The sequence below is a fragment of the Arachis stenosperma genome, chromosome 9, assembly GCF_014773155.1.
Source record: "Arachis stenosperma cultivar V10309 chromosome 9, arast.V10309.gnm1.PFL2, whole genome shotgun sequence".
Classification (NCBI taxonomy): Eukaryota; Viridiplantae; Streptophyta; class Magnoliopsida; order Fabales; family Fabaceae; genus Arachis; species Arachis stenosperma.
The window spans coordinates 17,171,209-17,243,297 of NC_080385.1; the positions used below are offsets into that span (position 1 = coordinate 17,171,209).

General features: G+C 32.9%; 3 protein-coding genes and 2 long non-coding RNA genes across 6 annotated transcripts; all 5 read left to right on the forward strand.

Moving 5' to 3' along the window:
• Positions 1–11,304: 11,304 nt before the first annotated feature.
• Positions 11,305–12,159, forward strand: LOC130947493 (uncharacterized). The gene is made up of 3 exons (XR_009072693.1): positions 11,305–11,358; positions 11,785–11,938; positions 12,102–12,159. It is a non-coding gene; the product is annotated as an uncharacterized LOC130947493 (long non-coding RNA).
• A 1,695-nt stretch (positions 12,160–13,854) lies between these two features.
• On the forward strand, positions 13,855–19,313 carry LOC130951358 (uncharacterized). 2 transcript variants are annotated; one of them, XR_009073941.1, is made up of 5 exons: positions 13,855–14,192; positions 14,674–14,749; positions 18,557–18,599; positions 18,872–19,060; positions 19,293–19,313. It is a non-coding gene; the product is annotated as an uncharacterized LOC130951358 (long non-coding RNA). The 2 variants fall into 2 exon arrangements; XR_009073942.1 differs by lacking the exon at positions 19,293–19,313 and having other exon boundaries at positions 18,951–19,285.
• A 7,003-nt stretch (positions 19,314–26,316) lies between these two features.
• Positions 26,317–39,781, forward strand: LOC130949164 (uncharacterized). Its single transcript, XM_057877963.1, has 10 exons — positions 26,317–26,516; positions 36,980–37,203; positions 37,328–37,430; positions 37,766–37,846; positions 37,937–38,069; positions 38,307–38,449; positions 38,568–38,697; positions 38,817–39,005; positions 39,397–39,498; positions 39,623–39,781. The coding sequence occupies exons 1-10, from the start codon at positions 26,317–26,319 to the stop codon at positions 39,779–39,781; spliced, it is 1,464 nt and encodes a 487-aa protein (XP_057733946.1).
• A 5,942-nt stretch (positions 39,782–45,723) lies between these two features.
• LOC130949165 (uncharacterized) lies at positions 45,724–52,520 on the forward strand. The gene is made up of 4 exons (XM_057877964.1): positions 45,724–45,900; positions 47,242–47,335; positions 51,273–51,444; positions 51,692–52,520. The coding sequence occupies exons 1-4, from the start codon at positions 45,724–45,726 to the stop codon at positions 52,518–52,520; spliced, it is 1,272 nt and encodes a 423-aa protein (XP_057733947.1).
• Positions 52,521–65,854: 13,334 nt separating this feature from the next.
• Positions 65,855–66,185, forward strand: LOC130947880 (uncharacterized). The gene has a single exon (XM_057876595.1). It carries the CDS (start codon positions 65,881–65,883, stop codon positions 66,055–66,057), a length of 177 nt encoding a protein of 58 aa, XP_057732578.1. The 5' UTR covers positions 65,855–65,880; the 3' UTR covers positions 66,058–66,185.
• Positions 66,186–72,089: the final 5,904 nt, after the last annotated feature.

Consider the following 72,089-nt stretch of genomic DNA (forward strand, 5'->3'; position numbering starts at 1 on the left):
CTCATTCGAGGTAACTGTGAAATGGCTAGTCAAACTTTGAATGCTTTATTTGATTCGGGAGCATCACATTCATTCGTTGCATTTGAGAAAGCTCATGAGTTAGGATTAAAGATTGTAACCTTAGGTTATGACCTAAAGGTATATAATGCTACCCATGAAGCCATGGTAACTAGGCTAGGATGTCCGGAAGTTTCCCTTAGATTCAAGCAGCGTGATTTTGTTCATGATTTAATCTGCTTGCCGATGATTGGTCTTGATCTTATCTTGGGGTTGGACTGGTTATCTAAGAACCATGTTTTACTAGATTGTTCTACAAAGTCGGTGTACTTTATGCCGGAAGATACAGAAGGGCCGGTCGTGGTGAATAACTATTACTTGAATTCGATGATGGTGAATTGTTCCGGAACCGAATGTCAGGGTATCTTGTTGTTAGCCGCGGGTGTTTCGGGTGATGATCAAAGGTTGGAGCAGATTCCGGTTGTGTGTGAGTTTCCGGAAGTGTTTCCCGATGATATTGATGAGTTCCCACCTAACCGAGAGGTTGAGTTTGCTATTGAGTTGGTGCCCGGGCGGGACCAATCTCAAGTGCTCCTTATAGGATGTCACCGATGGAGATGAACGAGCTAAAGTCTCAGTTAGAGGATTTGTTGGGAAAGAATTTTATACGACCAAGTGTTTCTCCATGGGGTGCTCCAGTGTTATTGGTGAAGAAGAAAGATGGGAGTATGCGGCTCTGTGTGGATTACAGGCAGTTGAACAAGGTTACAATAAAGAATAAGTACCCATTGCCGAGAATTGATGATCTCATGGATCAGTTACAAGGAGCTGGAGTTTTCTCCAAGATTGACTTGCGATCCGGTTATCACCAGATAAGGGTGAGGGGCGAGGATATCCCTAAGACCGCTTTCAGGACTCGTTATGGTCATTACGAGTACACTGTGATGTCCTTTGGGTTGACGAACGCTCCTGCGATATTAATGGATTACATGAATCGAGTTTTCCGTCAGTTTTTGGATAAATTCGTTGTTGTCTTCATTGATGACATACTGATTTATTCCAAGACTGAGGACGAGCATGCGGAACACTTGAGGACCGTATTGCAGATTCTAAAGGAGAAGAAACTTTATGCAAAACTGTCTAAGTGTGAGTTTTGGAAGAGTGGGGTGAAGTTTTGGGCCATGTGGTGAGTAAGAAGGGAATAGCAGTAGATCCAACTAAGGTGGAGGCGGTGATGGATTGGAAACAACCAACCACTGTAACAGAGATAAGGAGTTTTCTGGGTTTAGCTGGCTATTACCGAAGGTTTATCAAGGGCTTTTCACAGATAGCTTTGCCAATGACGAAGTTAACCCGAAAAGACACTCCGTTTGTTTGGACTCCTGAATGCGAGGAGAGCTTTCAGACATTGAAGAAAAAGTTGACTACTGCACCTGTGTTAGTGTTACCCGAGCCGAACGAGCCTTTTGAGGTGTATTGTGATGCCTCATTGAAGGGTTTAGGGTGCGTGCTGATGCAGCATCGTAATGTGGTGGCGTATGCCTCACGACAGTTGAGACCTCATGAGGTTAGTTACCCTACGCACGATTTGGAACTCGCTGCGGTGTGTTTGCCTTGAAGGTGTGGAGGCATTATCTCTATGGGGTTAAGTTCCAAGTTTTCTCTGATCATAAGAGCTTGAAGTATCTCTTTGATCAGAAAGAGCTCAATATGAGGCAGAGGAGGTGGATGGAATTGTTGAAGGACTACGACTTTGAGTTGAATTACCATCCGGGAAAAGCGAACGTAGTGGCGGATGCGTTAAGTCAGAAGTCGTTATATGCGGCTTGGATGATGCTTCAAGAGGAGAAGTTGCTCAAGGGATTCGAGAGTCTGAATATTGGTGCTCGAGAAGTATCCGGAACCTTGTGTTTGAGCCGATTAGAAATCTCAAGTGATTTTAAGTCCGAACTCCTAAAGGCTCATCAAAATGATGAAGCATTATGGAAAGTGTTACCGGCCATTGAGCAAGGGAAACAGTGGAGAGTGTCGGAAGAAAAAGATGGGTTATGGAGATTCAAGGGTAGAATCATTGTGCCGGATGTTGGCACTTTGAGGCAAGATATTTTAAAGGAGGCACACAAAAGCGGATTCTCCATTCACCCGGGAAGTACTAAGATGTACCATGATTTGAAGGCGATGTTTTGGTGGCCGGGTATGAAGAACGATGTGGCGGAATATGTATCAAAGTGCTTAACTTGTCAAAAGGTAAAGATTGAACATCAAAGACCTTCCGGGATGTTGCAACCTTTAGAGATTCCACAATGGAAGTGGGAGAGTATTGCAATGGACTTTGTGTCGGGATTGCCAAGGACTAGAGCTGGTTTTGATGCTATTTGGGTGATTGTGGACCGATTGACGAAGTCAGCTCACTTTTTACCCATTCGGATGACTTACACCCTTGAAGAGCTAGCACGGTTATACATAAAGGAGATTGTGAGACTTCATGGTGCACCTGCTACTATAATCTCTGATAGAGATCCTCGTTTCACTTCAAGGTTTTGGGGTGCATTTCAGAAAGCTTTTGGAACCCGATTAAGCTTGAGCACGACTTACCATCCTCAAACAGATGGTCAATCTGAGAGGACGATCCAAACACTAGAGGATATGTTGAGAGCTTGTGTTTTGGACCAACCGGTGAGTTGGGATCGATATATGCCATTAGTGGAGTTTGCGTTATCATGCGAGTATCGGAATGGCTCCGTATGAGGCCTTGTATGGGAGGAAATGTCAATCTCCGCTATGTTGGTATGAAGCTGGAGAGAAAAGCTTGTTGGGGCCAGAAATGATAGCTGAGACTACTGAACAAGTCAAGAAAATCCGTGATAGGATGCTTACGGCGCAGAGTCGTCAAAAGAGTTACGCCGATCAGAGGCGAAAGCCCTTAGAATTTGAGGAAGGAGACCATGTTTCCTTAAGGTTACTCCGACTACTGGAGTAGGTAGGGCGATTAAGGCAAAGAAGTTGAATCCTCGATACATTGGTCCATTTCAAATCCTGGAGAGGATTGGACCGGTGGCGTATCGGATGGCTCTACCACCTCATCTTTCGAACCTGCACGACGTGTTTCACGTGTCGCAGCTTCGGAAGTACACCCCTGATGCTAGCCATGTATTGGAACCTGAATCAGTTCAGTTAAGGGAAGATTTGACGCTTCCAGTGGCTCCGGTCAGAATTGATGATACTAGTATCAAACGGTTGCGTGGAAAAGATGTTTCACTAGTCAAAGTGGCATGGAGTCGAGGCGGTGTTGAGGAACACACTTGGGAACTTGAGTCAGAGATGCGATCGGATTATCCGCATTTATTCTCAGGTAATTGCATTTGAATTTTGTGGGCAAAATTCCCAATTAGGTGGGTAGAATGTAAAACCCGGTTAATTAACGGCTAATTAACCCATAAATGAGAATTTATTCTAGAAAGCCTAAAATGTGATTTTTATGGCTAAATGTGATAGAGGAGATTGAGACGAGAATTTTGGTACCAATTTTGTAGAATTCGGACCAAGATTGGACCGAACGGGCCAAACCGGGCCAACCGGACCCAAAGTGGGCCCTTGGCCCAACATAACTTAACCAAAACCCTAGTTTTCAGCACTCTCTCTCCTCATTTGTTACACACACAAGCTGAAATGGTGGAGAGGAAGGGAAGAACATTCTCTCAACTTCTCTCTCTCACTTGATCTTCAAATCACCATAACTTTTGATCTAGAGCTCCGATTGCCGCCCCGTTTGCGGCCACGCGTTCACCGCGGAGAGCTCTACGAAACCCATATAATCAATCTTGAGGTAAGCCACACCTTGCTGTTCGAAAACTCAGTCCCTATTTTCGAGTTTCATGGGTTAAATGTTGAGATTTTGGGTTCTTTGATGTTATAGGACCCAACTCTCTTGAAGGAGAAGGTTAATCTTGTCTCCTTGGACCTTGGGTGTGGTAAGATTCTCAACCCTAGTGTATTTTGTTGTTTTATGATGTTTGGGTTTTGAGATGTTGTGTATGGGTATGATGGTTGTGGCTTAGGTTGTGTGTGTGGATTTTGGAGCTTGATTGGTGACTTTGAAAAGCTTGGAAAGGGTTTGGTGGTGAAAAATCTGTTCTTGGAGGTGTTGAGGCCTTGAGAGCTTGTGGATAAGTGGTTTGGAAGTGCTCCGGTGGAGCTTGGGAAAATCGGCTAAGGTATGGTTTCGGTTTCCCGTATCTAATATGTAATGTGGTAGGAAATACTTAGGCTAGAGGCCCTAAGATAGGCATTGAATGGTTGATGTTGTTGAATGATTGAGATATATGATGTGGTCATATATGTGATGATGATTATTGATGCCTTGGTGGTATGATGTATGAGAAATATGCATGTTGTGATATATGCTTGATGATTGGTTATGGTTGCATTGTGGGTTGAACCATGTTGGAGGTGAGTATGATGTTGATTGTGTACATTAATGGTTTATTGGAATTGGTGTTGTTGAAAATTGGCATGAGGAATAGTATGAGATGTCAATATGTTTGAGTTTGAGCCACTTGGGTGAAGTGGGATATAATGGTGAAATAGTGATTTTGGTAAATTGTGGTAATGTGTCAATGTGTGAGTTGAGGAGGCTTGATGTTGAGTTTGATACATTTGATTGATTTCAAAGAAAAGGGATGAAATTGGCATGTTTTGATTGACTTTGAAAGGAGTTGAAAATGGTTGTTTTGAAAATGGCTATTGTGGTTTTGTATGAAAATATGGTTTTTGGGCATACTTTGACGGGACATAACTTGGACTACGGATCTCCGTTTTGTACCAAATCTGTTTAGAAATGAAATTGGATCCGGGATGTCCATGCCGTTCGAAGAACGGGTGAAAAACGATTTAAAATGAGTAAGTTATGTCCGTTGGAAGATTGGGGTTTAAATCTGTGAAATTCTGCAGCTTTTAACTTAGAAAATTTTTAGCAGAATGACCCCTTGCGCGTGGGCGCACCTGGCGCGTACGCGCCGATCTTCCGAAAGGCGCCATCCACGCGTACGCGTGATGTGCGCGGGCGCGCCGATTGTGCTGCACCCAATGCCCAGCCATTTTCCCGAGAGTTATGCCAGAACTGTGCCGGTGTTGTGCCTGGGGCACGAGAACACCCGCGCGTACGCGTGGTTGACGCGTGCGCGTCGATGGGCAAGTTTGGAATCCACGCGTTAGCGTGCACGACGCTTGCGCGCCGATGAGTTTTTGAGGCCATCCACGCGTGCGCGTGGAGTGCGCGTACGCGAGGCCCTGTTTTCATCCCAAAGTTGATTTTTGAGTTTTAAAAGCCAAATCTCATACTTCTAAGCCTCCGATCTCACCATTCATGTCTTAAATCATCATAAAATGCCTAGCTATTAGAAAGGGGCTAGTGAATGTGATAACTTGCGAGTGAAGCAAGGGAAAAATGTATGATCAATAAGGATCAAGATGATTATGTGAGATGCGGAGGATGGTGGTGGAAGTGTTTGTTATGCCATGGGCCGAAAGGCTGTAATTGTTTATGAAATGGCTGGTTATGGATTTAACCATGAGCCGGAATAGCTGTGTATGCTATGAATATTGGCTGGTTCTGGATTGAACCGTGAGCCGGAATGGCTGGTATGGATGTTGATCCGTGGATGAGAATTCATGCATGTTGATGCTGAATTATTGATAATTGTGAAATTGCACTTCCACTATCTGAGTACGAGTTTCCTTGGGTAGTAGCAGTGGCTAGCCACCACGTGCTCCAGGTTGAGACTCGAAGCTCTGTTAACCCTATGTTGTAAGTGTGGCCGGGCACTGTGAAAGGCCCGGATGAGCTCGAACCCCCGTAAATATTCACCAGTGAGGGTGAAGGATATGGATCATGTTTATGATCACGTTTTATAACGAGTATAACTCGAGTTTGGGGATGCACGACAGAGGGACAGTCCAATGGTTAGCGACCAGGACTTGTCGGGTTGGCTATATAACCGACAAGATGATATCATCGGCCACTAGGGACAGGCATTCATCATATGCATACTATGTGAATTGTTTGAGATTGCCTATTTGACTGCATATTACTTGCTAAATGTCTAAATGTCTTAACTGCTACTATTTGTATATTCTTTGTTTGATATATCTGTGTTTGCTATAATATACTCCTGCTGGTGGTTGGGAGGTTTGAAGGAATTGGAAAGGGAAGTATTAGTTAGACTGAAGAATCTTTAGTCAGATACCCTTATATGGTTTAGCTTGTTTATAAGCTTTGATATTATTTGGAGGAAGTTCTAGGATTGCCTTCGGCTTTCCTCCAGTATTATGTATTATATATGTGGAAGCTGTTACCATGCTGGGGACCTCTGGTTCTCACCCATGCGGATTTTGTGGTTTTCAGATGCAGGACGTGAGGTGTCCCGCTGATGCATGCTGGAGACTTCTATATTGCGAAGATCCTTTGTTCTCGGGGCTATGTTTTGGTTTATATGTTTTGCTTAGATACTTTATCTCCGTTAAATAATACAAACTGTGATGACTCCTCTTATGGGAGATTTTGGAGAATAGGTTTTATGTTTTGTGTCCCTTTGGGTTCCCTTTGGGGTTTTCCTTATTTATCATATGTATATACTGTTATGCTCGGACCGGTCATCTTCGCAGCCGGATTTTGAGCCTTGATATTCCGTTTTTGACACTCTTTTGTATATATAATCTCGCGTTGGTTTATCCTTGTTCGTTACGTTATCGATCGGAGTGTTGCGCTTTTGAGTTGCGGTTTTTGTTTACCCCTTTTTCTACAAAGGCTCCTAGTTATAATCAATCATTCATACTACTATATGTACTAAATTTTTATTTTAGAGGTCGTAATACCTTGCCATCTCTGAATTATGGCTTAAGCATAAGACTCTGTATGGTAGGGTGTTACACAAGCAAATATCGATGGGACAAGACCATCATAGGTTGGATTCAGACGTGATTGATCAACATATTTTTACAATGATCAAAGCAGATCCAACAATCAACATCAGGATTCTACAATGAGGTGTGGAGAATCACTTCGGTTATAAAGTGTCCTACAAAAATGTTTGGCTTTCAAAACAGAAAGTCATTGCTAGAATATATGGCGATTGGGAGAAGTCATACAACGAGCTTCTTCGTTGGTTATTTGCTATACAGATGTACTTGCCCGCTAAGATTCATTTCATTGTGGTTATTCACTATACAAAAACTGCTACAATCTATATGTGCAAACTGTTGATGGGTCTGTAGGTACTTGGGTACAACTTGTGACACAGCCTTAGTCTGGTTCAGTCGATACTATCACGTTTTATCTAATTTTTTGGACGTTTCCACCGTGTGTTGAGGGTTTCAAGCATTGCAAGCCACTTATTTCATCGATGGCACCCACTTATATGGTAAATACGGTGGGACGTTGCTGATGACTATTGCTTAAGATGGTAATGCAAATATTTTGCATATTGCATTTGCCGTTGTTGAGGGTTAAATAAAGGAGACTTGATCGTTCTTTCTTTCGTATCTGCGACAGCATGTGATACCACAACCCGGCGTCTTAGTGATTTCAGATATACACAAATCAATTGATGGTGCGCTGAACACCGAGAAAAGTTTATGGAAACCACCTCATGCCTTCCAGACATTTTGTATAAGACACATTGCTGTCAACTTCATGACTCACTTCAAAAACAAGGACTTGAAGAAGATTCTAATTAATGCAGTGTATTCGAAGTTGCGTCGTGAGTTCCTCATTATTTTGGCCTCCTGAGGGGCAAAAATGTAGCAATCACAAATTGGCTTGAAGAAATGCCTCAGTCATAGTGGATGCAGTATGTAAATGAGGGTCGTCAATTTGGTCACATGACGACAAATATCTCCGAGTGCATTAATGTTGTCATGAATGGTTCTTATAATTTGCCAATCACAGCTCTTGTTAAGTCAAGTTATTTTTGTTTGTGTGAACTTTTTGCTAGGAAGGGTTCAGAGGTCCTTGTCCAACTTTAAGTCGGTGCTGAATTTTCGCAGGTGTTGATGAAGGTCATAAAATTCAACTTGAAGCATGTCAACACTATGAATGTTTACCAGTTTGATCGGTCGAGAATGAACTTCATGGTTGAAGAGTTAGCGACAGTGCCTGGGTCCAGATAACAGAATTATCAGGTGCTACTTGATGAGGATAAGTATGATTGTGGGTATTTTCAGACTCTTCATCTTTCTTGCCATCTCATCCTTGCAGCTTGCTCTTACGCAAGACTTGATTGGAAGCAGTATGTACATCCTGTGTATTGCATGGAGTCGGTCTTTAATGTTTATAGATCAGAGTTTCGACCTATAGGTCACGATGATGATTGGTCATCCTATGATGAGCCTTGTATTCAGTCCAACCCTAGGATGATGAGAGTGAAGAGAGGTCGTCCCGTCAGCTCCAGGATTCGTAACAATATGGATGACTTTGAGCATAACAGGGAGAAGAGGTGCGGATCGTGTTGTCAAGTCGATCACACGCGTAGGACTTATACCGTTCTTGACGGTGGAGGGGCATCATCGAGTCAACGTTAGTTATCAGTGTTGTTTTAGGATACCTATATGATTGTAAGCGTTTTTCCATGTAATTTACTTCGTTAGAAAAGTTGTTTATGGAACACTTATTTGAACTTTAAAGTTAACACAATGATATTAAACATAATAAACGTCAATGGTTTTCATCACTTACTGTATATACATTACAAGTTCATAACAAAAGTGACCTTTTTTTTTTCTCACAAACTAACTATTTGTACATCACAAATTCATAACAACGATCATAATTGATCACAAAACCTACTAGCCATGCCCTTGTCTACAACCACGTGGACTAGTTCACACATGTGTGCGAGTTAACGTTCTATGTCAGCAGACATCGTTAGTAACTAATGGATCAAATTCGAGAAAGACTATATTGTCTAATAAAGGTAAATAATGGGGTTGTTTTGTGTATTCTAAAACATGGAGTTTAAAATTAAATGAAGATTTAGTTCAAAATTTTAATATTTAGAATATAGTGTTTAGAGTTTAGGGTTTAAGATTTAGAATTTAAAATTGAATGAGCGCTGCACTCCTTAAAAATTATATGAAAAAAGAAAATTATTTAATAACACTTAACCACATCACTTAAAAAATATAGAGTAGTTCCTTTAATAAATGAAGAACTAAATTTTGTTTAATTAAAAATGAGGGCAACACCCATTACTTAATAAAGAGTGTTTAAAGATGAGTCTTTATTTTCTTTATAAAATAACAACTTTTATTCATATACATTGCTAAACGACACTAATAAATTGTAAAAGGAGTATTAGATCTACATCTAAATTAGAAGATAAATTTCTTATATATTGAATTATAAGTTGAGATGAGGCATAATAGTTGATTACAAAGAATCCTAATAAGTTAAAACAAAGACAAAACTGATTCATTCTGTTTCTAAATCTATGCAACACACTAGGATGCCTTTTTCTTTTCTCGAAATGATGACTTCTCAGATTTACACATGGATATCAAACTTTTTTCAAATTATCTTGTTGCCAAATCAAAATAGGTACTACAAAAATCATAATACCGTAAAAGAAAAACATAACACCATAAAAAGGATCTATTAAGTCAAAAAAAATAAAAAAAATACCAGAAGGTTATTGATATTTAAATTTTGAAAGAAACCAAAAGAAAAATCAAGAAACAATAAATCAAAAATAAAACAAAAAAAGTGGGGAGAACAAAATATAGTAAGAAAAGGAGAGAAAAGAAAAAAAAGAAGTAATGCCCTAGATTTAAAGCTTTGTTTGGATATAAGAAAGAAAATAAAAGGAAAGAAAATAAGAGAAAAAAGAATGAAAAGAGAAAAAATAGAAGAAAAAATAGAATTATTTGTGTATTATTTAGATGAAGAAAAAATGGATGGAAAGAAAATAGAAAAAAATAAATTTTGTTTGGATGGAAAGAAAATTGAAAAGAAAAAAATCATAATGGTATAAAATTACATTAATACCTTTATAATAAAATAAAATATAAATATTTTTATTTATTTATGTTTTGTTACATTTTATAAATATTATAAAATATTATAATTTTATATATTTAATTTAAATTATTTATTTGATACATATATCATGTTTAAATATAAATTTTTATTATAATAATATATTAAAACTATTAAAAGTAAGAGGATAAATCTGAGATTTAAATTATGCTTGTCCTTTTTCACTAATTTTCTTCGCAACATTGAGAAGAAAAGATTTACATGAGCCCTATATCTTTTTTTTTTGGTTTTTCATTCAATTTTTTTTTTTGTGGTTCAAACAATAAAAAATTGATTTTTTCATCTAATTTTTTCTCTTATATTTTTTTTTAAATTCTTCTAATCCAAACACAATGTAAAATAAAAATAAAAAATAGAAGAAAATTAATGAAAAAAAGAGATCGAAAGACTGAGCGACAAGTCGACAATGACATCCTTAAATACCACTATACCTCTTTTCATGATTTATTTTAATTTTATGTAAAAAATATATAATGAAATGAAATAAATGAAACAAGTTATATATTAGAAAAGAGAAATTTTACTATAAAGATACTTTTACATTAAAAAAATACTTACAAGTCTAACAAGTTGTGTAATTTATTTTTAATATTCGTCCTATACCACATAACAAATAGTATGCCACAATGATTTATTTGGTTTTGTAGTGAATATTTTTAATTGTAATACTAATAATACTTTAATCAATTTCATTAAAAAAATATACACTACACCAAATTAATCATATAGCTACACTTGATTTATGACCCTTATTTTAAGGGTCTCTATTCATTAATATAGTGACATTTATATATGTAATTTTTTAACTGTCACTAATCTAATCACTAATCACAATCTCACCCTTTTTTTTATCCTATTTTTTCAAAAAGCATATTCGCACTTTCACCGTGAGAAAGAGAAGAGAAACTAACAACCATCACCGTGCTACAGTTCCCGTTTGCCATCGCGATTCAAGTTCGCCATTCGCCATTCACCGTCGCAGTTCGAGTTTGCCGTTCACCCTTCACCGTCGCGGTTCGAGTTCGCCATTCGTTGTTCACCGGCGCGGTTCGAGTTCGCCATTCGCCGTTCACCTTCGCGGTTCGAGTTTGCTGTTCGCCGTTCACCATCGCGGTTCGCGTTCGCCATTCACTATTCTCCATCGCGGTTTGAGTTCGTCGTCCCGGTCCCCCACGCTGTTGTTTCTCTTTCCCTGTTTCGCGAGTGCAAACCTTAATTCCCTCCTGTCGGCGACCATTTTTCTCTTCCAACCACAATATTGAACACCAGTAGTTAGTATTTGATTATTCTTCTACTATATTTATTTCTCCTACAATTTTTTTGTTGTTCATCTGATAGTGAATAATCTATACATGATTGTTATTCTTTGGTCCTGTTACTTGTGATTTCAATTGTTCATTGATTCTTCATCTAAGAGATGCTTTATATATATTATATGGAGGATTGTTTTGTTGGAAGCTTTAAATTTTGTTTGTCTTAAAATTCATTTTGATTTTACTTGCACACAACCTACTCGATGAAATGTTTCAACTAAACACTTTGATCTCTCTCTGATATTCTATTTGACTATGGTTTCTGGCAAAATGTTGGCATTGATCTGAAAAGTGTGTTGTTGGTAGTTGTAATGAGGTGAAGATTTTCAAGTTCTGGTATTTAATATCTGTTTTTTGGTTTTTGACGCAATAATGGAAGCTCAGGTAGACAGATCTGTGAGCTGTGGGAGGAAAGGAAAGCGCTTGAATTGTGAAACTGAAAAGCATCGATCAAGATAGCGGGTTTATCTTGTTTCTTTTTGTGTCCTTGGTTGAGAGCTTAACACCTGTCACGGAAGCCCACCCAACATTGTTCAAAGTAATGACACTCTCGAACCCCTCTTTTTTTTAATCATTTTATTTTCAGCATTTCATGGATAGCGCTTTTATTAATTAATGAACAGTGACAATCAATACTTTTTGCAAAGCAGCTAGCTACTACTAAGCCCTAACTAACAATTTGCATAATGTGTATGTGTTAGGGAGAAAGAAGAGAAAGCTACAAGTACAGGGAGAAGGAGAAGGTAAAAGGGAGGGGTGGCTGAGATCGAAGACGCTTAAAACAAAGCAGAAAGAGTTAGATTGAAGGTACACATTAGATAGAATAGATAACACTGTAGGGGCCATATATCTTTTCACATGTAGGTTTAGTTTTGATGATATTGAAGATGCATGTAATATATCTCTGTTTCAAGGTTTCAAGCTCTCTCTTCGACAAGTAGCACTCCTCCACTGTAATAATATCCCCTTTTAGAGTGATTTTAATTTCATTTCTGATGTGTTTCGCAGGGGATTACAAGATTCTTACTCTAATTCCTCACTTCAATTAGGTATGTGTGCTTTATCCTTATGGAGTTATGGTAAGCTTCAATAATTTCTTTCTTTGCTTTTTTAAATAGAAAATGTTGATTTGTAAGATAAATCAGCCTCAAGTCCTGTCTCTATGCATTTTATGTTAATTTTGCCAATCCAATCAGGAGCGGGAACTAGAATTATTCTGAATAAAAGATGAGGGCAATTCATTTCATATGTTTCTCCATGATTCAAAAGCTTCAATTGCCGTTTAGCATGTATTTGAGCTTCAATTGATGTTCCTGCATATTTGTTACAATTGTGATGAATCTATGTGACTTAATTAATATTTTTAATTTGTTAAGAACTTAGTAAAACTAGTGAATAATGCCAAAGTTATGACCAAATTCAGGCATTGTGAGTTCCTAGTAAACTTCATTGTTTGCTTGAAATTATCAAATTCATAGCACTTGATTAAAAAGCTGAGAGAACTAATTGTCTAACAAATGTTAAAAATCTTGACATTTTGACATGGATAGATTTAATTTCCCTGTTTTGACATGTTAATTGCTGATTTTGATTTTGATTTTGATTTTAATCAGCCAAAAAATGCACAGAGTCTGCTAAACTTGAGAAAAACAAGCAGTGCCCTTTTAATAGAGTCTAGAAAGTCGTTTTGTGATTTTTCATGAGCTTGTGGTTCAGATTCATGTGATTGTGCAGAAGATATTGCATTTATCAAGTATGTTTTGTCAATTTTATGATGAGTTGTAGATCCTCCTTCAATGCCTTTATAATGGAGCTTTGAAATGTTGTGCTGCAAACATGTCTTCATACTCTGCTCTTTTGTGACATTCCTATTACTGAGACAATTAATAATAGATAGTTGTTTCAACTGTAGTGCACTAGTAGTAGTCACATATATATGACATCTTGTGCAACTTCCATTGTAATAATGATATTATCATTTAAACTTTCTATGACAAAACAATTGTTAAAAGGTTAAAATTATAAGCATATTTTTATCCCACATCATATTGCAAGCAGTGCTTAACTATAATTAAAAACCTACTTACATTAATAACCGGATTTTGTTTTAACAAAAAATTAATTCCATGTTTACACTTAGTTTTGAATCAGATTGGATTAAAAAATTAATTTAAATAGATATGATGCAAATTAAATCGTTTGAATCAAATTGTATAAGATTAACACATAAAATAAATTTGATATAATGAAAAATAATTAAAACAAATTAGGCTGGTTTTACCTTTTAAACCGATTTATTTTTTTTTTTTAGTTGTCAAATGACGTAAATTCAGTTGTCATGAAAAATAAAATAAATATATACATATTTTATTTATAGTGTAAATATTTTATTTGTGTGTTATTTAACTTGTTTATAATTGTCATTTGCCTTATAATTGCATTGTTTCTATTTCATTTACATACCCCCAAATTAATCAAATCTTGAAATTTGTCTTGTTCAGTATTAATACACATGCATGGAAGACCTTGTTTTTTATTTAACGTTTAGATTAATGCGAGTTTTTTTTTTCTCTTCTTTTTTAATAGGTTAATGCAAGTGGTTCAGTTCAGAACAAAGGTTGGACTCTTGAAACTGTCGACCATAAGGATTCCAAGGAGCCTGAGGTATTGAGAATCAGGGGTTTTAAATTTAACAAAGTTGATCAGCTAGAAGCAAAATACACCGAGCCTGGCAAGTTTACCCTCAAGCCTTGAACCTGCATCTGCTCTTAAGAAATTTTAGCCTCTCATCTGTAAGTGTTGTTATGAACTGGGTTTGTAAGTCTTTAGTATTTTTTTAGTTTAATATTTTTTGGATGACTGGTTGTAAGTCTTTAGTATTTTTTGGACTTCGGACTTGATTTCAAGTGGCAGAAGCACATTTCAATTTTATATTTGTTTTATATAATAGGAGAAATGCTATTTATTTTTTAAATTTTCAGTTTTTAGTCAATTTTTTTTATTTAAATAATATTATTTAATTAATTTGAATATATATTTTTATAAGAAGTTACTTATTTTTTATGAAAAGTTACTTATTTTTTAATTTTTTTTAAGACTAAATGATAGATCATTTTAAAAAAAATTCTTATTGTACTATTTTAATAATGTATATCTAATATGATTGACGTAGATATGTGGTCTTGCCTTGTGCACATCATGGTTTGACTTGTATTTGCTTGCTTTCGTTGATAATAATCTCTGGCCCACGTAGAATTTTCTATATGAATGCAGAGAGAAGATTCATATAAGTATTGTTGGAAGTGAGAGAGTTAGAAGGTGGAGCTTCCTTGCGGCATCGCCACATTCAGTTAGTTTTTTCTTAATTTATATTTATTTTTACTACTGCACCAAACTATATTTTTATTGCATGGTACTTTTCATAGTTTAGTATTTATTGCATTGTAGATAGAATTAAGGATATACTCTTGTTTGAAATTTGAAGGAATATTCTTATATTGGTTCAATGGATAAGTCATGGATCACAAAGCCACGAAACTCAATAGAGTATGAGCGAGGGGTTAGGAGGTTATTGATTTTGCCTTCGAAAATAGTTTAGCTGAAGCAACTGTATGCCCTTGTTTGAAGTGCGGTTTAGAAAAAGTGACAAAGGGTGAGATGTACGATCACTTGATATGTACCCAATTCCCGAAAGAATATACACTTTGGTTTTATCACGGAGAGACTGAGGTAGGGGATCCCAGTAGTAACGTCTCAAATAGTGATGCTTCAAATGCTTTTGATGATTTTAATCAAGATTCTATTCATGACATGCTTGGAGATGCTTTTGGAACTGATATGCACTGGGCAAATGAAGTCTCATTAGAGTCAGATGAAGACATTGATGGAGTTGAAAGAGTGATGCCAGATGTAGCTGATGCAGCGGAGTTTGAAGAATTAGCAAGTCATGCAGAGGATCCACGAAATATACGTTTGGCATTAGCTACTGATGGTATTAATCCCTATCGTAGTATGAATGCAAATTCTAGTACCTGGCCAGTTATTCTCATTCCTTACAACACTCCTCCTTGGATTTGTATGAAGCGGACGTCTTTTATTCTTTCAATGATAATTCCTGGAAAAAAAATGCCAGAAAACAATATAGATGTCTACTTACAACCATTGATCAAAGAGCTAAAAGAGTTATGGAATGAGGGCGTGGATGCATATGATTCTTTTGAGAAAAAGGCGTTCAAATTGCATGCGGCGTTGATGTGGACTATAAGTGACTTTCCTGGGTTAGGAATTCTCTCCGGGTGGAACACGTACACTGGACTTGCTTGTCCATCTTGTAACTTCGACTCTATTCCTTTTCAACTTCCTCATAGTAGAAAATCATGTTTCATAGGACATCGTCGTTTTCTTAATCAAAGGCATCGGTTTAGATTGAATAGGGTTCGATTTAATGGAGAGCAAGAATTCCGCAATCCACCGAAGAGGTTATCTGGTCTTGATATACTTGAGCAAGTCAAGGACATCAATGTCACATTTGGTAGAAAAGAAGAGGCAAAAGTTAGGGGGAAAAGAAGACGTGGTGAGCGTGCTGCAGAAGGTGCTAAGCAGTGGAGGAAGAAAAGCATTTTTTTTGAACTTCCCTATTGGAAGTATAACCTATTGCGTCACAATCTTGATGTGATGCATATAGAAAAAAATGTATGTGATAATGTGATATACACGCTGCTAAATGACAGCACCAAGTCAAAAGACCACCTCAATGCTCGAAAAGATCTTAAAGCTTTAGGCTGTAAACAAGATCTTTGGCCAGATGAGAATGGAAAGTACGCTCCAGCTATCTTTACACTGACTAATAAAGGCAAGAAGGCTTTTCTGTCAACTTTAAAAAATATTAGTGTGCCAGACGGGTATTCAAGTAACATATCTAGGTGCATTGATGTTGACAACCTTAAGATCAATGGGATGCTAAAAAGCCATGATAATCACATATTAATGCAACAATTGCTACCATTAGCCATGCGAACGAGTTTGCCTAGTGAAGTTTCAGCAATCTTGATTGAATTGTGCTCGTTCTTTAGGAAGTTATGTGAAAAAAGATTGATTATTAAGGATTTAGACAAGTTGCAAGATCAAATTGTGCTCACTCTATGCCATATGGAGATGTTATTTCCTCCATCCTTTTTTACAGTTATGATTCATTTGGTGGTTCACCTTGTTGAAGAAGTTAAGCTTGGAGGTCCTGTACACTACCGGTGGATGTATCCGATAGAAAGGTAACAAAGAATAAATTTCTTTACCTTGATTTTAAAATAGTGTATAAGTTTCCTATTAATATTAAGAGTTTTGGCTTAATTAATAGGTACTTGGGACAACTAAAATCTTATGTGCGTAATAAAGCACAACCAGAGGGCTCTATTGCTGAAGGTTATCTTATGCAAGAGATCCTTACATTTTGTTCAAGATACCTGGACAATATTGAGACAATATGGAATCGACGTAAGTGTGTTGGTAATGAGCCTACCCAGATAGATCCCAATTCATGAATATCTAAGCTGTTTCCTCAAGTTGGAGAATCAAATACTGGTTTCACATATTTTACTTTATCACCAATTGAGAAGAGGCAGGCTCATAGGCATGTTTTGACAAATTGTCGTGCAGTTGATAACTATCTTAGGGATTATAGAGATATTGTGAAGAAAAGATTAAGAAGCCGAACAAGGGATACTACTGAGATAGACAAAAAGGTTCATAGAGAATTTGTTGATTGGTTCTCTAATCATGTAAGAGAAATTTCACTTATTTCATTTTCTATTTTTGCAATATGTCTATGACTAACACAAACATGTTAATGTGCATTTAGATTTGTACTAATCTCAACAAACTTCCTGATGTGGATAAAGACATTCTTATCAGTCTTTCTCAAGGACCATATGACCAAGCAAGAAAGTTCTCTTCATATGATGTTAACGGATATAGATTTCGAACTTTAGCAAGGGATAATGGATTAAAAACTCAGAATAGCGGAGTCTTTGGTACATTTGGAACAAGAAGTTACTCAAGTAGTAAAGATACCCGAATGAACTTTGGTGCGGTACCTTATTATGGAAAGTTGGTAGACATCATTGAGCTTTTCTACAATGGCTTTACAGTTCTCTTGTTTAAATGTCAATGGGCAAACACAACTAGTCCTAGAGGAATCAAAAAAGACAATTTGGGTTTTTTATCTGTGAACTTTACAAGACTCATACATACTGGTGAACATGAAGATGACGAGCCATATATTAAAGCTTCTGAAGCCCAGATGGTATATTATGTGGATGATGAGAAAGAAAAAGGATGGTGCATACCAATTCACTTGAAGCCAAGAGATTTGTATAACATGGGTGGAGATAATATGGGTGAAGATGACGAAATTACAGTATCCAATGATAATTATCCACCACAAGACTTAGAGTCTCTTTTTTCAGATGAAAATACAAATATAAAATTGGCGAGAATAGTTGTAGATGATGATCTTCCAATAATCAATGAAAACTATGATGAGAATGAGGATATGCTTGTGTAAAAGGCATTGAGCTTACAAGACTAAAAAAGAAGTGCTAAGGAGGTTGAGGCAGCTGAGGCTGCAAAAAGAAGTGCTAGAGCTGCAGTTGCTTCATTGCTTCCTTCCAAGTTGTTTGGGAATAAGGATACTGATTCAGAGGCTAAATGATGCAAATGCTTCTGAGCCAGAGTTGGTAGAGAGAATAACTGAAACTGAGGGTTCAGTTAATGGAGAGACTAAAAAAGAGGTAACCGCTTGAAGTTGTAACTTCATTAATCTTGATATGCTTAGATCAGGAAATTTAATGCATGTGTTTCTTCTTTATCAAAAATAGTTTTGAATAATAAACTTATGTTACCAAATTTTTTATTAATTTTATATGTAATTAAATTGTTGGGGAAAGGATTATGCAGTTATTGAGTTGATCAATTTCACATTGAAACTTCCTTTTCCTTTTCCCCTCTAGTGCTGCAGCTACAAGATTATGGCTCTTGGATTGTGACTTGTTTTATGACTAGAAATGAGAGTAATATTTATCTGGAAATTATACTGAACTTTCTTAAATGAGAGTAATGTTTCCTCCCATACTGATGATCTATTTGTTTTTCTGTGGGGTAGGAGTCTCAATTGAAATCAGGGGGCAGGCAGGATTCTTATGAAGGTTTGGCATAAATTACTCCTTGCTGTTGCCTGTTCTATCTTATGTCCATTCTTGTAAAACTTGGTAGTTTTGTTTGGTGCACCTATAAACTTGATGTGAGCTTAATGATTAATTTAATGTTAATTCATAATTCTGCGGTTCTTTATTACTTTTCCTTTGTTAATTTTTCATAGTTTAGTTGTTGATGAAGTCCTCAAATATTTTAATCTTTTGCTTATAACTACTACTTCTTGCTCTTGGATTATTTCATAGTTTATTCTTGTGTTTTCAAGCTCGGATTTGAAGTGACTGAAGATTGATCATTCACCATAAGGCTTTTGGACTGAACCGGAATAATGTTGTCAACTGCAGAAGAAGCTATTGAACTTACAGCGGAGGGACTGGATACCATTGAAGCAATTGATTGTGTTTTAGGATCATCTTGGAGTTTCCTTTTGGGAACTTGATTCCAAGTATACTGGGTTAGTATGATGCAATCAAATACTTCAATGTTTCCTTTTGAATTGAGAGGTGAAAAGGTTTGATTAAGGCCTGTCTGTGAAATCTTTGTCATGTTTGGATCAGGAATTGTTATTAGTAGCTAGTGCTCTTCTTTGTTCTGTTTTATTAAGCTCTGACACAGTGAAATCATAATTAAGCATTTATGGTTGAGTAGAGACGGGTTCTAAACATCATTGTCCACTTGATTTGCAGATATTTGGAGCCAAATTGTCTGAAGGTGTTTTTGTTGGCTCATTTCTCTCCATGTCATCAATAGCAGTGGTATGTTTTCCCTGTTTCTCCAAACCAAAAATTACTGTATATAACCCCCCTTCATACTAAATCAGTTAATGGTTCCATCCCCACACCTTTATCCCAAATCCTAAACCTGAAAACCTTATAAGTTCATTTAATTGTAAATTTTTATGAGCTTGGGGTTATGCCATGTATTTCAAACAAATTCAAATGCGCATTAGTCTTGGTGGTAATCTTTATTTGGATATTTCTAATTTCCTATATTTCATGTTTCATTGCAAGTCCCTTTATTCGTGAATGCATTCTAATCATTGCATTCTCTCATTTGTAGAAGACAAGAGTTACTTGTGAAGTAATTGTTGAAGTTTGATACTATTGAGGTTGAATGTGAAGTGAAGTTGAGGAGAAAAGTTGAGGATTAAGTTACAAGTACAATTGTTAGCTTTATATGTTTCGATTAAGTTAGGAATTTTTGAATTTACATTTTATGGATTATGACTATGTAAATTTGTAGAATTCAACTTTTGAAATATATTGTTTCTATTTTTGTAAAACTTGTGAGATTGAGTTTAAATTTGTTGAAATATAATGCCATTTATTTTGTTGATAGACAAATAAATTATTATTTATAATAGAAATAATTTTTTTAATAATTAATAAAACAAAACATTGATGTTGGAGAGATTATGACAGTTTAAAACAGTCACTAAATACTGGAAAAAACTGTCATAGGAATTAGTAACTTAGTGACGGTTTTAAATCAAAAAATCGTCACTAAAAATATTGTGATGGTTTAAATTGTCACTAAATATACCTAAAAACTGTCATAAGAACTAGTAACTTAGTGACGGTTTAAAATAGTCATGAAATATAAAGAAAAACTGTCACAGAAATTAGTAATTTAACGACAGTTTTAAAACGTCGCGAAATGCAGCCTAAAAAGCAACTTTACAAGTGTTACAGATTAGTGACGGTTTTATACTTCAAAAACCGTCACAAACAATTTAGCGACACTTCTTACCAACGGTGGTCCAAAACCGTCACTATGTCAGCTGGCGACGCTCAAATCTGTGACGCTTTTTTTTACCGTCGCAAAACCATTTAGTGACGGCTAAAACCGTCGCCAAGCATTAAAAAAAACCGTCGCCAAAATGCTGTTTTGTTGTAGTGATATTTTCTTATTTTATTAGACTAGTCTTTGAATACAAATTTAGATCCAATGGATAGCATAAAACACAGAAAAAAATTATTGAAATTTGTAAACAAAATACATATCTAAATGTAGATTTCCAAACTACTGTGGGAGTCTGCACTGCCTTTCAAACAAAAATATGAAAAATCCTTCATGATATTTAGATGGTCTAAGAATTGGAATTGAAAAAGATAGTTCTTGAAATTGACTCCAAAGCAGTTTTAAAAATAATATCTTATTGAAAATAATGCAATAATCATTCAGATCCAATAGTTAGAACTTAGAACCCAAAAGCATAGCTAAAGTTATGGAAAGAAATTAGAGGCGCTGACCTACTGATAAAAGAGAACTTCGTTTGTTAACCAGAATTTCACTTCCTAGATCTTCCTTCTCCAAAGTTGAGATAGATTATTTATGATGACTCTAGAAGAGTTCTTTTATCCAGAATAATTAGATTATTGTAATTTTTTTCTTAGACTTTTAGCCCCGTTAATTCAACAAGTAACTAGACTGATTTGTTAATAAGACAAAAAAACTGAAAACATATAGTAATAACCAAAATATTTACATCACCCTTTTCGACAATTTTTTTTATCCATTAAAAATTTATTTTTCATAACACATCTAGGAGTAATTATTTATTAAATGCCTTCTAACATAGTTAGTAGTACTATAATGTGAATTTTTTTATTTTAATATTGAAGAGTAAATTATGTTCTACCAATATATTACTAAAAAAGTGTTTTACATAATTTTAGAAATATCGTTCTATATTGTGCTGACAATACGCAAGGTACGTATTGCGTGCATGCACAACACGTATTCAATCTCTGCAGGCCCGTAAATACCGTGCAACACTCATTTTCTCTCAATAAGTAAAGGTAAATATGTCCTCTCTCTTATTTCACACATTCAAACTTTCATTCAACTTTCACATTCAATCTAACTCTCCCTCTCTGATTTATCAAGTTTTTTTTTTATTTTTTTTATTCAGTTAGCAGTACCAACCTTACTACTCAACTACCTTTTCTTTTTTTTTTCTCTCAGTCTATTTAATAAATAAGTTATTTAATGATAATAATATAACTAATAGATTAATTATGTATTTTTTTATTTTTAAATCTGTAGCAGAATAATAATATATAATTAAAAAATATACTTATATTGTATGTTTAGATATATGATGTTGTCATTAATTAGAAATTAGTATTAATATATATATATATATATATATATATATATATATATATATATGAAATTAATTTTGTTAAGGAGACAATGAAAAATTTGAATAATGTGAATAATGAGTTGTAAATTTGACCCAATATAACTCTCCAAATTACCTAAATAAAAAAAATTTACACAGTTATTTCGAATAATTAATCATTTCAAACCCTAACTTACCAAAAAATTTTACCCAAACACCCTCTTCTCTCCAAACTATCTGCCATCATCTCACTCATCGGACACCAATCTCATGGCATCTGGAAAATTTGAGATAGATCCAAATCCAACAAACAACTATCCAAATAGTTGTTAAAATAACCATTTACCTACCTAATGAAATAAATATCCAGCATTTGTTAATTATATATACTTAAACTAACCATCCTCGTAAGAATTATAATAATTATCCGCCAACCTATTGAAATAAACAGCTATCAATGGGCACGTGAGGGGAAGGCATGGGTGCAGTTGTAGCTATGGGTGATGTCGGCACGGCTGACGAAGGGGGTGCATCAGCAAAGGGGATTTATAGAGAGAGAGACCTTGAGTGCCTTATAGAAGGCAAATCCAAGAAGATTGATGGCCATGGACTTCATTCCTGGATTCAAGATTGTGTATAAGTTGTCCACCATGCCAAGATCAACGTGATCATGATCATGAAAGCCAAAAAAGATGGTGGTGATTGAATGCGAGCTTTTTCATCTCAACCAGAAACTCAGAGGATCTGCCATTACTGCTCAACTCATGGAGAGTCTCGACGAAAATATCTTCTATGAGACCAATATACGTGGACAAGACATTATGGCCAGTTATTGGAGCAGTGGTTAGACTGTGAAAACGTTTGTGCTGGAGTCTGGGCAGCGTTAGACTAGAGAGCAGGAAGGTGAAGCGGCGGATGGGCTGGCAGCGACGAGTTTTGGGTTGCTATTCACGTTACGACTTCAGAGACTGCAGATGGATAACGGCTTGCGGCCAGGCAACGGCAGAATGGCGTGTGGGTGCGGCAGTGTCGGTACAGTCTCCGGAGCCTGGGAGGCAGCGACAAGTTGTGGAGATGAAACAGAGGTTGGGAGATTATGATAAAATTGGATGTAATCGTACGTAATATAAACGTGTGTAATTGCTAAACTTAATTTTTTAAATTTAAATTTTAAAATTGAATAATTAATTAAGAATTTAATTTTTAATTTTAATTTTTTTAAATTTATTATTCACATTATTCGCATACATAATTGTTTCTCCATACTTTCTCATATGAAATTAATGTAAATAATTTAGATTCTTTAGGTTATTGTTTTTGAAATTAGTTTGTGTTAGTCAGCTAATTTTAGTAGAACCGGTATTAAGCTTAGTAGGTATTAGTTAGTTAGTGTTAGATGAAATTATTATTTAGCTATATTTTTGTTTTATGAATAATAAATATATCTAAATATACTTTTTAAAATATATTAAATATACTTTTTAAAATATATTAAATATATTTTATATAATATATTATTTAAAAATATTTAAATATTTAAAAAAGGATATATGTTTAAATTTAAATATATTTTGAATTTAAATATTAAATTTCTTTTGAATTTAAATATACATTTAAATTTGAATTTAAATATATATTAAATTTAAATATATTTTTAATTTTCATATATTTAAATCTGAAATTAATTTAAATCATTTAGGTTTAGATTATTGTTTTTAAAATTAGTTTGTGTTAGTTACCTAATTGTTAGTAGCACCGGTATTAAGCTTAGTACATATTAGTTAGTGTTAGATGAAATATATATATATATATATATATTATTTTAAAAAATTTTCAAATAATTTAAAATATTATATATGTTTTTAAAAACTGAATACCGAATATCGAATACATGTTTTATATTTATTTATTATTAATTTAAATATATTTAAATACTTAAACATATATAAATATATATCAAATAATTAGCGATAATAGTGTTTTAAAACTATTAGTGGTAAAATATAAAATTTGAAATTATATATTATTTAAATATATTAATTATATTATTTTAACATATTATAATTTTTTTATTTTTTAAATATATATTTTAATATATTTAAATAGATCATTTATATAACATTAAATATAATTAAACGTATATTGTTTAAATATATTTAAAATATGTAATATATTCAAATAATTTGTAAGTACATGGTAGGAGTTAGAGAAATAATTTGTAATATATTTAAATAATATTATTTAAATATAGCTTAATATATATATATTTAATGTTAGAGAAGAAATATATATTATATTACATATCCATTAGATATTACATATAGGTTATATAATACAACAATAAAACAACAACAAAGTCTTGTCCTACTAGGTGGGGTCGGCTACATGAATCAAACGACGCCATTGAGTTCTGTCATGTATCATGTCTACAGAGAGACCGTTTACATGTATATTTTGTTTGACCACCTCATGGATAGTCTTCTTAGGTATTTCTCTGCCTTTCATCCCTTGTCCATCTTCCATCTCATCCACCCTCCTGATTAGGTGTTCTGTCGGTCTTCTTCTCACATGTCCAAACCATCTGAGACGCGATTCTATCATCTTTTTCATAATGGGTGCTACTCCAACTCTCTCCCTTATATCTTCGTTCATTATTTTATCCAATCGCGTATGACCATTCATCCATTTCAACATCCTCATCTCTGACACACTTAGCTTATGTTCGTGCTCTCCTTTGGCCGCCCAACACTCCGTATCATAAAGCATAGCCGGTCTTATAGCAGTGCGATAGAATTTACTTTTAAGTTTTAAAGGCACTTTTTTGTCGCATATAAAACCAGATGCACTCCGCCATTTTGACCAACCTGCTTGGATCCTATGTTTTACATCCTGTTCAATCTCTCTATTATCCTGTGTGATGCACCCAAGATACTTAAAATTTTTAACTTTTTAACTTTTCATAGGATGCTTTCTTCAATCTTCACCTCTATATTAGGGTTTTCCCTTCTCAGACCAAACTTGCATTCCATATATTTTGTCTTGCTACGGCTGATGCGCAGATCATACACTTCTAGAGCTTCTATCCATAAGTCCAACTTCTTATTTAGGTCTTCCCTTGACTCTCCCATAAGGATGATATCATCGGTTAAAAGCATGCACCATGACACAGGTTCTTGGATGTGCTCTGTGAGTACTTCCAATACTAATGTGAAAAGGTATGGACTTAAGGATGATCCCTGTGTAATCCAATGCCAATAGAAAATTCGTTTGTTACACTACCTTGAGCCTTCACACTAGTTGTGGCCCCATCATACATGTCTTTAATTGCACGAATATATGCGATCCTTACTCTCTTCTTTTCTAAGACCTTCCATAAGACCTCCCTTGGCACCCTATCGTACGCTTTTTCCAAATCAATAAACATCATATGTAGACCTCTTTTATTACTATGGTACCTCTCCATCATCCTTCTTAACAGGTATATCACTTCGGTGGTGGATCTTCCTGGCATAAATCCAAATTGGTTCTCTGTTACCTGTGTCTCTTTTTTCAACCTCCGTTCTATCACCCTTTTTCCATAACTTCATGGTATGGCTCATGAGCTTGATCCCTCTATAGTTTCCACAACTTTGTATATCCCCCTTATTCTTGTAGATAGGTACCAAGGTGCTCTTTCTCCATTCATCACACATCTTCTTTGACCTTAAAATCTCATTAAAAAGCTTGGTTAACCAGTTGATGCCTTTTTCTCCAAGGCTCTTCCAAACCTCAATCGCAATATTATCAGGTCCTATTGCCATGCTATTTTTCATCTGCTTTAGAGCTTCTTTTACCTCGAAGTCTCGAATCCTTTGATAGTAGTCAAAGTTTTGATCTTCTTCCCTTGTGCATAACCGACCAAGGCTCAAAAGAGTCTTATGTCCTTCATTAAATAACTCGTAGAAGTAGCTCTTCCACCTTTCGTTAATCTTCTCCTCTTGAGCCAGCACCTCTCCATCCTTATCCTTTATGCACTTAACCTGATCCAAATCTCTCGTTCTTCTTTTATGGCTCTTTGTGATTCTATATATACCTTTTTCTCCTTCTTTCGTGCCCAAAGACTGGTAGAGACTTTCGTATGCTCTTGTTCTTACTTCACTTACAGCCACTTTTGTCTCTTTCTTAGTCGCCTTATATAATAATATAATTAATTTTATTTTTAGAAAGAATAGAAGCAGAAGATGGTCCGTGACATTACGTGTCTTTAAGATTATATTGTTGAATAATTTGAGCGTCCACCATATGTAATTATTTTTTATATTTGTTCATTTATTATTATTATTGTTGTTATTATTATTATTTATTATATTTTTCACTTTGTTTCAGAGTTCAAGAAATTTGGAATCAAGACATCTCCACCAAGATGCATGTGAGTTCATGTTGAAATTGAATTACGGAATAGTAGATTCTATAACATATCTCAAATTAAAAAATTTATTTTATACAACGCACTTTCGAATGTCTTTATTGAGCAGTGGCGTCCAAAAATCCATACGTTTTTCCTTTGACCCAGTAAATGCACGATTATCTTGGAAGATGTTGCAATGATATTTGAACTCTTGATAGTTGGTATGCTGGTGTTAGAATTTAAAGATAGTAGCACTACTGGCCTCGAAAATGAATTCACAATACAATTTGGTATTGTACCTACTGCAGCTGATCACAAAGGAAGTGGTGTCAAACTTGCTTGGCTCCGCACCCTAAAGCAGCACATGCAGTTGGATACCGCACTCGGAAAACAAATGTACGTAAAGATTTATATATTTTTATTGTTTGGGACAAATTTATTTTGTGACAAGTCAGAAACGACAATCCGCTGGAAGTTCTTGCCTCTATTCCGAAATTTTGATGAGATTAGAGGCTTTAGTTGGGGTTCCGCTTGGGTGGCACATTTGTATAGGATATTATGTCGGACATCACCTTATGATTGCAAGGAAGTGGATGACTCAATATGCTCTTTTGTATATAGGCTTGGAAACAGTTACCGTTCCTAGCACCGGTGCCATTGCAGCCAAGCTTTCTACTTCCATGCAGGTAAAATTACTTAAAGTAATATGTTAATATATATTATTTAATATGCATTGTTTAAATATATAATTTAAATATATCAGTTTAAAATAATAGGGTTTCACTTTATGTCAGCCTGAATTGATTAGTGTTTGCAATTTTACAGATACAAAAAATGGACCATCTCTCATACCAAGTGACAAACCCCGTTTTGACGGTTTATCTTGTATTGATTTTAGGGGATTTTATAACCTTTTACCCACATTTATCCATTGAAATAGCATGGTTTTATAACTTCTCCTTTAATTGTGCTTAAGAGTGAAAACATGCTTTTTAGGTCTTAAAGTAGCTAAATCTAATTCTCCTTGATTCCATTAGATGCCTTGATATGTTTGTTAAGTGATTTAAGGTTTAGGAGGCAAAGATTGGATCAAGGAAATGAAGAAAGAAGCATGAAAAGTTGGAGAACTCATGAAGAAATGAAAGAACCGGAAAGCTGTCAAGCCGACCTCTTCGCACTTAAACGACCATAACTTGAGCTACAGAGGTCCAAATGATGCGGTTCCAGTTGGGTTAGAAAGCTAACATCCGGGGCTTCGAAACGATATAAGATTTGCCATAGTTGCATCGCGCATAGGGGCGCGCACGCGCACGGTACGCGGATGCGCCGATGGTGGCACATGACCCACTTAATGCAACACGTGGCCAGCAATTTTAGAAGCCTTGTGGGCCCAATCCAACTCATTTCTGATGCTATTTAACCCAAGGAGTGAAGAGGGAAACACATGTTAGTTACCATTAGTTTAGTTTAGTAGTTAGAGTTAGTTTCTAGAGAGAGAAGCTCTCACTTCTCTCTAGAATTAGGATTAGAATTAGGTTTAGTTCTTAGATTTAGATTTAGATTCATCTTCTTCTACTTCTATCTTCTCAATTCCTTGTTGTTACATTCATTCTTCTCCTATTCTTTTGGTGTAATCTCCTTTATGTTGTTCTTGTATTTTGTTATAAATCTAGTATTGTTTCTTTTACCCTCTTCCAATTCAATAAAGGTAAATCATAATAATTGTGTTCCTTTTGATTTGTGTTGTTAATTCCTTTCAATAATTGTTGTTAGATTTCATTCTTGTTGTTGATTTACTATGTTTTCCTTTTATGCCTTCCAAGTGTTTGATGAAATGCTTGGTTGGATTTTAGTGTAGGTTTTGTTCCTCTTGGCCTAGGTAGAGTAATTAGTGACTCTTGAGTTATCTAATTCCTTTGTTGATTGATAATTAGAAGTTGCTAATTGATTTGAATGCCTCTAAAGCTAGTCATTCCTTTAGGAGTTGATAGGGACTTGAGGAATCAAATTGATTCATCCACTTGACTTTCCTCCATGGTTAGAGGTTAACTAAGTGGGAGCAATACACAATTCTCATCACAATTGAGAAGGATAACTAGGATAGGACTTCTAGTTCTCATATCTTGCCAAGAGTTTTATTAGTTGTTAGTTTATTTTCTTTGCCATTTATATTTCTTGTCTAAAATCTCAAAAACCCCAAAACAACTCACAACCAATAACAAGACACTTTATTGTAAATCCTAGGGAGAACGACCCGAGGTCCAATACTTCGGTTTATAAATTTAGGGGTTTGTACTAGTGACAAACAACTTTTTGTACGAAAGGATTATTGTTTGGTTTAGAAACTATACTTTACAACGAGATTTTATTTGAGAAATTTTAAACCGTCAAAAATCCAAATCGTCACCAAGCGATTACTAAAGGATATTCTTACATATGAGGAGGTACTGAGATAGCCTTGAATGGACTTGAAGTATGACCAAAGTATATTAGGTCCATTTTTTCAAAATTTGTTATATATATATATATATATATATATATATATTGATATTGTAAGCTTCCAATAATAATGTTTATTGATTTTTTTTTCTAGAAGTGATATCTTAGTTCGGTTATATTCCTATTTGGTATAAGAGCTGGTTACTAATTTATTTTTCTTCGTTAATTTCTTTTCTTTTTCTTTTCTTTGTCTTCTTGTTCATTCAAGAACCTATCTTTTGTTTATTATTTTTCACAATTTTTCATTCTACTCCAGTGTACTACTGCTTTTTTGCTATGGCACTTATTCTTGCTGACACCTTCTCGAATAAAATTGCTCTTATTCATTTCTCTGAGAAGCTTGAAAACAATAATTTCTCTACATGACAACACCAGACTCTGCTCACTATTAAGAGTATTGGCATGCTTAATCATATTGATGCCACCAAAGTCCTTCCAATATTTTCCACAAATGTTGAACGTGCTGCAAGAACCGTTTCTAAAAATTTAAAGAATAGAATCAACAAGATTTAGCAACCTTACTTGGTTAAATGCATTAGTGTCATCATCATCCAAAACAAAATTGATGAAATTCAAATAATTTCATGCAGCATGGTCATTCACTCAAACGTTTTTCACTTCAACCTCTAAAACAAGAATCCAAAGTCTCAAATATCAATTAAGAGTTGTTCAAAAAATAGGTACAGTTTTAGAAGTTCTTACCAAAATCCAAAAAATTGTAGATTCTCTTAATGCTATCAGTTATCCTCTTCAACCTGATGATCATATTCAAGCCATTCTTGATGGCTTACTAGAGGAATATTCAGGATACATATCATATGTAATGTCCAAAATTTCTAACTACATAGTCACTTAAGCTGAGGCTTTCTTGATCTCTTATAAAGAGATGCTAGAAAGATTCAAGAAACCACAAAAAATTTTTGCAATTGTCTTTTGCTTAGCCAACCATCTTTTCGATAACTTATCGTATAATTGAATTTTGACTACACTTCAGCAGTCACAAAATTTCACCTTTAAAGATGGACCAGCTTCAACTAATGACTTTATCACCTCTTCAATCATGTTTGAGTTTAGCTAGGCATGATCTTGAGAAATTGTAGTTCTAGTGCATATGTGACTACCGTATCGCCTTATAACCCAACAACAATTTTTTTTAATAAGACTAACCCTGATAAGCCAATTGCAATTTGTTCTGTATTATACACACTTAGCATAAAATGTGGTTGGCTCAGATTCACACACCCGATAATCTACACCCTTAACAAATGGTATAATATTTAATTACTGTAATCACAATCTCTCTAGAACTGAACTCCATGCCGATGACAAAGTCAATGTTCGTAACAACAACAAGGTCTACACTAATAATAACAAAAAATAATTCTGACTATTACTATATTATTCAACAACAACAACAACAACAACAACAAAAACTAATAATTATTATTATAATACTAATAATAATAAAAAGACTACTTACCTGAATTGACATACTCAAAAAATTCTTGTGCATTCATAACATCTAGATCCAAAGCGTGCATGAAAAAAAGCTCTCCAAATAGATGTTGATTCGCTAGTGCGTTTATCACATCTGCAACGTCAGGATCAACTATAATATCATTTTCGTCCACATCTTCAGTTGGACTAACAATATGATAAATGCCTTTAAATTTGTCTTCGCTTTCAGTATTATAAACTGTCTAGTCGATGTTAGACTCCAATAAATCAACCTCAACTAATTCTTCAAACTCAACATATAACTTGATAACTGATACTTGTGCTTATATTTGCTGGTAGAACGAAAACATCCTTTGCATACTTATTTGATCAACCACATACATTATTTAAAACTGAACGAAACCACCAAATACTAACACATGATGTTTATAAGAATATTTGTGACTCTCTTTAATACTTGATTATCAACACATTACAAAGTATACTCTTAAATTCCTCATATGTCATTGCAAAATGAATAACATCATCACTTAAATTTTCACATATAAAACTCACGCCCTTAAATGTTTAGAAAAATATTTGACTGTTATAATATATTTTCAAATTAACACTTCTCTCTATTTTTATATTCTTACTCAAGGAAATAAAATACTCACACAAACATTTACACTCAATCTAATAAATTTGTTCTTCCTTTTATAACAATTCAATTATATTTTCTTAATCTAAAAAATACAATAAGCCTCCATATATTGTCAATTTGCGTCTTGTATATTGTCAACACATTTTTCATGTATTGTGACTTTAATATTAAATTAATACAATATATTTCTCACATATTGCTACAAATAAATTTTAAAAAAATAGCTACAGCAATTTGTCCCCTATAAATTATTAGCCCCCAAATTTTTATAAAACACCATAACATCTAATATTGAAGCATTACACGAGAACTTACCCAAAATTCAAAAAAATTAGCCCTGTGATGTAGGATTCTACTAATACGACATAACAAATATACATAACCTTTTTCTTTCCTTTTTTATCTATTCATATGTTTAATCTTATTAAATTAATTTAACATTATATATATATATATATATATATATATATATATTACTTGTATAATTATCGTGGCTCCTGAAGTCACGTGTCAGTCTCTCAATTTCTCAAATTAAAAAAATTGAAAAGGTGAGTAATGTAAACATGTTACATTCTCCTTCTATTATCTATCTTTTGCTTTAGGTCGTCTCCTCGACTCACTCTCTCTCTCGCTTGAAATCCCTAAATCCCATCTTCTCTTTCGTTCTCTCCTCGATAACCCACACCACAGTTGTTTTTATCCCGTTTGGCCATTAAGGAACTTTTTATTCGTCTCACGCAGTATCAAACCCACATTTCATTAACCCCATGTGTGAACCCTAACCCACCAAAACCCACATTTCCTTAAGCCCCATGTGCAAACCCTAACTCATCGAGATAAGCGGGTTTTTCGTCTGAGAGAAAAATCATGGGGATGGCACCGGTTTGTTTCAGCGGATAAGATTAGGGCGATGATGAGCGACTACAGTCTCTGTTGCAGGCTTCAGGCACGAACGAACGTCAATAAACTTGGTGAGAGATGCGCGATCGAAATCTCAGGAAGCGCTCTCCTCGTGCAAGGATTTTCACGATCTGATACTTTGTTTAGTACTGGATCTTTAATCTCTTTGATTTAGTGCTTCCTCTGTGTTTTGGGGTCTTTGATTTGATGTTTGGTGTGTGACAGAAGAGAATGAATGCCTTAATCTATGGTTGTCTTCGTCTCTATCGCGGTTTCTCCCAAACCCTATGGATTCAACTCTGATTTTCATAATATGGTTCGTATATTGTTTGCAGTCGTCGTTTTTTCTTCTTCGTTATTTTTGTTGTTTCATTAAATTTGACGCCTAGAAAATTAACCTAATTTCATTGGTAGCAGGTCATGTCCTAAAACTCGGAAATTGGAAAGGCGAGTCGAACATAGCTTATCCCGATAATAGCTCAATGTTGAATACTTATGTTTTTAATTGAATGATTGTCGCTGAACTTGATCTTCTAATTTTCTTTTTCATTCTACTTATTTTTGTGTTGATCTCCTTTGGCTTAGACATGTTTATTTCTCACAACGGCTGCAAACTGTATCATTTTATTTTAATTGCAAAATGTAGTTGCTGAATTAATCTTCAATTTTTTTCTTATTCAAAGGAGTGAAAAAAGATAAGTTAATATGTTTATAATGTGCAATTTTGGCCGCTGATTTTTTGTCTTATTTGTCTGTTTCGCAAATCTTTGGGTTATTTATTTATTTATTTATTTATTTTATGCTAAATAAAAGATCTAAGAAAGTGGTTTGGATTTTTGTCGGGTGGAACTCATACTTTCACGTTTATTTATTTGTTTTATTAAAATTTTTTATTTTGTTTTGTATCATCATGTTTTCTATGCATTATTGTGTTTACCATTATTATGAATTTTCAGTTATTTATTCTTAGGATTTTTGAATGTCTTTCAAAATTTACAGGCTTTTGTGAGATTAATTGTTTTGTTTTAAACTGCTATTTTTTATGTAAATAAATTTTCATAATTTTTGTTGTAAGTTGTATGTGATTATGACGATGTTATCCTTCACTTATGTTGATATTTGGATGCCAATTAACTTTTTTATAATGTGATTTCTTCGTGGATAAAGATGTATAAAAGAGCGATTGAGGTTGTTGTTGGTTTCGGTTCTCAAATTGCAATACAGTTTTACTGCATATGAAAATGGAGTCAGAAAATTTTCAAAAAAGTTAAGATAAATAATTTTTTCTTTGACCTATTTGTGTATAAATTGTGATAAATTGTGATATCTTTGTGTATGGAGCTTATATTTCATTTCCAAATAATCCATTGAGTTTGTTGGATGTCGGAACTTCTTTGATGAATATTTTTGGATGAAATTTACCTTTATGGTCACATTTGACCTGTAAAACGTGTATTTTTAAGATGGTATTTCACAAATAAAATTTTTAACTTTAATAGAAAATTAGATATTTATTTCTTTCACTGATGATACTAAATCATTTTTTAATCTTTGGATTACTGATCCCATATTCCTTAATTTTGACTTTTATATTTCTCAATCTTAAAAGATATAATTTATGCACTTGAATGATAAAGTTCTTTTGTTGTAAAAAGTGAAAAAACCTATAAAATTCGATATGGTTCAATTTCAACTGTTGGCTTCCTCATTTGCTTCCTCAACTGTTGTTGTTCTGGATTTTGTATGTGATTATGACAATGTTATCCTCCACTTATGTTGATATTTAGATGCCAATTAACATTTTTATAATGTGATTTCTTCGTGGATAAAGATGTATAAGAGAGTAATTGAGGTTGTTGTTGGTTTCGGTTTTCAAATTGCAATACAGTTTTACTGCATATGGAAATGGGATCAGAAAATTTTCAAGAAAGTTAAGGTAAATAATTTTTCCTTTAACCTATTTGTGTATAAACTGTGATAAATTGTGATTTTTTTGTGTATGGAGTTTATATTTCATTTCCAAATAATCCATTGAGTTTGTTGGATGTCTGAACTTCTTTGATGAATATTTTTGGATGAAATTTATTTTTATTGTCACATTTGACCTGTAAAACGTGTATTTTTAAGATGGTATCTCACAAATAAAATTTTTAACTTTAATAGAAAATCAGATATTTATTTCTTTCACTAATGATACTAAATCATTTTTTAATCTTTGGATTACTGATTCCATATTCCTTAATTTTGACTCTTATATTTCTCAATCTTAAAAGATATAATTTATGCACTTGAATGATAAAGTTCTTTTGTTGTAAAAAGTGAAAAAATCTATAAAATTCGATATGATTCAATTTCAACTGTTGCCTTCCTCATTTGCTTCCTCAACTGTTGTTGTTATGGATTTTGTATGTGATTATGATAATGTTATCCTCCACTTATGTTGATATTTGGATGCCAATTAACTTTTTTATAATGTGATTTCTTCGTGGATAAAGATGTATAAGAGAGCGATTGAGGTTGTTGTTGGTTTCGGTTCTCAAATTGCAATACAGTTTTATTGCATATGGAAATGGGGTCAGAAAATTTTCTAGAAAGTTAAGGTAAATAATTTTCCCTTTGACCTATTTGTGTATAAACTATGATAAATTGTGATCTCTTTGTGTATGGAGTTTATATTTCATTTCCAAATAATCCATTGAGTTTGTTGGATGTCTGAACTTTTTTGATGAATATTTTTGGATGAAATTTATTTTTATTGTCACATTTGTCCTGTAAAACGTGTATTTTTTAAGATGGTATATCACAAATAAAATTTTTAACTTTAATAAAAATTTAGATATTTATTTTTTTCACTGATGATACTAAATCATTTTTTAATCTTTGGATTACTGATCCCATATTCTTCAATTTTGACTCTTATATTTCTCAATCTTAAAAGATATAATTTATGCACTTGAATGATAAAGTTCTTTTGTTGTAAAAAGTGGAAAAATCTATAAATTCGATATGGTTCAATTTCAACTGTTGGCTTCCTCATTTGCTTCCTCAACTGTTGTTGTTCTGGAATTTTTTTAACCATTTGCTTCGCACTGGAACTCTTAACTCTTATTTTTCTAACTCTTAAATGATACAATTTTATGCACTTGATTTCTAAGCGTCTGTGGTAAAAACAGAAAAATTCCTATAAAATTCAATCCAATGTACTTTCTCTCTCTAAATTTTTTTAATTTCTATAACAAATAATCGTTCTAAATTTATACGGTGCAATTTCAGGTGCTGGCTTCTTTAATTTGTATTCTGAAAAGTCGTCACGTGTTTTGTAATTATTCTTTACTTTGTTCCTTTTCTGTTTTTCTTATTTTTTTATTTTTATCTTCTTGGTTATTTATTTAAGAAATACATCTTCTGTTTTCCTCTTTTTTGAAATAAAATTAGTGAGAAGCATATCCTTATTTGTATTATTATACACCACTTGAATTGAACTTGGATGTTATTTAGATTTAGTTATTTATTTTTTGTAATTTGTGGTACAATTGATTGAGTTATTTAGATTTAGCTTTTAGTTTTAGAATTATTGATGTCGTATTTATTCTTGTGTATTTAACTAGATAAAAAATTAGCTTGTGTGTATTTTCATTAGAAATATGATATATTTTTTCATTGGAAATCTAAATATATTTGAAGCCTACTAAAATAATAATATCTAAACTAAAAGGTGTGCTCATTACATGAGTTTACCATTCCTGGATCTAGGCATAGGCTTTCTTCTTATTCTGGTTCTTGCATTTCCCTTAGTGTCACCTCATGTTTTTGTTAACTTCCACTTCCCTCTCTTTTTATTCTCTTCCTATTCTCTTTCTTACTCATCTATATTGCTGCTAGCTTAGGATGTATAGAAAAGATTACTGATAGGGGCGGCTGTTTATTACATATCTCTAGTTTTATATCTATTGTTCTTAGTTTAGTATCTATAGAGAGGATTACTTATTGGGGACCGTGAATATCTTTCGCTAGATGTCTAGATATCTGAGGTCACTAATTATCTTTCAAATTTCTATGTTACTTATTTCGTCCCCCCCCCCACCCCAAAGTAAAGATTCTATGTATTTCATAATTCAAATTTCTTAATTGATATATGTTTATACATAAAGCCATAACTCATTTGTTGATTTGCAGTTTTTTCACATTTATTTGGCCTATTGTATTATTTTTTTATAGAGTTTATTTTATTAATTGAAATCTATTTTTTCTTTCACCCTTTTAAATGTATCTTTTTTTTAAGCTCAATTTTTGAACTTTATTGATGGCCACTTTGTTTTTTGGTATTTCATTACATAGATAGATAATTATCTTGTATGTATCTTCTTTAGGAATATGATATATTTTCCATTGAAAATATAATTATATAGGAAGCCTAATCAAATAATGATGTCTATATTAAAAGGTGTCGTCATCTAAGTCTAGCATTCCTAAATCTATGCATAAGTTTTCTTTTTATTTTTAGTTCTCGCTTTTCTCTAGGTGTTACCTCATGTTATCTTTGTTATCTGTCTATTCTCTCTTATCCTCTTCTCATCCCATCATCTCTTCTCCCATTAACTTATAATTTATAAAGAAGATAACTTGGGGTTAATATAGCTTACCATTTATACACTTTATTTGTGTATCAATTGTTGTTATCTTAGGTCCTATATATAGGATTATTTAGTGGAGCCCGCAAATATATTTTGATTGATATCTAAGGTGAATCAACATCAATATCTTTCAAATGTCTATCTTGCTTCTTTTTTTTCCCTCCCAAAATAAGAGTTTTATGGATTTCAAAATTCAAATTACTCAATTGATTTATGTTTATAAATAAAGGCAGAATCCATTAATCATGGCAGATTTTTCTCACATTCATGTTGCTATTATATGTGTTTTTTAGTTGCTGTTTGACTGACTAAAATCTGTTTTCTCTTTCATCCGTTTAATTGCATTTCAATATGACAACTACCATGGATATGGTTAATAAGATTAATCCTGAGAAGAAAGCATGGAACCTCAAAGTTAGGGTGATTAAGCTTTGTAATGTTCCTACTTTTACTGGTCAGCTTCTCCCAAATTCTATGGAGATGATTTTGGTTGATGACTCTGTGAGTTATAGTGGTCTAAATCTATTAAAAATTTTTGGCTGTTTGTCTTTTGTATTTAGATGTGTTTCTCCTTACCTTTTTTATATCGAGGTCTAAAATTTTGTTTCATTTAAATTTGTTTTTCTGTTTATTCGATTTGTCATTTATCAGATTTTTAGTATAATTTATGTTGATTGGTAGGGGTGCAAGATACAAACTACTGTTTAGAAGACTATGATTTACAGGTTCAAACAACTTCTCTCCGAAGGTCGAGTATATGTAATGAAGCTCTTCTCTGTTGTGCGAAACCAAAGATCTTATAGGGCCACTAGGAATCAGATTAAGTTGATTTTTCAATTCAAGACCACTGTCAGGGATGCTATCTGCGATTTTATTCCAAAATCTGCTCTTACAATCTCTCCATTCACTGAACTTTTGGAAACCAAAGAGGATTATGATTTCTTAGTTGGTATGTTGTGCTATTTGCTCATACTTTTTTTGTCTAGAATGATTGCAATCTTATTTCTTTGTGATTTGTAGAACGTTGCTTTGTTGTCATTATTTCCTAATAGTTTTTTTAATATTTATTTCAGATGTGGTGGGTCTGTTGGTCTCTGTGTCGGAAGAGAAAGAATATGATAAAGATGGAAAGAAGATGAAGATGGCTGTGATGGAACTTGCTGAAAATGAGTTACCGTTCTTTAATTTCTACCTCTTCCTCTTATTAAGATTCTTTTTTGTTTTCGGTGTGTTTGTATAGTCAAGTTTCTAATAGTGTAGGTAATTTTGTTGGTTATTTTCAGTCATAGGATTCGGTGTGCCTTATTTGGTGAATATGTTGATGAACTTAATTGATTTCTGTCTTCTGGGTATGTTAAACAGCCAGTTGTGGTTTTACAACTTGCCAAAATTAAGATTTTTAGAGGTTTGTATCATGTAAATTTTATTTCATGTGTGTCAGTTATCTAAGTTCACTTGATTTTACCACTATATTCCTGTAACCAATGTATCTATTTTTTATTTTCAAGTAGAGTTGGACTTCAGAATGTTATGTTTGCATCAAAGCTTGGATTTAATCTTGACATCCTAGAGGTGGCAGCTTTTCAAAAAAGGTATTTTTGTACGTGTAGTTTCTGTTGTATTTTTTGTTGTTGTTGCTGTCATTGTTTACTTATTTGAGTTGGTGCTGTATTTATTAACAGTTCTATTCCACATGGAGTTAGTGCATCCCAACCCATTGGCATTGTTGAATCTGGAAAAAATATCGGAATAGAAGAAGATTTTATAAAGCTCACACCTAGGTGTACTGTGAAGTCGCTTGATAATAATAACCGGGTTGGAACCAGTTTAATTTTTTTTTATCATGTTTACTCTTGATAATTTGTGTTAATTTTTTTCTATTCGTTAGTAAATACTGCTTTATTTTGGAATGATATTAATCCTCTTGTCCTCCTTTGTACTTGAAAATACTATGCTGTTGGTATTTATTTTAGTTTTTCAGTTTTAGTTTGTATTACAACTATCTTTGGTTATAATGTCTTAACATTTATAGACCTGGTCTTATATTTTTAGGCTGAAACTTTTGTTGTACTAGCGAAGATAGCTAAAATAGTTGAGGATGGTCCTTGGTGGTACTCTGCTTCTGTGTGTGGCAGAGGTGTTCAGGCAGAAACTGGAATTTACTTTTGTCAATTTTGCAACATTCATGTTCAAATGTGACTCCTAGGTATAAATATTTTACAATGCTTCCTTTGTATTTTGTTAAATAGTGAATTATTTCTGCGTAGTTGTTAACCTTAGGCCAGTATTTTTGTGCATCTTAAAAAAATTCAGGTTTAGAGTGAAGGTGTTGGTTGAGGATTCCACTGGTATTTCTATTTTTGTCATCTTTGATCGTAAGGCAAGTTACCTACTGAATAAGACTTGTGCCCAGCTGTTTGAACAACATCTTAAGGATGTTAATGTAAGTCAATCGAATGCTATATTCTTTTTATCTACTAAGTTTATTGTTAAAGAGTTTTCTTATCCTTCGGTTTCTACCGATTCATTTTTTCTATTGTGTCTGTTTTATATTGTTCGTAGGTTGTGTTTGGCACACAGTCTTCTCCTATATTTCAAGAAATTGTTGGAAAAACTATGTTGTTCAAGGTTCTTAGTAGGCCTGTTGGGATGGATAAATTCATAAGGACTTATCCAGTAAGGCGTGATTGTGATGATGCTGCAATAGTTGGAATGTTTGAGCTCTCTGGTTTAGATTTGAGTCCTGAAAAGGTGTAAAATGGAATTCGCACCTATTATTTCATTTTAATAAATTCTTTCTTAAATTTTTCATTTTTTGGTTGTTCCACCTTTATTCATGTCTTATATTGGATGTGTTTTGTATTATCCAAGGATGGGTTTCTACCAAAAGGAGATGGATCATTTGGGGAACCCTCTAAAGTTACCAAATCACCGAATTTAGGATTGACTCCTTCCAGCTGCTCTGAGCTCTTTGCTGGTTCTTCTCAATGTACCCAAAAGGAATCAAGTGTTGTTGACTTGGAGCTAATGAAGATGCTAAGGTTCCATGCTTCCAGTTTCTTCTATTATTTTTTCTGTATTACTTTTCACCCTTTTTTGAGTTGTGCCTAAATTGAACCTAATATGTTGTGTTATTTAATAGTGTCCTCTCCTCAAGAGAAAGTCTGCTGATGCTGTGGTTGATAAGTTAAATGAAGTGGATAGTTCTGAAAATTCATGTGATAAAGTTCATGAAAGTGAAGAAGTGAGTAGTGTTGCCATTTTTTTTTTTGACAGGGCGCTTAATTTTATGATCAAGTTCCTTTGACTAGAACTCATTAAGTATCCCTCTAATTAGGTTTATATTTTTATGTAATTGTTTACACTAGGAGAATGTGGTTGGCCTTAATCAAGGCTCTCTTGATACTGAAAAAGATGTGAAGCCTTCGTTGAAGAGGTTGAGAAGATCCTTGAGACTGCAATTTGATGAAGCTGATGAGTCTCGTGGCTCGGGAAATGATGGCTCCTCTGGACATGGGGTTAATTGAGGTGGTTATCCATGGCAGTTAACTAGAGCTACTGAGTAGAACTAATCTATGGCATTAGATATTTTGGTTGTGTCCATGTAATAGCATTTGATGCATCGGATTGTAGTGGATGAGAATATGTGTGTGTTTTCATGTTTTGTATAAGTTGTTTGGATAGTTTTTTGGGCATCTTTCTCATGTAATAGATTAAGTGCTAGGGTGTAGACACAATATCATTAGCCACTAGGTAAATTAGCTATTTAGCCCTTTATGTTTGTACTTATTTTTTTGAAATTCAATAAAATGCAGTAGCTCTTTTATGCTATAAAAATCTCTCCTTCCACAATTTAGTTTATTTCTTAACTTATGTGATTTTGCCAAGTGAATGCTTTGTGGTATTTAGATGACTGAATACTCATGTGTTGTTGAATTGATTTGTATTTTATTGATATATCTATATTGAATAGGTTTGAAGTGATCTTTTGGCCATTTTTTTTGTTTTGATAGATTTTTTAGGTGCATTTTGTCTAGAATAACTAATGTAGTTTAGGTATTAAAAAAGTTCATTCTTTGTTAAAATGACGACAAGGATATATGTACACTACAAAATCAGTCATGACTTTCTATTCGACTTATTGTTTTTTTTATTAGATAAAGTAATTTCAAAAATATTTGGATCTTATTGGCTCTTTCTCATGTCAATTTGAGAGTCAAATATGCAATTCTCTAAATACACAATTTTGACATCAATGGCACAAAATTATAAATAAAAATTTTTAACAAAAAAAATTTCAGTTTTTTGTGACTCAACTCGAACAGTTTACTTATGATTAGGTGATATACTGTAGAGTAAGTTTAACTATAGATGAAACTTGGAATGATAATGAGGAGGCATCGTCATCTATGAATATTTAGGATCAGATTTAGTTGTTGCTAATGTGATTTGCCTAGAATGTTCAGTTACAATGTGTGATTTAATTTCTTTGTGTTAAAGATATGGTGTTGTAGTTTTCTTGAATTGGGTTGTTGTAAGTTGGCTGGACTTAGACATTCTGTTAATATTTTACTTGCTAAACTTCTAAATTCAGATGTTTTCTTTTATTTGAGTAACCTACAATTTCAGTTGTAACTTTATTAGTAAAGAGTGGAGTTTATGTTCTAATTAAGAATTTTTAGTATATGACTTGCGAAATTGATGCATGCATTTCTAACAGGTGGTTTGGAAGAAGCAGTTCTTCCAAAGAATTAAGGTAAATATTTTGTCCTTTTTCTTTGGTCTTATATCAACTATATCTGATCATTTGTAATTTATTAGGATTTTTTCGGATATCTTTCCTGTATATATGAATTAACTATTCTTTTTTCCTTTTTTATATCGGTATCCGAGTACACTGATTTCAAAGTGTTGTTTGCGGTGGAGTTACTGGAATTGATGGAGTTAGTTGTGTTAGGAGAATTACTTACATTTTATATCTTAGGACAATAAATTAGTGACTTGCGTATGTGTATGAAATTCTTTTTAAACTTGATATTATTTGTTTATCTTATAACTAATAACTAATATGAATTTTTTGTGTTATTATTATGTCTTACTGATAACATTTTTAATTTATTAGAAAACCAGATATTTTTTTTAAGTTTAAGTATGAAACTAAAGCAATTTTTACTTTTTTCACTTTTGACTCTTATTTATTTCAATGTTAGAAAATTTAATTTTATGTATTTGAATAATAATATACTTTTGTTGTAATACGTGGAAAAACCTATAAAATTCGATACGGTTCAATTTCAATTGCTCCCTTCCTTAAATTTTAATGCGATGAAAGAATTTTTTTTATATACATAAATTATATTGGTTTTGGTTCTTATTTATGTTTATCTTCTAAATTATGTTGTTTATATTTTTAAGTTGTATTTCTTGTTACATAATTTATGAAGTTGAACAAGATACAATGTTCTGTGAGACAGGATTTCTATAGCCAATTTTAAGATGTGCTCATCAAAATTAATATTTTGAAAAGCAACGATACTTATGCAAACAATGAAGAGTTAGAAAAAATACTTATGTGTTAAGTGGTGATAGAGTAAATAAATCTGTTACATTTAGTTAAAAATTGAATAACAAAAGTATTTTTTATTAACGTAAAAAATGACAATCTAAGAACATTAAAAAAACAAATCCAAAAAAAGGAACAGAAATTTTCAACCCGTACGCTGCACAGATCTTCTGCTAGTATATATATAATTTGGAACAAATTCAAGTTTCCACCATTTGGCACATGACACCTAGATTTTAACATCTATAATGTTTAACAAATATATCTTTTTAAGAAAGGATGATGCTACGGTGCTGAAACAATATTTTTTTAGCGCCTACTGAAATGAGGTGGTGACAAGAAAAGTAGACACGTGTTGGTATTATTATTGCAGGAGCGACACAAAGTGTGAAGTAGCAGTGGTGGCAGGAATTATGTTGGAAATATTATGTAGTTGTTAATAGTTTAATGAAGATAATTTTTTTGTTATCATTAGACCTGGACATGCTGATTTTATTTTGTAATTGGAGCAAATTATTCTAAAGATGAACCCATTGATCAAAAATTATTTTGGGCCATAATAATAATAATAATAATAATAATAATAATAATAATAATAATAATAATAATAATATTTGGATATGACATGATGTTTAGAGTATGTAGTAGTTATTTGTATAGTTTTGTACATAAAAATCAAATAGGACCACAATAATATTATCATAGTAATAATGAATTAAAATTATAAATCTCAGTAAAATAATAATAATAATAATAATAATAATAATAATAATAATAATAATAATAATAATAATAAAATCTTGAATTTCTTCTATTATTTTATCTTTTTTACAAATTCATTAAACCTTAAAACATAATTTTCTAATTAAAAAATTATCTTTATTATAAAAAATAAATCGCATAATTTAAGCATATATATAAAAGTATAAAATAAAATAAAAAAGTTAATAAAAAATAATAAATTACTTAAAAAAAAAGGTGTTTGAAAATTTATAAACCAAGCTACTAAATTCTAAATCCCTAAATTCTTGACAACAAACTCTAAACCTTAATCCGCAATAAAAAATCTCCAAATCCTAACTTAAATCTTATACCCTAAACTTTAAACTGCAAACCTAAATAAAAAACACTAAATAAATAAATTTTAATCATAAATGTTAACTCATAAATCCTGAATCATAAATCACATTTTTTATTCTATCAACAATAAATACTAATTTTTTAATCCTAAACCCTAAATAATATCATATATAGTAAAATATTAATAAAGATATTTTGTATTACTTTTTTAATTAAAAATACTAAAACTTTAATATTTATTTATACAATCATTTAAATAAAAAAATTTTCATTATAACCTAATATTTCAAAATGTCAAATCTAATATTGTAATGAGTAAACGAGTTTCTAATTCTTATGTGAGGATAATTTTGTTTCAAAAGGGTTTATTAAATAATATTAAAGTTAATCCAAAATCTTCTTCTATCCTTTAGTAGTCATAAAATCATTTGTAGATGTACACTTATAATTTTCATAAGTTGCATTCTTTTTTTATTTTGGCCATGCAAATTAAATGATGTGAATAGACTAACACACATTAACATAGAATAGACATATAACCAATTTTTATTTAGGATATATGCATAATTTAGCTTTCAATCAATTTATTAATATGAATTATCATTGTTTTTAAATCATATATATATATATATATATATATATATATATATATATATATATATATATATATATATATATATATTCTTCTTTTAGTTTTATTTTCTTAAGAATTTACTATTCTTTTAAATTTTGAATGACTTATTAATTACTTTGTATTTATTATGTTCTTTAATTTTTTTTATAAAAAAGAAAATATCAAAATCATCAAATCACAAAATACTAGCAAAAATATTTTTTTTAATTTTTAGAAATTTTTTATTTAAAAGATTGTATACAATAAATATTAAAGTTTTAGTATTTTTAATTAAAAAAGTGATATAAAATATCTTTATTAATATTTTACTAAATAGGATATTATTTAGGATTTAGAATTAAGAAATTAGTGTTTATTATTGATAGAATAGAAAGTGTGATTTATGATTTAGAATTTATGAATTAGTAATTTATGGTTAAAGGTTATTTATTTAGTGTTTTTTATTTAGGTTTGTAGTTTAGAATTTATGATATAAGAGTTGAGTTAGGATTTAGAGATTTTGGATTGGAGGTTAAGGTTTAGAATTTGTTGTTGAGAATTTAGGATTTAGAATTTAACAGCTAGGATTTATGATTTGTTAAACATATTTTTTTCAATTTGTACATTATTTTTTTATTAATTATATTTATTTTATTTTACACTTTCTTACATATGCTTAAATTATGTGATTTATTTTTTATAATGAAGATAATTTTTTAATTAAGAAATTGTGTTTTAAAGTTTAATGAATTGGTAAAAAAGATAAAATAATAGAAGAATTTATTATTATTATTATTATTATTATTATTATTATTATTATTATTTATTTTACTGGGATTTATAATTTTAAATCATTATTATTATGATAGCATTATCGTGATTCTATTGATTTTTATGTATAAAACTACAAATAACTACTACATGTTCCAAATATCATGTCATATCCAAATATTATTATTATTATTATTATGACCCAAAATAATTTTTTAGCAACGGTTCACTTTCTGAATAACTGGCCCAACTATAAAATAAAAACATCATGTCTATGTCCATGTCCATGTCCAATCACAACAAAAATCAACAAACAATGATTTCATTAAACTATTAATAATTGCTTAATATTTTTAACTAAGGTTGCGAGAACCGGACCGGTCAATAAACCGATGAAGTCACTGGTTCAATGGTTCACTGGTTCGACTGAAGTTGAACCGGGGTTCAACCGGTTTAATTAAATATTAAATAAAATTATTAAACTTAATAAAATTCAATAATTTATAACTTAATAAAATTTAATATTTCACATAATAAATTATCCATTACTTAAGATTAGAGGTTCACAAACAACTTCAAACATCAAAGTTTATAACTAAACAAAAAATAAAACGTACATAATGACAAACCCATAGTGTTCTACATTCAAAAGATACAATTACTAACTTTCTATACACAAACAAGGACTATCCCTATGGTTTCTATACACAAACAAGGAGTTTTCTAATCAGATATGGCAAATTTCCACAACAAAGAATAGAAAGATATTAGGCTATTAGCAACACCAAATTTCATCCAGAACACACACACACATAGACAGGCAGACTATTGCTGTCAAAACAATACAGATTACTTTCTTAATCGTTATTATTAAGGAACACAATTTGCCCTGCTTTGTCCAATAAATTTGCTCACTTTTATTAGGATTTACTGATTTAGCATGATTCAATCTTATCCTCCATAATATGAATATCAAACACTACAGAATATTACAAAGAAAAAATGGGCAAGGAAGATATGTAGCTTTTCAAAAGGATTAACCGATTAAGGCAATCTTAGTTATCTTCAAATTCAACTTTAGTCCAATTTAAGCAGCAAAAAATTGAAGCATAAAAAATAAACAGATATAGCATGATTCAATCTTATCCTCCATAACATGAATATCAAACACTACAGAATATTACAGAGAAAAAATGGGCAAGGAAGATATGTAGCTTTTCAAAAAGATTAAGGCAATCTTGGTTATCTTCAAATTCAACTTTAGCCCAATTTAAGCAGCAAAAAATTGAAGCATCAAAATTAAACAAATATAGGAACAGAAACATCAAAGATAAACATGAAGTCATGAACAGAAAGGAACATGAACAGAGAGCAACATGTTTTCTGTGATAGAGAAGAACATGAACAAGAACAGAACCATGAACAGAATCATGCCCGCATACATGAACCGAGGTGGAAGGCAGAGTATTACCGGCGAGCTGGGCGAGGTGGAGAGCTGGGCGACGATAGTGGAGGTGGGGAGCTGGGCGACGGTGATGGAGGAGAGGTGCGACGGTGGAGGTGGCGAGCTGGGCGACTACGATGGAGGAGCGGAGCTCCGCGACGGCGATGGAGGAGAGGTGCGACGGCGATGAGAGGCTGTGGCCTGTCGGAGGGTGAGAGGGTGAGAGAAACTGAGATACTGACTGAGGGTAGTGGCTGGTGGCAATTAGGGATTTAGGGTTCGTGGCTGAAGATAGCCCTTTTCTCTTTTTTTTTTCTTCAAAACGACGCCGTTTTGAAGTTTAATTTTCAAACCAATAAACCGTGAAAAAACCGAACAGTTCTTCCGGTTCACCGGTTAACTGTCGATTCGACCGGTTTTTTTACCAGTTTTTTGCCAGCCGGTTTTTGACCTTACCCGGACCGGTTAGGTGACCGGTTCCCGGTTTTTCCGGTTGAACCGTCCGGTCCGGATCGGTTTTCAGAACCATGCTTTTAACACAACTCTTGCCAGTCTGCTACCACTGCGCTACTCCACAGTTTGTGTCTGCTCCAGCAACAACAACGTCAACACGTGTCAAACTTTTCTTGTTACTACTTCATTTCATTAGGTGCTGAAAAAATTTTGTTTCATCACCATAGCACTCGCCTTTAAAAAAAGCAAATCTTTTAAGATATCGCACCTATTATATAAGACTTTTATCCTTTGTTTGGCTGCGCTATTGAAATATGTGATAAAATTGTGAAAGAATAGGGAAAGCAAAGAAATAATTTTTATTGATTATTGATTGATTGAATTGAACATTGTTGTAAACTATGAGGATAAAACTAAATATATATAGAGCATTGTCCTATGAAAGATAAAAGTAAAGATAAGATAAAAAGAGAAGATAACATAAAGATAAGATAAGATAAATTAATAAAGACTAAAATTAGAACTGAATTTATGTATTATGTTGGGCTGAATTTGTGGGCCACAAGACTTCTTTATTGTTGTCATGGGCTAATATAGAAGAGTAGTTTAATACGCCCCCGCAAGCTGGTAGATGGAAGATGTCAATAATCACAGCTTGGATAAGTTCCAATGAAATTGTTGAGGAAGACGCGTTTGACGTAGTGACGCGGAGGAAGATGCGTGCGGCGAAGCTTGAGCTACCGGCGGTAAAAATATAAAAGGAGATGCTGTACTTGAGCAGCGATCTTCAAAAAATGCGCGCAGCGGAGCTTGAGCTACCGGCGGCAAAAAAAATATAAAAGGAGATGCTGTACTTGAGCAGCGATCTTCAAAAAATGCGCACAGCGGAGCTTGAGCTGCCGGCGGCAAAAATATATAAAAGGAGATGCTGTACTTGAGCAGCGATCTTCAAAAAATGCGCACGTATGACGCAATAACTTCAAATGGCGCATAGAGCGCGATAAAAAAAGAGGGCGCGTGGAGCGGAATAAGAGTGCAGATGAAACTGCTAAAACATATGCAGATTAAACTGCTGAAACAGAATGCAGACGAAATTGTCGGAAGAAAGGAGGCGCAGACGGAATTGCTGGTAAAGAACCGGGGTAACCAAAACTGGGGTATGATTTTCACTTGGATGCCTTTAACAAAGATTGGTTGGATCTTGAACTGAATTGGAAGATTGATTATTCATTGTGAGAGGAGGTTGAAAAAGATGTAGGGTGATTTCTCACCGAAAGATGATAGCTTATGTATCCTCTTCAAGGAGGATACCAAGACTCTGATACCATGATAAAATTGTGAAAGAATAGGGAAAGCAAAGAAATAATTTTTATTGATTATTGATTGATTGAATTGAACATTGTTGTAAATTATGAGGGTAAAACTACATATATATAGAGCATTGTCCTATGAAAGATAAAAGTAAAGATAAGATAAAAAAAGAAGATAACATAAAGATAAGATAAGATAAACTAATAAAGACTAAAATTAGAACTGAATTTATGTATTCTGTTGGGCTGAATTTGTGGGCCACAAAACTTCTTTATTGTTGTCATGAGCTAATATAGAAGAGTAGTTTAATAATATGTATATTAAAAATGTGAAAAATAAAATATATCTCTTGTTCTTTTATACATATAGTATTTCATAATAACATATTGAAAATGTATTTCATAATCTTTCATATATATATATATATATATATATATATATATATATATATATATATATATATATATATATATATATATTATCTCTGTTTTCTTATACATATAGTATTTTTTATAAATTTTTTTACGTTTAAAACTAATATAAAAACATCACATAACAAATTTAATAAAACAAAATAAAATAAAAATATAATATTCATAATCGGGTGAGATCTATGCGATTTTTTTCAATAAAAAATTATTTTGGTATTTAATGTTATTTTAATTTATTTTTTTAAAATAATAATTATTTATTTATTAAAAAAAATCGTTATTTGGTTGTCTTGGATTTTCGTGGCTATTGGATATTCTGTGAAGTGTTTTTGTGGATGACAAAAATTATGTACAGAAAATAAAACTAGAGGGACTTGAATGTTTTGGATTTAATGTGCATGAAGCACCATTTATAGCTTTATTTATTATATTATACAATTCAAGAATTGAGAAGATCTCCCCAAAAACATGGGAGAGATGTGTTTCCCCATATAATTCGTGTCTCTAAAAACCCAATCTTCTCTTTCACTCAATCTCTCTAACCATTTTTCTCATTCACCACCACCATCACAATTTTCAACTACACAACAGAGGAAGAAGAGAAACAACACGTGACAAATCCGAAAGATTCATCTAACAATAACATTTCGTTGTCCTTTTTTACATATATCATTTAAATGTTGTAAGTTCTGAATCCTTTCTTTTATGATTTTGACATCCCCATGTAAAATATGTAGCATTTCGTTTCTATACAAGTATATCTTGTTGCTAAGCAATTATTTTTCATTCAAGTTTTTGCAGAAGTAAATTAAGACAAAAAGAGTTCTTATCATTCAGCTGTGATCAACCTAAATTTGTTTCGGGATCAAAGGTATTCCAAATCTTTATTGCGTTAATTTCTGTTTGTGTTTGTAGAGGTTCCTCAAAGAAAGTGGATTATTCATAAACAATAACATTTTCCTTTTTGTTCTACATTACTATTTATTTATTTATTTATTTGCATTGTGCTATTATCCTGTTGTTTCCATTTCAATATATCTCGAAATAGACATTTGTTATACCTATGAACAATTAACCATATATTAAACGTTTTATTTCGTTTTATTCTCGAAATAATTTACAATGTCCTATACTCTTTTGCAAGAAATATTAGAAGAAGAAAATTACTATCAAATGCTTTATATGTATAATTGTTTGATGGGTCAAATATAATTTACCGAACCCCCTCTCCCTTCCCTTAAACTATAGCTAGTGTACTTTGTCTCCTAATAATATTTCAAAATGTACAAATCAAATATTGATTTTTCTTTAGTATGAGAATAAACCACTAATACTATATATTAACTTTTCCATTTAAATGCTGATCTGTTATTGATAGTGTGTAATGAACATGACTTATCAGTGTGTAACTTTTTTTTCTTTCCCAGATTTAAGATTTAAATGTTGATTATATTTTAGTTTTGTTAGAGAAATTAACTTTCTGTTATATTGTTGGTCTTAATAATCCTCCTATATATAATTCATCATTTTCAATTAACGAATCCTATATTTGATTTAAAAAAATCTTGCATTATTAAAATATTTGTTCAAACTAAGATATAACATTTTTTAAAGAAAAAATATCCAAATTAATAATCTTCGAGAAATTTTAGATCGGATATTTTAGCTTTTAAAAAAAGTTATTTAGTATAAATTTTCAAAAATTATTTATGTTAAACAGATTGGTTCTTTTATTGTTTTGAAGGAGTCTAATTTATTTTAAAATATTTATTTTTTAAAATCTAATTGTCTTCTGATAAAATTTATTTAGGATTGATGTGTGATGTGTCTAGCATGCATATTAAAAATTTAATTAAAAATAATGGAATGACTAATCTATTGGAGACTTTTAGAGAATAAAAGTTTATTAAAGACCAAAATATATGATCTAATATTTTTTGAAGACTAATTTAAATTTCTAGTATTTTCTAAGAAAAAAAAATCTCAGTGACCAGCAGTTTTAATTAAATTTAGCCATCATTCAGCTAGTAAGTATCCTTTTATTTTAAACATCTCACAAATTTTATTTTTAATGCTCATTCTTTCTTAAATATTAATTATTTAGTGTGTGTTTGGATTATCGTTTGCAAACTGAAATTTGTATAAAATTGATTTTGTAGAATTGATTTTGATCAAAAGTGAGTTAGTATTAACGTTGTTTATGTTTGGCTATTTTTATTCAAAATGGATTATAGTAAACTAAATATTGTTTGGATTACATTATTCAAAATCACTTTTAAATGAAAAATTACAGAAAAAGACATGAATTTAAATAATTATTTTATATTATCTTATAATTTTATTTTAAATATTTAAATAAATTTTAATATTTTTTTAGTACTCTCAATATTCTTTAGTACTCTAATAAAATTAATAGAATCATAATAAAAAATATTCACATATAAAAAAAAAACAATAATAGTAAAAAAAACTCATATAAACAAAAAAACAGAAATTTTATAAAAAATAATAATATGCATAAGAGAGTATTAGAAAAAATATTATAAAAAAAACAAACATATGAATAATAAAGGACATAATTGGTACATAGAACATAATTTTTAATCCAACGTGAAAAGCTAAACGAAAAAAGTAAAACTTTCAAGAAACTCAAACGTGCTTCTCTCCTCTCCAACGTATTTGCCAAACACACCCTTTATAGCTTTTGGTAAACGTGGGTTTAAGATAAAAATCACTTCTTAGAAGATAAAAATATTGTCAAACATAAAGATGAAGCGTTCAAAAAGCTCAAACGCGCTTCTCTCTTCTCCAACGCAAATCCAAACACACCTAAAAATCTAAAAAAATTGCCGACTTCTCTAGCACCGCTGAAAAAAGTTTGCAGTATTTTTTTTAGGTAATGATAACGATGCACATGCACATAACTACTCAAACATTCGTTACTATTAAAACTCTTCCATTTATTTATGCCGAACGAGAAGAAAGACACAATGTTATAACAAAAATTCTCCTCATAAATTTTTTAATTCCGCTACATTATCAATAGTATTTTTGTCAATTTTTATTGACTCTTATTTATAATTGTATTTAATAAAAATATTTTTATGGATGTATCTAATAAAAATATTTTTTTTATAACTATATATAATAAAAATATTTTTATCAATATATTTTTTAAATGTGTCTCTTTATACATATATTTAAAATATAATAATTAATTATTGTTGACAATAAATTGACTAATAATATATTAGTACCATATATTTTTCCTATTTAAAATGAAGTAGTGTAAATTTGCAACAAGAGAGTTTTGTGAAAATATTAATATAATGTTTGTGTGGGAATGTGGAAGGTATCCTGAAAGGAAGGATTGATGATCAAATGTCAGGGCAGCGAGAAACGCTAGCCGGATTAACACTTGACGACGTCTTAGCAAAGCAGAAAGCATTTTACCACTCACAATCCAACACCAAAACCCTCCTTGATATCCTCAAAGACGACGTCTCCTTCAACAAGAACCGCAAGTAAGTTCTTAACTCTTCTTTTCAACATTTTTTCAATTAATCTACAAAGTAATCAAAAACAGATAATACTATAGTAAAAGGTGAAAAGCATTGAAGTCCTCAAAGCATTTAATTACATTCCATGATCAAATCTGTTAAGAATGAAAATTGACCTAGCTGTTTTTCACCGCAAGCTACCTAGAAATACGCTTCTTTTATATATAGTGAGATATGCAATTTGGAATTGTCATGTTTGATTTGGTTGAAGGTCTTGGAAAGCATTCAAGGACACGCTTCTGCTAAAGCGTTACGGCTCTGCTTGGACCCGAATTCCCACTTCCGACATTCCCATCTCATTCTGCCGCCGCACCTCTCTCAAACACTTTCAATCCATGGCTGACAACACCGACAACGTTGATGAAGTCCCAGCCTTACCTCCCGCTTCACTCGCACCCAAGGCCACCTTCTCCCGCCGGAGTTCCACCCGCTACAGCTCCCCGTCTGAGGTCACATTCACCGCTGGCGATCCCACGGAGCCGGCCCCTGCCGGCAGCGCGCTACTCCGGCCTCAGCTTTCGCGACGGAACTCCTCCGGCATGGTGTCGGAGCCATTCCGGAAGGGCCGCGTGGTGACGTTCCGGGACAACTTGGACGACGAGGAGCAGGACGAGGAGGACGGGTCACGTGCAGATGGCAGCAGGACACTATCAGCAAGAGAGGCGGTTGCAGCACAGGAGGCGGCGGAGGCGGCTGCTGCAGGGGAGGTTGTTGGAGATGGAGAGGAAGACGAGGCAGCGCAGCCGGTGATGATGTCACTGATGGACTTGTTGGAGGAGACTGACAGAGAGATGGGGCTTGAAGGATCGAGGTACATTCTGAGTGATGAAGAGGATTTTGACGAGGATGAGGAAGATGAGGATGGTGACGGTGATGACTTGGAATACACGTGCTCAGTGTGCATGGTGAGGCATAAGGCTAATGCTATCAGCCGCTGTGGCCACTCTTACTGCAGGATGTGCTCTAGGGAACTCATGGCTGGCAAAGGCAACTGCCCTCTCTGCAACAATTTCGTTGTTGAGATTCTTGACATCTTTTGAATCCATCTCTTCTCCATCTCTGCTTCACTTCAGAACCTATCATTTTTCTTTACTTTTGTTTTCTTCTTTTATTTTTCCATTATGTATGTATTATTATCACCTTATTAATTACATTTTTTTCTTTCTCCTTTACATGAATAGATCCATTCCATTACATTCATTCTTTTTTTTAAAAAAATCTTTCTCTTTTTCCTTTACATGAATAATATTCGAAAACTTTTGTACGGAACACAAATAATTCTAAAAAATATAAATGACAAATTAATTCTTAGAAGATTATTAATTCTGACAAAAATAACTAATCATCAATTAATTTTATTTTCATTGATAAATAATGTTAAGTTGACTAACAAAAGAAATGAGATGACGACAAATATAAAAGCTGATCACTATTATTAAAGTAGAATCAATCTCTAATCATACATCAAATTCATAGTATTAAAAAAGAAAAATAAAATAAAATTATGAACAATTCACAAAAGATAGTAAATAATTTTTTTAACATAAAAAAATTGAAAAAACTAAAAACGATTGGGGTGGATGAGGAGAGACATATTAACTCGAGACTTGGGGTGGAAAAGTAGCGAGCCGGAAATAATGGATTAAGAAGACAAAGGTGTTACATACTAAGACAGAGGAGATAACTTTTTTGGCGTAGTTGTGAGTTTAGCAAGGTGACTAGGTGAGCGGTGGTAGGTTCTTTTAGCGAGACCAAGTGTGGGAGAGAGAGAGAGAAAAAGGGAGAGGGGTTTGGAGGAAAGATTTGGTGTTTGAGGGAGGAAGGGGAGTCTGAAATTAGGGAGAAGTAGGTCACGAATGTAGTTTAGTTAGATTTTTCGTCCTAATATTTCAACGGTAATTCAAATTTGTTAATCGAAGCGTTGTGGTTAGGTTTGCATTGCATCCAATCGCTACAAGAAAATCGTTGAGTACCGTCAGATTTACTAGCAGAAAAATAAAAAAATATGACAGTATTATGTTTATCGGCAAATTTTCAGTCTGGCTAAATCCGATGGAATAAACCCCATCGATAAATATTTACCGTCAAATTTTGATGTCCGTAGATACTTGTGGTGAATTTAGCGTCGGAATATGACGGTTTATGGACTAAAAATCTGATGAATATTACCGACAAAAAAAATTCAACAGCGACATTGGCCCATAAGTTGAACCTTTATGCCACTTTACTGTCGGAAACATCCGACGGTAAATCTGATGGAAATATCATTTTTAATTTTCTAAAATAAATATGAATAGTCACTATTGTCGAGATTTTTTGTCGACAAATCCGCTGGTAGCGTAAATATTTTTTATTTTTTTTCAATCTGATCCCGATAGTTAATAATTGATAGTCAACTCTCAATTAACAAGAAATAAATTAGTATTTTATCTGAAAACTGTGATTTAAATATGATGTAAAACATCAAATATACAAAGTAAAAATGAAATGAAAGTTTGATAACGAAATACATAGAATAGAACTATATTGACATTAATTTTATTCAGATTTATCATTTTCTTCCTCTGGTTCATCATCCTCCTCTTTCAAGGTAATTTCTTGATCATCGAACTCGTCTTCTTCTTCTTCGTCTCTATCAACCCCGTCTTCTTCTTGAAGATCGTCATCGTCTAGTGGTAATGTGTCGTCATCTACCCTAAGGTCAATGATGTCATCATTCATAAGAGTCGACCTAAGGGTGATCGGAACACCCGTATTAACCACCATTTTCAAAGGAGTTGGGTAATGAATTTGGAAAGGTTCCTGACCCTCTGTCCCATCAAACTCGATATTGAAGAACCTTCGATGATAATCAAACCACGAATTCTTACCCTCATTCGTCAACCAAAATGCCTTTATATCTTCCATACAAATGTAACATGATATTCTACCCCGAGTAGATTAACCTAATAACATCTCGTACGTAGAAAAGTGGTTAATGGTCTACATCAACGCAGCATGCAATTGGAAGTTCATCTTGCTTGAAATATTATACGTTTCTACACCATTAACCCACAACAACATCAACTCATCCACCAAGGGTTGCAAAAAGACATCTATTTTGGCCTTTAGATTGCTTGGACTAGGTAGCTAGGATACAAGTTAGGAACATGTATGGATCTTTCATGCATATTTCGGGAGGTAGGTTATAAGAAGTCACGACTACAGGCCAAAAAGAGTATGCGTCACTAAAATTAGAATTTGGTTCAAATCCGTCAGAGTACAAAGATAATCTAAAGTTTCTGGGCTCACTCGCAAATGTAGGGTGGACCCTATCAAAGTGTTTCCAAGCATCTCCATATGATAGGTGCGTCATAAAACCATCATCTCTCTTGTTGTTACTATGCCAGGTGATGTGAGGGGCTACACTTACCGATGCATACAGCCGTTTTAGCCTAGGGATTAAGGGCAAGTAATACATCCGTTTATTTGGAATTCTCTTTACCAAACGTTTACCAAGCCATTCTCTCTCGACTTGAAATCTCGGTGCATCACAAAATCCTCATCAAGGTGGCTTGTGCTTGAATCCATCATTGAACATCCACCAATGCTTGGACTTCCAATAAGCTCCACCATTCTTAAAAATTAATCGCTCCAAACTTTGATGGAGTTTCGCACAAGCTAAGGGCTCCCAAAAGTGATCCTCATGTATTCCCGGATCCCATATCTTGTTTCTACACCCATCTTCAAATTGATCATCATTATTCCAATTGGGTGATAAGCAAGATGAATTCTCAATGGAGTGACCAAACATCCTTCTTGACCCACCTAATTGAGCATTAGTCCCACCTTTGTATTTAGTCCTTGAAGTGTCAACCATAGTGAGCCTTGATTTGCAACACCAACCACGAAACATCCTTCTCTTACGCTTCATCCCGCAAAGTTCTCTAAGTTGGTCATCCGTTTCAAGCAAGCCATATTCGAGTGGGATGATAAAGCTAATAGAAATGAATTTCACCAACTCAAATGTAGGAGTAGATGACAACCTAGGCAAAGAAGCTTCCAAGGGTCTTGACAAAGCGTATCCCGTCCTCCTTTTTTTATGGACCTCAACCTCCTCACAAGATCCTTTATTTTCAATCCTTTGTTCATCAATTTTATCAAACTCTTTTTCCTTACTCAAATTATAAATGGGAGGATGAGATAAATCTACCTCCACACTTCTTTCAAATTCTTCGGGAGAAGGCTCTTCAAGTTCAAAGGATTCTTCGCCACTAGGACTTGATGCTTGATCTTCATTGCCAAGGGAACTCAATTCTTGCTCTATCACATCCAAGTCTTCATATGGAATATGTCTTGGAGGTTGTGCACTTTCCTCTTCAACGTCAAATTCAATCTTCTTGGGGGGTTTTCTTCCACTCTAAGTTCCCATGGGGATTCTGCATCTCCTAAGTCTTCAACCAATTCTTCCTCTTCTTCAACAATCATAGCTTTCTCCAATTGTTCTAACACAAAGCAGTATTCTTCATTTTTCACCGAACTTTCCAATCTCTCCTTTATGCTATACTCTTTATTTGCTTCTCCACATGTGGCCATGGGAGTTTCTTGAGTACTCAAGCATTGGGAGGCTAATCGGTTTATCACTTCATTCAAGGCGGCTATGGATTCTAGTGCCTCCCTTTGCATCTCCTCTTGCCCTTGACATAGCAAAGTGAGATACTAATCCATTGGAGTTTGGGGTGGATAGAAGGGTTCATTATTTTGGAGAAAGAATTTATGATAGGAAGGTGGTTCTTTTTTATAGGGGGTGACGGTTGAAAGTAAAATTCATCTTGTGAGTGAAAATTTGCATACATTGGAGGTGGTTCCTCTTGGTCATAGTATGGAGGGGGTGGTTCTTGGAAGTGTTGAGATTGGAACGGTGGTTTCATATATGGCTCATATGGCTCAAAAGGTGGTTGGTAGTATGGATATGGATTAGGGTCATATGGAGGTGTTTGGTGAAGAGGGGCTTGTGAGTATGGTTGATGGCTATGTTGAGGATATGGCTTATAGGCATATGGTGGTGGTTCTTGATAGTCACAAGGAGATTCACCATAGCCATTTGATTGGTATGCATCATAAAATGGCTCTTGTTCATAATGCATTGGTGGGGGTTGTTACCCAGCGGATTAATCATATGCATATGGCGCCTCCCACCTTTGATTATCCCATCCTTGGTGCATATCTTCATTGTAGCTCCCATTGCCTATAACATAGTTAGAACCCAACTCATAGCCAAAGTGAGAATTCACGATAGCAAGAGAAAATAAAATCGAAAGCTAACAAGAAATAATGAAAACAAACTACTAAAACTAGCAACAACTAACAAAGAAGCATATTCACAATATTCACATATCTACAATAACCAATAACAAGCGCACATTTGCAATTTCCCGGCAACGGTGCCATTTTGATGAAGGAAAAATTGATGGTTTAGATTTTCACTTTAAAATTTCGTTGCAAGTATAGTTTCTAAATCAACAAAGAATCATTTCATACAAAAATTTGGTTGTCACAAGTAACAAACCCCAATAAAAATAACCGAAGTATTCAAACCTCGGGTCGTCTCTCAAAGGAATTACAGGAAAGTGTTCTTGTTATTGGTTATGGGACAAGTATTTTGGGGTTTTGAATAGGAGACATGAAAGATAAATTGCAAGAAAGTAAATGGAAACTCAAATGATAAGAAGGTCTTGGCAAGGAATGATGGTCAAGGATCTTTATCCTTGTCACTAACCACAACATGATAATTGCAAGGATTAATTCCATTAAATCACCCTTTAACGAATAAAGGAAAGTCAAATGAGCTACACTAATCCTAATCCATAGGTCCTAACCTTCTCACTAATTAAATTGGGGAAAGCTAGAGTCAATGGACACCAATTATCAACACTTGGACATTAGTAACTCAAGTTCACCTAAGTTACCATCCCAAGTCAAGAACACCAAAAGTCTACTCTAACATCATTCTAAGCATTTTATCAAACACTTGGAAGGCATAAAAGGAAAGCATGGTGAGTTGCAAGAATTAATAAAACCTACTACTAATCAACACAAGTAATCAACAACAACAATCAAAGAAAACAAGATCTACATAAATTACCTCAAATTGCATTAAAGGAAAATAAAAGGAACAAGAGTGCATCAACAAAAAGTAAACAAAATGAAGGAGATTGCAATAAAAGAATGAAGGAACAAGATGTAGCAACAACAAATTGAAAGGAAAAGTAGACGAAGAGAAGAATTAAATCCTAGATCTAAGAAGAAATTAACCTAAACCTAATCCTAATTCTAGAGAGAAGAAAGAGCTTCTCTCTCTAGAAACTAACTAAAGCAAGACAAAACAAAACTAAAACTAACTAGATAGATCATCCCTCTTCATTCCTTGGGTTTAATAGCATCAGAAGTGAGTTGGATTTGGGCCTGGGAAGCCCAGAAATTGCCCCCAGCAGATTCACTTTAATGATGTCACGTGCGAGCATCAACGCGTAAGCGTGGTTCACACGTACGCGTTGCTTGACAATTTGCTATCCACGCATACGCGTATGTCACACGTACGCGTCACCTTGCGACATCACATCCACGAGTGCGCGTCTGCTGCGCATGCGCGTCGATCTCAGCATCCCAAATCCTTGTTTCTTCCATGATTTCTCCACTTTGCATGCTTTTCTCTTCATTCCTTTGATCCATCCCTAATCTTTTCAACCTGAATTCACTTAACAAACACATCAAGGCATCTAGTGGAATCAAAGGTGAATTAAAGTTAACCAATTAAGGGCCTAAAAAGCATGTTTTTCCACTTAAGCACAATTTAGGAAGAAATCATGAAACCATGCTATTTCATTAAATAAATATGGGTAAAAAGGTGATAAAATCCCCTAAATTAAGCACAAGATGTACCACGAAATAGTGGTGCATCACCCCCTTGTAATACACCATACAACCATTCAACTAACAATCGATTTTTACTGAATTTAGATCCAATTTCGAAACTAAATTCTTTGCTTCGTAGTGGCTCTGGGGGGTGCCACTAGTCCCAACAGGTACTAAGTCATTGCAAAGAGTAGCCCACTTATCAAAAGACTCTTGGGTATGATTTGGCTCAAACTTAGTACTCATCATTTCAACACATGTAGACAATTTTGAATGAATAGACCCCTCTTACAAGGGTTTTGCGGTAGATTCTAATAGATGATAAAAACTCTTTGCCTCTGGGTTAGGCTTTTGTTCAATATTTTCCATATCAGCAACACCTATTGCATCAAACACCATCTCGTTGTATCTCTCTTGATTACTCTCCCAATTCATTTCTTCCATATTTGGTAACCACCCGAACCCTCGTCGATCGACCTCTAGCCATATTGAAATTTGAGGCAGATTAGTTAATTTTTTACTCATTCACTTCTCCATGCTCCATCCACATCCAATACCCATCCTTGAACCCATTACGGTAGAGGTGAAGTGTTATATCTAAAAGTCCTAACCACTTAGTCAGCCGACCCTTATAGCACGGATACATAGATACCCCTTGAGACATAAATAGTTCTATGTTAAAGACATACACAATAAGCGCGTCAATCCCCTCAAAGAATTTAGGTTTTAAATCCCCCGGTCTACTATTTTCTCTATTATACATCCACAGACGATGAATTGGAATCATCTTGTAATAAACATCCTAAAATTCATCCAACAACACAACTTATTAAAATTTTTAGAAAATTCGGCAGGGTGTTTCCTATAATTATAATCTCCAACCAAATTCGATTATCATTTTCTCACAAACCAAATATGTTTTAAACAATTTAAACAAAATTTTGGCAGAATATTTTTTAATTCAGAGACATCCACGAAATAAATTTAACAATTTTTACAGGAAAAACAGCTACAGACATAAAACAGAATAAATACGAATTTAATAACACATCAAATCCTAACCGTTCTAGTGCGCAACCCCTTATAACTTCACAATTTTTTTAACAAATAAGGGTTTCGAGAAAGGCGCATCTACGCGACCTTCTCCCACTTCCGTCCTAAAATGTTATCCTAGGAAAAGTAGGTCTGGCATAAAACTTAAACAATTGATTATATTTAGAGATAGAAAACCTACTTGGAACATGGATACACAGAATATGGAAAAAGCGAACTCCAATTGATCTCAGAGAAATAGCATCGTCCTAATAAAAAGAAAAACTTATTGATTCACAAGGTGAAACTAATTCAACAAACTAAATAAAGTCTTCCAACAGTTCGAACACTCTTAATCTCACCCTACTTAATCTACCATAACTTAATTTAATTTCTATTTTCATTGAATTAATATAAGAAATCCTAATCACAAACTTTATTATACTAGTTTAATCAGTAATTTGATAATAAAATACCTAACAAAACCATAACCTCACAAAAGTATCTGAAAAATAAAAAATTAAACCAAATCCTAATCACAAACTTCATTACACTAATTTAATCAATAATTTGATAAAATACCTAACAAAACCCAAAACTTACAAAAATATCTAAAAATAATAAAAAACTACACCAAATCCTAATCACAAACTACATAATACTAATTTAATCAATAATTTCATAAACTAATTAACAAAACTCTAAACTCACAAAATGTCACCATTATCGGCAACAGTGGCCACAAACGCAAACAGCGGCGGCATTTTTTACGGCTCCAGGCTCCAGCAGTGACCGGTAGCTCCAACAGCGACAAGGTGCAGCGACAGCGGCAGCAACAGCAAAGGATCCAACTGGTGGTGGCGACGCCAGCAGCTTCACAGAGAGAGAGAGAGAGAGAGGGAGAGAGAGAGGGAGAGAGAGAGAGAGAGAGAGTGAGTGAGTGAGCCAAAGTAGGGGGAGGGGGTTTGCGTTTGGATTTTACCCCAAATTTACTGTCGGATTTACTGGCAAAAATTTCCGATGGTAAATTACCTAAACACAGCGTTTTACTAAACCGATATACCGGTGGCCGAATCTGACGGAAGATCCGCGGATAAAGTTAGTGCTACTTAAATAAATTTTTGCGCCAATGATTATCGTTAGATTTAATGTCGGAACATAAAATTTGATGGTAACTAAATCGAAAAACTAAATCTTGCTTGTATTCAACGTAAAAAATGCTGATAAATCCGACGGTAATATTTGCGGCTAAATTCGACAGTATTTAAAGTGTTTTTTGTAATGAATCCGACGGTAAATTATTCTCCCAATTTTGTTGTTTAATGTTTTCGTCGGAAATCCAACAGCAAATTCAATAACTTTTAGCAAATTTCTAGTAATGACAACTTTTTTAGTTCACTACTAATTAGAAGGCTGTCATTTTTATTTCTTGGATTAGCCCAAATAAATTTTCAGGTTAGCATCTCCTTAATATTGGTTCTATTGGTGGAATTTTTTACTCAACATTCCAAAAACAATCTACCATACTAGACGAGCCTCTATTTCTTTTTAAGATATGACTGCAGACTCTCCAATTAATCACGTTATTCAAGAGTAGCAATACAATAGGATAACAATCTCGAAACAAAAACTTGGATCACTCATTGTCTCAAAAAAATTGATGAAAGTTATCAACTATAGAAAAATAATTTAGCAAAAAACCATCAACTAAGATGATATAATACACTAGTTAAAAGAAGTCCTATCCACCATCCTAAAAATTCAACAGTAAAAATTTTAAATTCAATTCATAATAAAATTGAAAGCAAAGAATCAAGCTCGAAGATCGAGAAAATTCTGGCATCCTAACAGATAGATCATAAAGAGAACGAGGTCAAGAATATTCTACCAACAAGTGATTGATGGAAACTCAAAACACTTCCATTCTAAAACAATTACAAAGATTTTAAAGCATTTTTACACTAAGTCAAGTCCTACTTGGATATCAGAAAAATTTTGGAATATTTATAGTATAGTTGAGATTGATTTAAAAAAAATCAATTCAATCATAAATATAAAATTTATTGATTGAATTTGTTTGATTTTATTATTAAACCTGTTCTAATTTGATCCAAACTATTATGGTTTGAAGGGTTCAATTTATTTGATTTTAAAACACAATTTTAACATCTTATTTTAAAAAATAGAAGTAACTTTTAAGTTAGTAAAATAAATTAATAAATAAGTTTTATTTTATATTTATAAAATAGTTACTAAATAATAATACATGAATAAGATAAAATATGAATAAATCAAAAAATTATATATAGAATTTAAATTTAATAATAAAATAATAATATTATATTATATTTTATAATTTAAATTGGATTTGTTCAATTTTAGAAAATAAAACTGTAATCAGATTTAATCTATGCAGTTTATCAAAAATAAAATTCAATCTAATTTAAATTAATGTGATTTAATTAATTTTTTATTTGAATTAAATTGGATGAACAATTTTGAATTTGAGCAGTTCCGACAAACTACTTGTGGAACTTCTTTAAGAAGAAGAGTCTCACTATTATTATTTAGAGCAAATCTCTACAACCAAGTAAAATACCTAACTAAATCCGACTAAATTGTTATCAAGGATTTTAAATTCACACACACACCTCTTCTTCACCTATGTTGCTGCGGCATCTTTTTTATTTTTCTCCTATGTTATTGTTGTTTCTTCTTCTTTGCCTCATCTTTTTTCTTCGTACTTCTCTTTTGTTATCATCGTCGTTGTCACCACCACCTTTACCTCCTCCTCTTTCACCCCCCTTGTTTTTCATTTAAATTTCTTTTTCTCCTTCCTTTTCCTCCTCCCTCTCTTCCATTTTCATCATCGTCGTTATCATTATCTTTATCATTATTGTATCATTGTCGTCTTCTTCTCCTCCTTTTTCCTCATCTTTCTCTTTTATTATCGTTGTCGTCACCACCACCATGTCACTACCTCTATCTCCTCCTCCTCCTCTTTCTTTTCTCGTTCGAATTTCTTCGATCTCCTCCTTCCCTCTCCTCCCCTCCTCCTCCTCCTCCTCCTCATCCTCCTCCTCCTCCTCCTCCTCCTCTGTCATTATTATTATCATCATCGTTGTCTTCTTCTTATATATATAACAGTTCAAATCCAGAATACATTAAAATTTCTTAATGATGGCAAAACATAAACAAACTCAGTTCAAAACAAGTTAGACCAAAAGTGCACCTTATTTAAATCTAGAATGCACCAAAATTATTTAATGATGACGATACACTAACAAACTCAGTCAAAACAAGCACGAACCAAGTGCATCTTATTTAAATCCAAAATACATCAAAATTACTTAATGATGACTACACACAAACGAACTCAATTCAAAACAAGCACAGTCTAAAAGTGCACCTTATTTAAATTCAGAATGCACCAAAATTTCTTAATAATAATTCAAAATTCTTCCTTCTCCTTCTTTTTCATTATCATCATCATCTTCATCTTCTTTTCTTATTCATCTTTTCCTTCTTGTTTTACTTTCTCATAATTCTTCTTATTTTACTTTCTTAACAAGAATAAAAAAAGAAAAAATTAAGTAAAGAAGAAGAAGAAGAAGAAACACAAAATGCCGTAAAATTACTAGGAAGATAATGAACCTACATTCATTCAACTAAATAAGATTGCAATACATTACAAACATGTTCATTCAAGTTTAATATGAGAAATAATACATCTAAAAGAAGAAATAAGAGCAATAGAAAAAAGAAAGAAAGAAGAAAAAAAAGAAGAGAAAAAATATAGCATTAAATTTTTTTTTTGCTTTTATAGCAAAATTTTGGTATAAAAACTAAGAAATTTATGTGTTATTATTACGAAAATTTTGGTGTTATTTATTTTGTTAAATTTTGCATAATTTAAAATTATTTCTCTTTCTTCTCTTCATCTTCTGCTAATTCTTCTTTTTCTTTTTCATCTTCTTTTTATTCATCTTCTTTTTATTTTATTTTTTCATAATTCTTCTTGTTTTACTCTCTTAAAAGGAATAAAATAAAAAAATCAATGTTGTAAAATTACTAGAAAGAAAAGGAGGACAAGAAAAAATACAACAACAAATAAAAGAATGATGATGAGAGAAAATACGCAAAGAAGAAAAAAGAATGTGAAGAAGAAGGAAGAATGCGAAAAAGAAGAAGAAACATTTATGTTCACGCCAGTGGACGGGGAGTTGGATGTACTCTCACAAATGAAACTAATTTTTGTTAAATTTAAACCAACTTAGTTGAATTTAATTGTCAAAAAGACTTTAATATATACCAAGACCGTATTATTTAATCTCTTCTTGGAATTGGATCTCAAGTTTGTTTTCTAAAATAAAAAAACAAAAAATATTATTTTCAAAAACACGTCCTTTTAACTTTAATTTTTGAAATGCGTTTTTTTAGAATGAATTCGTCTAACTCCGACAAACTTCTGTAATTTCATAGAGTTTGCAGCATGTCGGCGAATTTCACCCAAATTCTCCCTAAAATTTTGTCTTAGAACAAAATTCAAATTTTTAAGCTATTCACAAAAATATACGGACAAGTATGTTTCTTCATTATGGTAGGCACCAATGGCAATTATTATCATCGTCCCAAAAATACACAGGTACACAAGAATAACTCATATTTAACAAAGATTTTTCTATTATAAATTAAAAAAAATCATAATTTTTCAAAAAAAAAATACGACTTATTCCTATATACTCTTATATACTTTGAAGAGGATGATAATGGTTAACTTTTTAACTTTTCTTCTCACCCAATCTAATATTTATGAAGATACGTAATGAAATTGGTCAGAATAAGACGAACTAATATAAAAATTTACGAGATCAGATAAACTCTATTAAAATAATGGAGTTTGTTGGGTGCGACAAACTTCTCTTAAAACAAAAAAAATGTATCTCATAAATTAAAATTCAAATAACTTGTTTTTGGAAATATTGTTTTTTAATTTATTTCATTTCATAAAAAATTCCTTGGATCTCATATTTTTCTTTTTTATTTATTTTTTCAATTTTCAGTCTTTTTGGCCTTTTTGGTAATTTACTCTCATATAATGAAATTATGTTCAGTTAAAAAATTAAAAAGCAAAGCAAAACTCCTATGCCCTGGTTCAAATGAGGCAGGTTTTTCTGGCTGCTTCTCCAAGCTCAACCCGTACTCCATAGGCCGCTGAGCCCCAACGGCCTGTTCCCACATCGCGCTCGCGCTTGTGCGTTTGCAAACTGCCTCTCTATCTTCGCTGTCTCCCTTGCAGGTATCGACCCTTCTCTCTCGCTCTCTCTCTGGTAAACTGCTGTTGCTATGTGGTTAGATATATGTATGATTGTTTTAGTAATTTAGGAAACCCTAAATGCATCAAATTCACCTTCAGAAAACACCCACTTCCTCTCTAACGATCCCACAAATCTCTTCTATCTCTCCCTCTCTGCTCTGGGCTGCACTACTGCCGGAAGAACCACCGGCGGCGCACCAGGCACCACCTCCGGCTCCACTTCCCCTTCTCCGTCTTCCTCTCTACTGTGCTCGCTTCCGTTCTCTCTGCCTTCCGCCGAAGCCGCTGCAAGCCACCGGATCCCTTTCTCTCTTGTTCGTCACTAATATCTGTTCCTTGTCCTTCACTCCTTCTTCCTGTTCCTTTTTTTCTTCCGCCGTTTCCCCTTCCCCCGGGTTTCAGTGTTATAAAATATAAACCTCTCTTTCTTTACAGTGTTATCAATTAAAAATATGATGAGACAATGGCTTTGGTGTTTCTTTTGAATTCTAGGTCTTATGATAATTTTATGGTGTTATGTCTTGATGTTATGTTTATCAACCATGCTACATGAACACCAAAATCTGATATTAATATAAAAAATACATGATAAAATACACATTAAAAATAAGTTAAACAAAACATAGATTTATACACAAATATATTGTGACTGATTTTGGTGACTGATCTTGGTGTGCAAATAACATTTTTGTATGTTTATTTCTTGAATGCACTACTGCATTAGTTTTTATAATTTATTACATCTACAATTTTTCTGCATGTTATTTTTGTGCATATATATGTATTCAATGGCGGATTTTTTGCTCATCGCCATGAGCCGCCATCGGCAATTAATAACCATGTATTATATTACTTTCATAATTTATATTGATATTTTTATATATTTTGGTTGAATCTTACAAGTCGTTTTATGATTATGCGTTCAGTGATTCTTAATCACCCTTCCTATTCGAAGTAAAATCCCGATTTTTGCTACCTTGGTTAGAGTTAGAGGCACTTTTCACACCCACAAATTTCCCCACCCAGTGACCATCAACCATATAGAAACTCTTAAAAGCACTTTCCATATGATTTTTGAACAAATCTTATGTGCTCATCACTGACATTGACTTTCTAACCGTACCTTTGCAGGAATTTCATAGCAAGCACACAAGACAATGGGTATCATAAGGAGTTGCTTCTCCTTCATAGCAGGGACAGTCTGTGGTGTTTATGTGGCACAGAACTATAAAGTGCCTAACGTGGCAAAGCTAGCCGACACTGCCTTGTTCATGGCCAAGGTCGTTGAAGAAACATACCGCAAACCCAGCAAGAAGGCTGATGATGATGAATAGTGTGATTAAATGAAGCAATATTATATTGGAAACAGGTTTATCTATTACATAGTCTTAATTCTTTTTCCTGGATTATATGGGATTGAATAACTTTCCAACAGAAACTCTTGGGAAACAAATTTTGTGAAGAGGTTTAGCATTTATAGCATTTGTGCCGTTTAACGGAAGCATTCTGGTTGTCCTTTCTGATTTTTGGTCATTATAATAGGACTTTATAGTCATCTAAGTTTTCTGCCTACAATAACAAACATTGTTTTAAAATTTTATCCCATAGTGGGATGATAGCTTTATTCGGATTAGAGTAAATAGACGAAAATACTCATGAAAAAGTATAGAAGGAACAAAAGAACACCTCAAACATTAGAAATAATCTGATGCATTCTGTAGATTGGTTTCGCAAGTCAAACTGTCCTTCCAATTGTATATTAATAGATTTGAAAAGAAAAGCAAACTGGAAATGGTTTCTTGAGCTCTTGCATCATGATTTGGGGATTACAAGGTGCATGGCTGCAACTTTATGTCAGACGAGTAGAAGGGTTAGATAAGGGAATGATAGTTTTGACTTGTCAAAACAATCTTTGGAGTGTATCAGGCTATTTTGGAGTGTATCTGGCTGATGTTGAGGGTTTCGAGGCTGACGAGGTTTTCAAGGTCGTCGGGGAGGGAGCAGAGGCAGTTGAGGCCGTTGTCAAGGACCTTGAGAGAGGTGAGGTGTGAGGTGGAGTGTAAGGAAGAGGAGCTTGTTGGAGTTCACTTATAGCTTCTTCAGCTTTCTCAGTTCCAAACCAATGCTTTCTGGAAGTTGCATCAGTTTATTGAAGTTGGCGTTCAGTTCCTCCAATGATCTGCAATTGTAAATGGTTTTGGGAAGGTATTCGATGAGGTTTCCGGCGACATTCAAGACCTTAAGCTTATAGAGGCAGCCAATGGAGTTCGGTAGGCTTCTAAGCTGGTTCGAGTGCACGTCCAGCACCACCACTGCAACATAGGATTTTTCCGTCAAGTTTAGTCAAGGAATATGATGGAGGGGCCCCGATGGCTCACTTTTGAGAGGGACAGGGGCCGGCGTAGGTGTATTTTCTAACAGGAGTGGCCTTGTCCTAATTTGGAATGGATAGGGACCGAGTTGGGTGTTCACTCGCTATTTTAAAATCCTTTGGGTGTATTTTTATCCTCTCTATACTCTTTCATGTGTATTTCTGTCCATAAGTTATGGAAAGCAGTGGTTTAGATTTTTTCCTTTAGCAAATATCTCCTCACTTATGCCTTTTTGATGGGTGTGTGCATATATAAAACCATAAGAATTTTGGAAACAGAATATTAGTGTTAAGCATATAGGTTCAAGAAACTATAGTAATGTTGATTATTGTTTGAAAGGGTATATGCTATCTACCTTAATTTGGTAAAAATTTTGTGGAGAGCTAGGTTTAGTAAGCCTGGGAGAGTAGAGAATGAAGACATAATTTGGTCTTTAAATTGATTTGCAATTCAATTGATCAATCAAATTTCAATTTGGTATGTATTGCTATCACTGTGTTGTTAACAAAATGTTGGTTTGGATTGGATGCCATGCTACTATGCTAGACTCATGGAAGCGACACCATTTCTGGTTCACGATAAATAAGGAAGAAAACGACCGAGAATTTGAGATGTGTAACGTCTTCCTGCTATGGCCAAATGATGTCATTGAGTTGCATAATATATGATCCCGATAATCTCAACGCCAAAACTAATGTTTATCTCAAAATTTTAGTTGATGTGTCTCTATGTGTGTGTGTTCTTTTTTTTTTTTGTCATTTCTTATTCGATTAGTTGAATGAGTTAAGATGTGTTGACTTAAGACACCTGAACAACATAGTTCTTATATCAAGATTAGTAATTTAGTATTGATGTGGAATATCAATAAATGTCCACTTTATAATGCGATGAGGAAGTTGGCACGGCCAATATTTTTTTGGGGGATACAGATATGCAGGTTTAGGAGGAGCAGATTTAAAAAGAACTCGATGAAATGATAAGAATCATAAAATTAGATAAACCGGTCACGAAATTTAAGAAAAGGACGGATATATAGTATTAAGACTTGACTTAATTGGAAAGCAACATCACTACAATCACCTATTCTACATACTTTCACACAATACTAAGGGTTTTTATCCATTACTGACTTTAGCCGAATCACTTATTGTAAAGTAAAGAATCATCATCCATAGAGTAAGGCCTTGCGTGGAATCAATCCGGTCATAATTAGGAAAATTTCATATATGCTTTCAAATACGTGTTTACTGGGTCAGCCTAATCTATGAATCCATGGTTTTGATCCATCCAAAAAGCTACATACACAGAGGATGGATTCACGAGTTGGGTTGGGTTGGGTTGATTGAAATCTACAGTGTAATTGGATTATTGGTGTAGAAAATTTTCACCTACCAATCCAACCCACTTAGGTGTCTTAATTTCTCGGAACATTGCTTCATGTTTAACTTTCAAGACAACTACAGTTCAATACAATAAGCTATTCTAGTATTGTTTAGGGTTATATAACATGATTTTTTCCTTTTCAGTTTAAAATTGAAGATCGTGTATACTTTAGAATTGCTTTTAAATTTTGTTGCGATTTTTTACGATTACTTTTATTTACTATATTATATTATATTATATATGTTGGTGTGATTTATAACATTATTGTTAATTTTCTATTTGTTAAAAAAAATTTGTATTTGAATATATGTTATTAAAGTAATGATAAGTAGTTGAAAGTTAGCAGTTAGTACATGAATATTTATGAAGTTAATTAGTAATATCCCTATAAATAGCGTGACTTTTATATCATGTAAAAACTTCAATACATATTTACCATTTCTTTTAATTCTATCTCTATTTTCTTGTTATATGTTTTGGTACATTTTAATAAAAAATATTTTTAACACATATTTTTTATATTTAAAATATTATTGTCAAATTTTAGCTTACCTTATTTACATGGACAATGATGTGCTGAAAAAGTTTATTCAACCCTACATATTGATTGAATAAGAGGGTCGAATTAACCAATTTAGATTGGTTGAGTAATCAGTTCATTTATTCGTTTAAATAAGTATCTCTATTGTATATTAATTCTTGACCTGTTAAAATAGAGAATATGATTTAAAAAAATATAGGTCGAGTCAACTTACTATTAAGTATTAATCAAACACATTCAAAACCAATTTCAGCTAAATAAACTAACAAGTAGAAGATGTACTAAATAAATTCTAACAGAATCAATAAATTTTACTTAAAATCCATTCTCTGCTACACATATAAGCAAAATCAAACAAATTACAAACTTAAAAGAAGAAAAAAGCTCAAAAAAACAGTCCAATATTCCTATGTGGCAAATATCAACAAAGTTTAAGCGAAATGACCAATATACCTATGTCTAAATGAGATAATATAGAGTGGGTCATGTAGCAAAGAGAGGGATAGAATTGGCAATGCGGTGTACAAAGATAGATGGAAGAAAAAGCAAGAAGCATGGTGGCTGGGTCTCTAGGCAGGCACCGCAGCAACGCAGTCTCTTTTAACAGAATCGGCTCAAAAGTGTCAGCCCCCAATTTGTCCTTTTGCTTCTTGCTTCCTCTCTCTCCCTCTTCATCTTTTCTTGTCCCATTAACACCTTACTATAGTAATCTACAGTACTTTTAATCTTAAACAAACTATTAAATATTTTGGTATTATAAATTAAATCTTTCAGCTATGTTTTTTATAATTTATAGACTTTAGTTAGAGAACTATTTTTTTGTCAATTTTTTAAAATTACTTTTTTATTCTAAATTTTGAATCGGAACCTCTAAATTTTTCAAAAATTGAGTTATATGAAGAAAAGTATTTTACAATAAAAAATTAACTAGTTTTAGCTAATTAAAAATTAATCCATATACTTATTCTAATTTTTTTAAAAATTTGTTTTTCACTTAACTTTAAAGAAGATAAAGCAAATAGGAAAAAAAATGTAATGAGGGGAGAGGCTATTGTTATTCAAAAGGCTGGATATAATTCCATTTAGTGTCATCTACAATTTAATAAGATTTAATTGTAGATATTATTTGTATTGATAGTAAAATTTTTTAAAAGAAACATTATTAATTTAGGAATAACAACATATATTTATTTTCTCTCAAACGCTACTAACTTTCCTAATTCCGAATTTTTTATTTTTGATATTGGAATGGTAGTGGTGTTTTTTTAAAATGTGGATTATTGGGGTGTTATATTCAAATGTGGAATTGTTTAACTAGAAAAGCAGAAATTGGACAGTCCGATTTATTAGAGGCATAGAAATCGGACCGTCCGATTTCTCGAGGTACACAAATCGGACCGTCCGATTTATGTTAAAAAAAATTAAAAAATTTAAAGTACAAAATCAGACCCTCTGATTTGTGTACTTCCACAATTTTAAAAAACACAAAAAATTACCATATTAAAATATATCACTACTTTTATTTTCATAACAAAAAAAATTAGCCCTAATTCCTTACCAACTTCTTTGCAAGAATTTAAGAAGGATTTATTTATTTAATTGGATGGATGAAACTCATGGAAGTCACATGAGGCAGTGAGCAACGTCACAGATCAACGGAAACACATCCAACACAATAAAATGAAATCTACCAAGACAATATGAAAACGACAATATCTATTCCCATAGAAGGAAAAAGGTGTTGGACAAATTTCATTTGTTAAAAACACTTTTCTTTAAATCCGGTAATTTTGACACCGATGCAGGAACAGAAAGGTGGTTTGTTGGAATTGTTGAGACACACCAAAGGTTGTGAAATAAATGACGCTAAGGGAAAAAAAAAAAGGCTGTAGTGAATGCATATAAAATTGGGGAAAAAAAAAGTAAAAGAAAAGAAAAAGCGACTTTCGTCCTATTGTGGGAAAATATCCTGGTCCCATCGTTTTATTTTAATATTTTTTGCTTTATACTTTACTATCATGAGTTTGTCTTCTCTCAATTCAAAGGAGGAAAAAAAAATTTAGTCACTTTCCGTTCAAATGTAACTTTAAAAAATAGCTTAAGGAACTAATGTAACTAATATATATAAAAAAAAGGTTAAGTGTGATTTTAGTTTTTAAGGTATAGGTCGAATTTTTTTTTGTTTTTAATTTTTTTCATACAAAATGGTATCTAAAGTTTAACTTGATTTTAAAATCGTCTTTAAGATTTAACTTGTTTTTAAATTTTTTGCGATGGAAGTGGAGATAAAGATGGATCGTGGACAACTTCTTCTTCTTCTTCCGTTCTCCTTTCGCAGGAGCAGAAATACTCTTCTTTTCTTATTTTCTTTTTTTATATTATAATTTTTTTATATAGATAATTTAGTCCAAAATTTTAAGATTTAGGTAAAAATGACGATTTTAAAATTTGGTTTTAAATTTTAGGCAATTTTGTATATAAAAAAAGTTAAAAACGAAAAAAATTTTTAACCTATATCTTAGAGACTAAAATTGTACAAAACCCTAAAAAAATTAATTTGATTAATATTTGCTACTTATAGAAATATTTTGATTCACCAAAGGCTATAAGAACGAATAACCAAAGATAAAAGACGAGGAGGAAAGTGCAAAAGGGTTTTTTTGAGTTTGAGAACACTGACGGAAGAAGTGGTGTGAATGTGTGAATGCAATAGATGCCAAAAGCTTTGGAAATTGAGGCTACATATTTGCTGAGAATGGATAAAGTTGAGCTGCTTCCTCTTACAGGAACCCCAGGTGGCCATTTGGAGCAATGGGGATCTCCCTATATATCTATGGATTACACCATATCATGATTTATGATATGAGTTTTCAAAAATAAACTATTGTTTTTGTCTATGAATATTTAAAATATTTATAAAATTATTTATAAAAAAAATAAAACTAACGTTACATAAAAAAAATTAAATTTTGATTGATAAAATTATTTAAATATTAAACTTTTATTGACTAAATTAAAAAATTATGCAAAATTTTTAAATTACTCAATTTTTCATCTTTTTGGGACCCTT

Excerpts from the sequence above, each read along its gene's own strand:
- LOC130949165 (XM_057877964.1), top strand. The coding sequence starts at position 45,724 with ATGAACCGAGGTGGAAGGCAGAGTATTACCGGCGAGCTGGGCGAGGTG. Across the intron at positions 45,901-47,241 it reads GCGACGGCGATGGAGGAGAG|ATTAAACTGCTGAAACAGAA; the intron begins GTGCGACGGCGA and ends AAACATATGCAG. Across the intron at positions 47,336-51,272 it reads CCGGGGTAACCAAAACTGGG|GTATCCTGAAAGGAAGGATT; the intron begins GTATGATTTTCA and ends GGAATGTGGAAG.
- LOC130947880 (XM_057876595.1), top strand. The coding sequence starts at position 65,881 with ATGGGTATCATAAGGAGTTGCTTCTCCTTCATAGCAGGGACAGTCTGT.
- LOC130949164 (XM_057877963.1), top strand. The coding sequence starts at position 26,317 with ATGATATTTGAACTCTTGATAGTTGGTATGCTGGTGTTAGAATTTAAA. Across the intron at positions 37,431-37,765 it reads CTTGCTGAAAATGAGTTACC|AGTTGGACTTCAGAATGTTA; the intron begins GTTCTTTAATTT and ends ATTTTCAAGTAG. Across the intron at positions 38,450-38,567 it reads TGCAACATTCATGTTCAAAT|GTTTAGAGTGAAGGTGTTGG; the intron begins GTGACTCCTAGG and ends AAAAAAATTCAG.